Raw genomic sequence first — 72089 nt, 5'->3', positions numbered from 1 at the left:
TGTTTGGGGGAAGAGACCAAACTGCAAAGTAATCGGTCTCATCGGATTAGGGAAGGACGGGTAAGGAAGCCGGCCGTGCCCTTTCAAAGGAACCATCCCGGCATTTGCCTGGAGCGATTTTGATTTCTCTAAATCAAGGAAAACCTAAATCAGGATGGCCGGACGCGGGTGCTAACCACTGTGCCACCTCGCTTGGTCGGCTTATGGGTATGGTGCTAATGCTGTCCTGATTTTCGGGCCAACGAACTTCAGCAGATGTCATCCGTGAGAGTAAGTAGCTCTAGGTGGCTACACTTGATTTACATCTGAAGACCCCAGCCTAAGTCAGTTGATTATCATCCATTTAGCGTAGGCCAGGCTAAAACCAGCTGCTGGTTTCATAGTAAGATGTAACACTGCTGTTGCCATAATGTTAGATTCGTGAACCTGGTGTAACATATTTCCTGCCCGCGCCTCTGTGCTAATGGTGTAGCAGCTGTGTGTACCAGAGCCAGTTTCCATTCTCCAGGGAAGAGTCCTTTCAACAGTCTGAAGATGATACCTTGGTCTTTCCTAAATCCTCTTAAATGAGTGGTGAGAGAGACATAAGAGGCTACGAGTGATTTTCTATTTGGGAGAAGTGTTTCCCAGCACCTCTTGAAGTCTGTTTTTGAAAAGCCTGGCAGGATACTACGTTTTGCAGTGCGAAAGGGAAATTACCAATGAAATTGCCTGCATGCAGCTACTAAATCTGATTGCCTGGAAGGCCTGAATGTTAAAATAATTTCGTGAAGCGTTTTTGGAGCTCTGTAAATCGGGAGGTTGATCGGCAGTCAACTTGGGTCTCTTGAGTGGAGGTGTTGATTAAAAAGTATTACTGATCTCTGTTTTCGAAGATTTGGTGATCCATGAAGTATTTCTTCCAGTCCACGATGGAATTTCTATGAATGACAATGCACCATGTCACTGGACCAGAATTGCTCATGATTGGTTTGAAGGACATTGTGGACGATTCAAGCGAATTATGTGGCCACCCAACTGACAAGCGTTTCTCGAGCGTGTATCTGGAGTGCTCAACGGGTTTTTCGTTTATGTAGGTGAGAGTTGACGTTTAGGGAGTGTGTGGTGCACACGCTCAGTAGGCCTCAAACTACATCGGTTGTGGAGGCAAGTAGCTAACTGGACTGTCGTACTTTTGTGACTCAGCGAGATATAATAGGAGTCAATAAGTTAAATTTGTTTCCATGGGACTTTGAGTGTGGAGTTTTATGTGATTTTTCCCCTATTAATTTCTAACTGTATTCCTGTTTTGTTGTAGTGATTTATCGGCGGTAGTATCTGGTAGCTAGTTGGTGGCTGTGTATGAACTGTTTAGGCGCTGTACAGTTTCCAGTCCAGTGACCGAATCTCTGAATCTTCCTGAGAGTAGTTAGCTGTTGGACATTTAATTACTGACTTCGGAGTAGTGGTAATTTTAACCCTGTATCGCAAGTCGAATTGAGGACGACGACTCGTACTTCGACCTACAAGTTAGCAGTTCAGAAAAGTAATCCTGATCCGGCAGTAAATAATTTCGATTAAATGTATGGAGCAGAACATCGCGTAATTTGTTTAGCGCGCCGCACATCGCCACGAGTGCGTGGATTCCGGAAGCGGTAGCCAGCCACCCAATGGCTGAAGGATATGCTGATTCTGTCTGAATGGGGCACACGGGAAATACGGATCCCGCAACGAACTTGTAACGTCACACTATAGTTCAATTCTTTTATCTTGGCGGCTCGCGCATGCCCGCCCAGACGCTGGAGATTGCTGCGTTGCCAGTTGCACACGACGCACGCGCCAATAGAAGCAGCGCCATAGTATAGCATAGTTCGCAAGCTTACGTGTAGGGGGGAGCGCGCAGTTCATGAAGTAAAGCCACCACGGCCGCATTAACCCTTTTGCTGCTACAAAGACGTGCTCCCTGCATTCCGCGCTGTGCGCGATTTTGTCACTGCACTGCTCGCCTGTGCAGACACTTTGTGTTCCGACTGCTTTGACACTCTTTATCATTCGATTCCACAAAAACTATTTGGCTCAAAAATTAGATTTTTACCTATCTTCTTGACTGATACCTTCCCCCCATAAATGACTTAATTTTGTTTCGATATTTAACGCAGTTATTATGCAGCATTAAATATAGTAAACCTTTGCACGAAATTTTGAAGAGTTTGCAGAGGTAAAAGTCCATAGAGTATACTTTCCGTATGGTCAATTTTAGTTGCCACAATGTTGAGAATGAAATGTGGACAAGATACCTATATATTTCATTTAATTTAAGTACCACATAAGTGTCGTATGTAATATTGAGAAATATTCCACCTTTCGCGACTGTAACAAAAGTTTTACTTACACTGGGCACGTTTGGCTTTATTTTAAAGCACTTCAATCAATCAAAAGGAAGTAGACAAAATACATTAAACAAAACTGTGGACTTACAAAAACATTAGGACTTGAATATACCGTCTGTCAGTGAAGTGCTCAGAGCTATGTCAAATATAATTTTGTGTGTGGCACACACAAACAGCATTTATTTGCTAAAATCTGATGAGCCAACACAAACGTTGAATATTGTGCTACCGCAGCACAAAACTACGAAAGGTGACTTGGCAATGGAGGACACAAAATACAGTCCTCTTATGATGCTTCAAAAGAGAGAAACGCGTCTGGTCTAAAGAAGTCGCTTATTACAGTTGCAGAAGAGGGATATATTTCAATACCATTGGTAAAACTGCGAGTGTGGAACAAAAACAAGAAATAGAACATAAATACCATTGTGTATGTGCCATACCTTTCATCGATGGAAGTGCTTTAAAATAAAGCCAAACGCGCCGTGTGTATATAAAACTTTTATTACAGTCGCGAAAGACGGAATATTTCTCAATATTACATACAACACCCATGTGGTACTTAAATTAAATGAGATATTGTTATACAGTAAATATTATATGAAATTTAGGTATCTTGTCCACATTTCATTCTCAACATTGTGGCAAGTAAAATCGACCATACGGAAAGTATACGCTATGGACTTCTACCTCTGCAAACTCTTCAAAATTTCGTGCAATGGTTTACTACATTTAATGCTGCACATCAAAACAAAATTAAGTCATTTATGGGGGGAAGGTAACAGGCAAGAAGACGTGTAAAAATCAAATTTTTTGGCCAAATAGTTTTTGTGAAATCGAATGATAAGTGTGTCAAAGCAGTGGGAACACCATGTGTCTGCACAGGCGAGAAGTGCAGTGATGACAAGATCGCTCACAGCGGGGAGCACGTGTCTGCAGCAGCGAAAAAGTTAATGAAGAGGCAAAGCACTAGAAATTTCATTCAAACGAATAAAATTCGTGAAGTAAGTTACTCCAATATTGATTTTAAATAAAGTAAATATTAAGCACCGCACAAGGTTTGAACTCTCAACCTTTCACTTGGCAGCCCAACACCTTAACCGTTCCGCTACCTCTGCTCATCGAACAGTGTAACTCCATAATGACTCTAACACCTCACGCAACTACTTATAAACACTGTTGGTATGACTATGAATTACACACGCTTCGTCGAAGTACAATAGGAAATAAACAATTACCGCTGTTCTTTATTGCGAAAAAGCAGTTCGTGAGATTGAAACAAACACCTTTCCTTGCTATCGCCTGAATTAGGAATCTTATTGCTTGTTTGGTTTAATTAATTAATAGAATATGAAGCAATTGGTATAAAGAATGCTTTTTCCAAACTTTCTGTAAAAGAAAGTCTGCTATCAAGACATTGCTTTTGTTCTATTACTTTATTTATGACTGAACGTTTCTAAAACTGAAGACACTCGTCCGTGCTCTGCACTGCTGTCGAGATGTGGCAACGTCGTTCTCTGTTCATTGGCTGACTGTGTTTTGTGACGTCAGATGCGCAGAACGAACCTAAACTCGGCCGCCAAGATATATGACGCGCACTTTAGTTGCCTTGCCCAGCATATATCGCGAACGCTTCATCTGAGAGCAGGCAGGAGATCAGTATACCAGTGGAAAGGTATCCATAAAGGCGTTAACTTTGTCGTATGGAGTGCATGTTTATATTTAAACGATCAGCTACGAAGTATTAAAGTGCTCTCAAACAGTAACTCGCTCCTCACTGGAGACGGCCGCAACAACACGCAAGTACTGTACCGTCACGTGCTGTGATGTACGTGACAGGGCACTTACACTACGTGATCAAAAGTTCGTGGCGACCTCCATTGATAATGCTGGAATTCAGTATGGTGTTGGCCCACCCTTTGCCTTGATGACAGCTTCCACTCTCGTAGGTATACTTTCACTCATGTGCCGAAAGGTTTCTTGGGGAATGGCAGCTCATTCTTCACGGTCGGTGAGGTCTGGCACACCCGTAGGTTGTATTTTTATTTATAATACGCTACTGTAAAAAAATTAAAAAGTTGTTCTCAACCAGTTTGTTGATCTTCGTAAGTTGAAGAAGAATCATGATGTTCCGATTCTTCCTCAGATTCTCCTGAATCTGATTCCTCCCTGATTAGGCTACCGAGTCCCTTTCCATTATATCTTTCCTTGGACTGTACTGTATGGATTTTTCCTTGGGATCAACAGTCTTAGGGCGTGTTCCTGCTCCATTCATCAACTTGCAGTTATAGGAGAGGTAGGTTAGTTTTTCAGCTCTGTCTGATGAGAGTCTTTTTCTTTTTTACTGTGGATACATTCAAAAGTGCTGAAGGAATACTCTGTAGAAACAAATGTAACAGGTGCACCCAGAAGTTTTATGACAATTTCTGCCAATTCAGAAGTTCCTCCTAAACCTCAGCACCACAATAAAGTTTTTACACGAAGATTTTTATGTTCCTGAAGGAGAGGACCCACTCCTTCCCACGTAAAATATTTGGACCAAAGTCCTTCTTTGTATCCCAGTGTTCTTTGCTGTGCCACAAACAAAACTTATTGCATCAAGCCTCTCGATAGGCTTCAGGTTATTATCTTGTTGTGCTGGATCAAGAAGATTAGCTTCGATGAGACCTCCTTCCAACTTCTTGAACATTGTCACTCTTTTTTGACCTTGAAGCTCATTTAAATCTAAAGCTGAAATCAAATGAACGATTGGGTTCATGAGCTCTATCATTTTCTCAGCTCTCATCCTGAAAATATGATCATCAAGAACTCTTTTCTTTATTTCTGGCTGCAGGTATGACAGTGGTTTTTCATTTACAACTAAGGTTTGTAGGACAACTTCGTTTGACTGCAAACTTTTAAGACAAAAAAAATATGGCTCCACCATCTTGTCTTTCCTGGAAACTTCAGCAAAATAATGTCTTCGAATTTTTTTCAGCTGCTGTTTCATTGAACACTGGTCTAAAATGTGATTGTGTTTTATTGTTTTGACAACCTCTACTGCGTTTGTCATGAAAGTTTCGATTGTTTAACAGCCTAAAATATCTGAGCACAAGTTTAGTAGGCAAGCTCGGCACCCAAATGCAACAGTGTGAGGGAACTTATCGTTTACCAGATTCAATGCATTTTTCATGTTTGCAGCATTGTCATAATCTGTCGCTATCAGAAAGTTTTCTGGTCCATACTTATGCGAAACATTTGTGATAAGCTGAGCAAGATACTAGATATTGTGGCTGTTGTTTTTATCATTGCAGACTCGACGAAAAGTGGTTCAGACTATGAAACTATGAAGTTAGTAAAGAATTCATTTTTGAGATTGCTCCGGCTATCAAACTGCAGATGAAGATTTCTTGCCTTCTTTAGTTGCTTGTTTATATGACCTTGCATTTCTGTTTACTATGCATATAAGTAGAGGATAGCCCATATCGTGAAGGTAACTGGAAGCGAATGTTCTGCGATGGACAAGACAGATCCACTGACGAATGTTGCTTTGGTGAGGCTTTGTCTGGGGGGGGGGGGGGGGAGGGGGAGAGGAAAGCTGTAAGACTGAATAAGTGTGTCAAGCTAAAACTAAAAAATACACAACTAAAATCATACAGTTCGCTAAAAATCTTGCCTTTACACCATCCCAAAAATAAGACTAAAAAGTTACAGCTATCTGGAAATGAAGGTAAAAATTTCTCGATGTCATCGTCATTTGTCAGGATCTCGGATAAAAAAATGGTTAATTATTATCTATTTAAAGTAAACTCAAAAAAGCCTTTGGATGGGTAATAGTAGTGATAATAGCGGCCTCGTTTTTTAGAGCTTCTACCCTAGCCTACCTAATGTTTAGTATTTTGAATATTTCTACTTACATTGCTTTTGGTACCCTTAAGGTCAACATAGGACAAGATTCTCTGTGGAGTTGAGGGCGAAACAGGTTGTGGAAGCAGCTCAGTAGAGGAACCTGATTTAAATGATCCTGGTGAGCTTTGTCCATACTGTTTCTGACTTCATCCAACAAGGGTTTATAAGGGCTTTTCCTTTGAATAGATTTCTCAAACACTGTACCTAACCCTAACACTTTTTTCAAATTCCGAGGGCACCTGAAGCATTTTCGGATATGCTTTTCATTTTGTCGGAATGTGCCTGTTTACATTCCTTAAAACAATATTTACAGCACACGCCTTTCTCTTTTAAATTGAAAAAAGTTCCAAACAGGTCCTTTTTTCTTGACCATCTTGCAACTTATCAATATCCTATTGTCTATAACACTGTAAGTAACACACAGGCAAGGTTATGTTGCTTCTCTCTCAAGCACATACACAAGGATGACTGTGAGATCGTCAGACAAGTGCTGCCAATACCAATTAACGAAATAACCCAAAGAATTGCATGAATTACCAACCACACACTCAAAATTTCATCTTCTAATTGCAATAATATCAACAGTGCTAATATTTTCTTAGAATAACTGGAATTAGAGTAAAAAAAAGTTTATCCATAATGACTGTACTTAGTGATGTGTTATGTACAGATTCCACAATTCCAAGAATAGCGGATTCCCTAGAAATAGACTAGCATCGAAATTAGATTCCAGCGTCTAGGGCATCGATCCATTTGTAATTAATTTTTTTTCTTTTTTTTTGTTCCCATTTTATCTTCACACCCCGATTAGTAGAACGTTACACTTTCATTGATTATTCAATTTTTATCTCATGGCCACCTTCCCCTTGGCAGTCCCCTCCCGTAGATCTGGATGGGGGACTATTCCGGAATCTTTTGCCAATGGAGAGATGATCATGACACTTTGCAATTACAGGCCACATGTTCTGTGGATACACGTTACGTGCCTTTAATACAGTGGTTTCCATTGCCTTCTGCATCCTCATGCCGTTGATCATTCCTGGTTCTTCCGCCTTTAGCGCCAGTTTCCCACCGCTAGGACAAGTGCGTGTCCTGAACCTTTTCCCCGATCCTCCGCCCTCTTCTGCAAGGCCGTTGACAGAATGAGGGTGACTTCTTTTGGCGGAAGTCGTCGGCCGCCAATGCTGATTATTAATCAAAATTTAAGCAGCGGCGGGATTCGAAGACGTTTTGATTATGAATCAAAGACGCTACCCCCCCCCCTCCCCCTTTGGTCCTTGCGGACGTCACATGACTTTCGGTCAGGTTCGTTCGTTGATACTTCCACTCAGTCCTTTATTACAGATGCCAACCGGCTCTCTGACCGAACACGCTGAGCTGCCGTGCCGGCATCCCTAGACCACTGGATGTTATTGGCGTGTAACCACTCTGCCACATGCCGTGCATTAGGAACAGGTGCTCGATCGTGTTAAAAAGATGCAATAGCCATCCCCAAATTACTCTTCAACAATGGGAAGCAAGAAGGTGCTTAAAACATCAATGTAGGACTGTGCTGTGATAGTGCTACGCAAAACAACAAGGGGTGGAAGCCCCCTCCGCCGGCTGCTGTGGCCGAGCGGTTCTAGGAGCTTCAGTCCGGAACCGTGCTGCTGCTACGGTAGCAGGTTCCAGTCCTGCCTCGGGCATGGGTGTGTGTGATGTCTTTAGGTTAGTTAGGTTTAAGTAGTCTAGGGGACTGATGAGCTCAGATGTAAAGTCCCATAGTGCTTAGAGCCATTTGAACCATTTGATTTGAAGTCCCCCACGATAAAAAACACGACCACACCAGAACACCACAGACCCCGAATTTTACTGTTGGCACTACACATGCTGGCAGATGACGTTCACTGGGCATTCGCCATACCCACACAGTGCCATCGGATTGCCACATTGTGTACCGTGATTCGTCACTCCACACAACGTTTTTCCACTGATCAATCGTCCAATGTTTACCCTCCTTACACCAAGCGAGGCGTCGTTTGGCATTTACCAGAGATATGTGTGGCTTATGAGCAGCCGCTCGACCATGAAATCCAAGTTTTCTCACCTCCCGCCTAAGTGTCGTAGTACTTGCAGCGGATCCTGATTCAGTTTGGAATTCCTGTGTGATGGTCTGGATAGATGTTTGCCTATTACACGTTACGACCCTCGTCAACTGTCGGCGGTCTCTTGTCAGTCAACAGACGAGGTCGGCCTGTACGCATTTGTGCTGTACGTGTCCCTTCACCTTTGCACGGAAACAGCAGACCTAGAGATGTTTACTAGTGTGGAAATCTCGTGTACAGACATATGACGCAAGTGACACCCAATCACCTGACCACGTTCGAAGTCCGTGAGTTCCGCGGAGCGCCCCATTCTGCTCTCTCACGATGTTTAATGATTACTGAAGTCGCTGATATGGAGTACCTGGCAGTGGGTGGCACCACAATGCAACTAATACGAGAAACTTGTGTTTTTGGTATGTTTGGATACTTTTGATCACATAGTGTAGCAACCCGCCTCTGAAGAGCTTCGATGTGTTCCTTCAATCGGACCTGTTGAGAATGAGTCGCACTGGCGTTCTGTATTTGGGTTCCTTCATAGATGAGCTACACTTTCCTAAATATCCCCCAGTAAGCTGAAGTCGACCATTCGCATTCGCTCCTACCGGCCCTACATGCTTGTTCCCTTCCTTACGCCCACAGATTTAAACGACGTGACTGTGTCAAGCAGCATACTACAAATCTATATCCGAACACTACTGCATTTAGACGTAGCTGCCATCCGTCACACCAACTAGACATTTTGTCTACGTCATCTTGTATCCTCCTAGAGTCTCTCAACAACACCTTCCCGTACACCACAGCGTCATCAGCAAACAACTGCAGATTAACGCTGGCCAGTTCGTCTAGGTATAAAAGGACTAGCCTGTCGCAATACGACGCGCCGCTTCGATTTAAGCATCATCAATAATTTAGTCGTATACTTGTTTTAAGCTCCAGTAGGCTAGTAACTGCACACTCTGTAATATGCGGATATGACGTCATACAGGGCTATTACAAATGATTGAAGCGATTTCATAAATTGACTGTAGCTCCATTCATTGACATATGGTCACGACACACTACAGATACGTAGAAAAACTCATAAAGTTTTGTTCGGCTGAAGCCGCACTTCAGGTTTCTGCCGCCAGAGCGCTCGAGAGCGCAGTGAGACAAAATGGCGACAGGAACCGAGAAAGCGTATGTCGTGCTTGAAATGCACTCACATCAGTCAGTCATAACAGTGGAACGACACTTCGTCCTGAAGTTCAAAAAGATCCTCCAACTGCTAACTCCATTCGGCGATGGTATGCACAGTTTAAAGCTTCTGGATGCCTGTGTAAGGGGAAAACCGATGGATCGGTCGTGGTGGAGATCATGATCAGCAATTCATGCCATGGCCTCCACGCTCTCCCGACTTAACCCCATGCGATTTCTTTCTGTGGGGTTATGTGAAAGATTGTGTTTTAAACCTCCTCAACCAAGAAACGTGCCAGAACTGCGAGCTCGCATCAACGATGCTTTCGAACTCATTGATGGGGACATGCTGCACTGAGTGTGGGAGGAACTCGATTATCGGCTTGATGTCTGCCGAATCACTAAAGAGGCACATATCGAACATTTGTGAATGCCTAAAAAAACTTTTTGAGTTTTTGTATGTGTGTGCAAAGCATTGTGAAAATATCTCAAATAATAAAGTTATTGTAGAGCTGTGAAATCGCTTCAATCATTTTTAATAACCCTCTATATGGAGGTAAGTCTTAGCACACGAATGAGTCGGGCTATTCTGTTTTCGTCGCCATGAGATCAACTAGTTTACTATAGTGCTCACAATGTTTTAATTAACAATTCAGTATTAGTGATCATTTACTTATCGTCCCACAAAAGTTCTCTCTTGGCTTTTTACCTTAAGTATTTAAAAACGTCTCAGTAACCAAAGACCCACCGAGCGAGGTGTCGCAGAGGTGTCACAGTCTTCCAGATCTGTGTGTTGCAGAGCAGAGATGCATGCGCTTCTTCCCATTGGGTGTGGCTTATGGTTGATACGGTCGTAATAAGCTGCGCGCTGCTTTGATTGCTCATACCGCCTTTCATTCATTTTCTTTAAAAAGGCGGTAATGTATCGCCAGTGAGACATCTGTATACTGTTTGACTTCTAGATGGATTGCAGATCCTTCATGTAGACTGTAGATGTATGTAAGACACACCCTAGATCAGACCATACACCATGACATAAGGAATTACTGCCCATTGTTAGATACGTGCTCCCCTGGCGATTAGCAATGGTTCGTAGAGGTGGTGTTTAACTCTCGACCAGCATAATTATCCCATGCATGTTCCATCGGAATTAATTCCCTGGACCCAGCTGTCCACTCCAGACATGCGATGACCTCATGTTGCAGGTATTCGTATACCAGGGTAGCATTTTGTTATTGGGTGTTGTTGCATCTCAGATGAAACCCAGGTCCAGATGCACCAAGGAAAAAACTGATGCACCGTTACAGTATGTCACCCATACACACTGAGGTGTCAAGTCATGGGATACGTCCTTAAGTGAAGGCATAGGCCACTACGTTGTCTGTAATGGTTGAAATTTGGTATTCTCGGTACAGTCTTGACACTGTAGTTCTCGGAATACTGAATCCCCTAACGATTTCAGAAATGGAATACCCCATGCGCCTAACTCCAACTACCATTCCGGGTTAGAAGTCTGTTAATTCCCGTCGTGGGGCCATAATCTCGTCGAAAACCTTTTCTGTGGTCGAGCGGTTCTAGGCGCTTCAGTCCGGAACCGCGCTGCTGCCACGGTCGCAAGTTCGAATCCTACCTCGGGCATGGAAGTGTGTGATGTCCTTAGGTTAGTTAGGTTTAAGTAGTTGTAAGTCTAGAGGACTGATGACCTCAGATGTTAGTGCTTAGAGCCGTTTGAACTAATTTCGAAAACCTTTTCACATGAAACACCTGTGTACAAATGACTGCTACACCAATGGCGTATCTTTTTATAATTTGTGCACGCGAAACTGCCGCCATCTGCACATGCGCATATCGCTATCCCATGACTTTTGCCACCTCAGTGTAGACCGCAAACATCATTTTTCCTCTACGAAGTGCATGCATGTCGTAATGTGCTGGAAGTTATTCAAGGCACTACACTGATGAGCCAAAGCATAATGACCACTGCCCACAGCGACGTTGGATCCCGCCTGAAGGTGTTGTGGGCACGGTAACGAAAGTATGAAAGCGCAGCAGACACGGACGGGAGATCATGCCGAAGAGAAGGACTGCAAATAGAGAAATCCGTTGAGATAAGCGGCTTTGCCAAAGGGCAGATTATTGTTGCGCAGAGCCTGTGATACGAGCTCAAAAACAGCGAAGTTGGTCGAATGTTTACATGCTACTGTCGTGAGCATCTATGGAAAGAGGTAGGACAGCGAAACTACCACTTGGCGCAAAATGGTTGGACGTCCACGACTCTTCACAGAATGTGGGGTTCGAAGGCTTGTTCGCTCTCTAAAGTAGGATAGATGGTGATCCGTGGCACCTCTGCCGAAAGAACACAATGCTGGTGCACGCACAAGTGTTTCGGATCACACCGTTCGTCGTATATTGTTGAACATGGAGCTCCATAGCGGACCATACCTACGTGTTCGACATTGTCAATTACGATTGCGGTGGGTACAGGACCATCAGGATTCGTCCATCGATCGGTGGAAACGTGTTGGCTCTTCGATTGAGTCACATTTTTGCTACACTGACCACATGCCCCTCTATATCCGTATCCAGTGACGCCTGTTGTCTGAGGATTACACGGCGGCCGGTCGGTACCGTTTGACCTTCATGGCCTGTTCGGGCGGAGTTCAGTTTAGTTAGTGTCGATGGTCTTCTCCGCAAACGCCATCATCGATGTGAACGACTGCTCGAAACGTGCAGTGCGCCACGGATGCAGGTTGATGGAGCAATATTATGCTATGGGAGACATTTTCCTGCGCTTGCATGGGACCTGTGGTAGTCACCGAAGACAGGCTGACAGCTGTGAACCACCAGAATCCCTTCTTGCTTGATGTCTTCCCTGACGCTAATGTCATCTTTCAGCACTATAATTGTCCGTGTGTCGGAGTCAGAACGGTGATGCAGTGGTTTGAGGAGCATTCTAGGGAACTCACATTGATGTCTCGATGACCAAATTCCCCTGATGTAAATCCTATGGAACCCATGTGGGCCACGCCATCACCGCATACGCAAATCAGCGGTCCGTTATTTACGCGAATTCCACGACCTGTGCGTAGACGTGTAATGCGACATACCTCCACAAACCTACCAAGAAACTGTCAGATCCCGGATACGCAGAGAGTAATGTATTTCGTTACAAAGATGGACAAACAAGCTGTTAAGCAGGTGGTCATAATGTTTTGGCTCATCACTGTTGTTCTCTTGTTTTCACGACTGATTTCAGTCGTAATGCTTATGTCTCAGTTCAGAGCGTTTGTTTCTGTTGGGTATAATTTTACGAATTATCTTTTGTGCCTAGTGGTGGTAGCCAACGAAATTTTCTTGACAATATTTTAAATTTTACTTACCTCATTGTTGTCCCGTCCCTGTTCGGCGTACTGTTACTACTACTAGCAGCAGCAGTGGTAATAGTAGTAATAGTGCCATAGATATTGTACAACTGGCACTGTGCGCCCATGAGCTTTCATCGCGGACATTGTCGTGGCAGTAAAGTATATGTGCTTGTCAGTTGTGTATATTCAGCGCAGTAAGTTGAGTTGACGTGTCTGAAGAGCAGAAAGGAGCTATACTGTTTGAATGTCCCATGACTCCTCCACGAATGACTATTTGTTATATCAATGTGGAGTGTCCAAAGTGTCTACAAGGAACTGCGTGCTACTTGCAGCTATGTAACACGACGTAAGAACAGTGGTCGCAAAAAGGTCCTAACTGAGGGGCCCTGAGACAAGGGTCACGCCTTGTCAGTGGCAGTTGAAATCGAAGCTGACAAGAACTGCTGCTGTCACTGAATGGCGGTGTGTCTTAAACAGTTTCTGTGCAAAAACTGAGTCTGGTACCTGGCAAAAGCGATTGCTGATAGTGCCGCGAAAGGCTGCACGTCTTTATTGTGCCAAACATACAAACTGGACATCAGCTGTTGGAAGGCGTTTAGTGGAGTGCAAAGAATCACAGATTTTGCCTCTTTTCAAAATTGTGCAAGGTGTTGACTGTATCGATTGTGTTTAACGTGCAGTGTGCAGAGGGTGCAATAGGCACTGGAGCACACTGGCTGGCCTGCTAAGTCACGCGATGGTTTTAACCCTCACAGAAAATGTCTGGGGCTATTTGGAACAGCAGACAAAATGTTATTATTCAACATCGTCGCAGTTTAGCTGTAAGTGGATGTGGACTATGTGACGAAACTTGTGAACTCGCTCCCTCTCCACACTGAAGCCAATATCAAGGCTAGAGGGTGTGTTGCCTGGTGTTAGCGTGATGTCACTTCGAGGTGCGTAATTTTTGTCCAGTGCGCTTAGTTATAGTAATCTGCTATTGAATGAATTTGTGTTCCCCCTTTCACACTTCGATGTTGATGAGATGTTAATCTGAATCTTCCTTCCTTTTCCTTTTTATTGCATACATTTGTAGTATATTCACTGTATGGGAGCCATCAACTTTCGACAGAGTTTTGTACCTCTGTAGTCGAACTAGCTGTTACTGTGGCTGTGTTCACATGCCAGTAGTTTTGCTATGATGAATGATGGTTAGTAAGTAAGCTATTGCATCTGCAATAACGTCAGCTGCTCTCGTGTGTCTGGCTGTTTGGGTAAGCATAGCCCTCCCCCACCCCTCCCTCCCCCTAGTGCCCCAAAAGCATGACACCGGCTCGCGCAATGTCGCTGTCTATAGGGGCGTGCAAAGGGGCGTTGGAGGAGCGTGCATCGATATGCATTGTACTACTGAAGTAGCTACATATTATGTGATAAAATAATTTTTTTGTGTTCACTGATGTGAAAAAGGATCTTACGTTTCTTACTTCTCCCAGTTGGGCGTCCGATTCTGTTCTTTGTGTTGTAATTTGAACTCTCCTTACAAATACTGTACTGCAACGATAACCTTGTGAGGAAGAGTGACGCAAATGGTTCTCAAATAATGTTTGGTAGATACTACAGTTTAAATCATCTACGTAGTTCTCTTGGACGTGTATATCAAGCTGGTGACGTTGTTCCTTGTCATGGAACAAATATTTCTTTTGGTTACATTACACTTCAAAAAATTCTTTCAACATTTCTCATGTCTTAAGTCTCCAATCTTTCTAAATCTGCAATCTGCATTCAACACTTCGTTTCTGCTTTCTGGATGAGCTTAAATATATCTCTAGAACAGCAGATACTGAAAAAGACTTTCACCAGTATCTGTGAAAGGCGGAGACTCATAAAAGTAAAACCTATAAGACCTTGTAAAATGTAAGCAAATATATGTTCCAACACATATTTACGTTCCTTTTAATGGACGCCCCAGATTATTTCTTATGCAGTCAATAACATGAAAAATCACAAAAAGAGTGGCCTTGGTTGCATCGCAATACATTAATTACATCCCGAGAAATTGCAAAGCGAAGTTGACGCATGAAATAAACGACATGCGCCGAGATGCAAAGGTGATTCCCCCCCCCCCCCCCCCCACACACACACACACCTTTGTTTGTGGCAGGAAATCCTGTTATCACTTTAGGTCCTCTGACACCACTGAAAGTAAGATTAAGTACGTCAATCGCGTCGCGATTATGAGCAACGTGGGGTTCACCTTTGCATCTCGAGATGTGCAATAGCGGCGCTGCATCTCGAGATGCACATAGCGGCACGTCCCAAGCTAACTGTGCGCTTTAAAAAACCTAAAGTTGCTACAGAAATTATTTAATAATTTACGTAAAAGCGTTAACACTAAAGTCAGTCTTCTTTAACGTAGCCTTCATTGCTAGTTAGTTCAAGTCAGAATTTACAGGAAGTTAATACTTTGATCTCTCACTTACTTAATGTAACTTCAATTCATTTAAAGAGCGGTGACGTTAAAAAGCGTTGCACGTTTCATAAGCCGTTTGTCCCTTTTCTCCGTACTGATCTTTCTCTTTTATAGCTTCCGAAATAACAGCTCTAGACGGAATAGGTATCTTATTAGCTAATTTACTTAATTTGGCCATGTCCAGAAAATACTCTGCGTTCTCAAACTACTGATTCAGGGCTGTGCGAAAGCTGCATTGTGGTTGGAAGGTGTAAATGCGAATTGAATACTGCAGACTGATGTGCAGACGGTCGTCGCGAACAAGGTCTGTGCCGACAAACAGCGTGTAAAGTGCCCTGTACTACTCACATCTGACGCTTGTGGCCTGGCGGGAAATTTGCATAACTTTGCGTGCGGTAGTGAACATGTTAAATGTGTCTCACTGCAGAATGTTTGCCTTTTCTATGGTCGACTGACCTCATTTTTTGCAAGTTAATGTTTTATTTTCTCTGTACGTTTTAGGTGGATTTCGTTGTCATTATGTTTAAATATATTTAATTTTTTCGTACATTATATGAAATATGATACAGTGAAGTGGTGTATAATTTTTATAACGTTTTCTTCGTGGCGTGCATCCTTACGCAGTTCAATGTAAAATTGTATGTGTCTAAAGTAAGTAATCCTAACTACTACTGCGGACAAAATACAGTTTCCTTTCACGGCTTACGCGGCAAAATTTCACTAATGGATTATTCTGTGGATTCGAACGTAACATTTGTACAGTTGACATTGAAGTATTAACATGAAAATAAAAAGACCTGAATATGAACAATATACAGCGAAGGTTTGACGATGCGAGCTGTGTCGACTTGTCACTAAACAAATGAACAGCAGGTGTTACACACGTAACAGTCTTCAATTTTTTATGGAATGACCCTGACCTTATCTTCACTGTTCGAATTTTGTTGTGACTTTTCTTTTTAATGTCTCGGCATAACTTTCTATGCACCGCACATTTTCAGATTTTGTTCATCATTTGTTATCTTAAAGCCAATAACTCTCAGAACACAACTTTTTCTCAGCAAACTGAACTCGTCTTTTCGTTATTCATTCGATGAATCTGTATTACCACCAATCATTGCTGTTATTTTCTTGAATGTTTTACTGTGTAACGTTGGAAGGGAAGGTCATAACAGAAAACGTTAGCTTTTGAACTTGCTTTGAATGGCGAAATGGCTTAGAGATTTCACGACAAATAGTTTGGGTACATTTGCTACTAGCCAGTATCTGCAATGTGGTCCACCTTTCTTCAAACTGATACTGAACTGATGCTTGTCTGTGTGGTGCGACAAGACGAGAATTCATTTTGTGAAGATTATTTTTCCGGTGGTGGTGGTATGATGATGCTGTTTTCCTCCTGGGTACACCTGTGTGTGTGTGTGTGTGTGTGTGTGTGTGTGTGTGTGTGTGTGTGTGTGTGTAGCCTCGTTACACTATGTTTAATTCAGTTAATTGTCGAGAATTTGCAGCAGAATAACGACTAAAATTTATAGTGAAATATCGAGTTTTTGTTTAGTACTGTAGGCAAGAGGACTCGGGGACATTTTGTAAAAGGAAACGCTTTTGTAAAAAAATAATATCTTTAATGATCTCAATCGCAGTAGGTCCTACTGGAATGCTTACAACTAAAATATCACATGGTAGTATCAATAATTAAAAAAGACTGTGATACAATGTGTATCTTTTACATTGGAAGTCAAAGATTATACCATGGAAGTTACAGGTCATACCATAACTCCATAATATTGCTGCCTTCACGAAATAATGCGCAACAGAATGTTGCATATATCATAGAGTGGAATGTACTAGCACGCTGTGGAGTAAATTACTACCACAACAATTTAGAGGAACTAAATGCACTGGAAAACTTAAACTTCATCTTCAACTCCCAATAATATCTCAAGAATTTATAGTTACTCTGTACAATATTTACATTTCAATGACTATAGTGTGATGTTGTCTAATAAATATTTAACATTTTATTTTAGGTAACAGAAATGCCATGGTAATTTTACAAAAACCTTCCATTGACAATGCTGTCTGTCCATTTTTCTGTTAGCTTTGCAGGTACAAATGTGTAACATTACACTGTGTACATTTGGAATTAATACTTTTCGTATCATGATACACACAAGCCTTCGATTTTGCCCTTGGGCTTACACAAAATTCTGATCCGTTTGTTTACAAAGCAGCATCACGGACACTTATGAAATTATATTCAGTAATTTCGTTCTGTAAAAGAATACTTGGTCTGATTGTTAGGGGCGATTACCTAAATTCTGAATTTGATGTTGTTTTAATTTGATCTGAATTCCATAAACTCAAGCAGTTAAATTTTGAAGATCTAGAACGAAACAGGTGCGCTAGAGTTTCATCCCGTCCTGTGCACTCTGCTTGCAAGATGGCGATTTTACTACTTTTAAAGAGCGTATGTATAAGTTTGTCTTTCCAGACTGTGTGGCACAATACGAAACAGTAAAAGAAAAAATAAATTTGATTTCTTGGTGAATTATTTGTACAAAAATATCAAAACATTAGTTCTACAAGTCAAAGACTGATTGCATATTTGGTTTGATTCTCATTTGGCTTCAGTATTTTGTGGCCCCGTAATACATATATTTACAATGCACTGGCGCGGTGCAAGGGCTAATGGGCGCCCTCTTGCTGCGCCAGACCTATGGTGATGACGTCGACGTAGCTCGTGATGGAAGATCTATGTTCGATGACCAACATGAAGTGAGTGGATGGCGATGACATTGATCATAAATACTCTTGGGGGGGTTTTCTTAACCCGAGATTCACCAAAGTCAACGGAGGTTTGATTTCAGTTCCTTTATTCCACGCCGGTCTCGCGCGGCCAGCAGTCGTCGGCTCGCGACGGCTCGGAGAACATCATATACAGAGCCTTACAATTTCGTCAGACGGCCATCGGCATAGGCTTCAGGTTGGCGATCGAGCTCATTCGCCTGACGGGTCCGTTGAACTTCCTCTCGATGTCCTCGAGGCTCTTGCCCTGCGTCTCGGGAACGCAGAATTTCACGAAAATCAGCGAGAAGAAGCAGATGGTGGCGAAAATCCAGAACGCTCCGTACGGACCTACTGCTTCCTTGAGATCGCTGAAAGTCTTGGTGACGATGAAGGTGCACGCCCAGTTGAAAGCCGTGGCGATGGACGCTGCCGGTCCTCTAATCTTGGCTGTGGAAAGAGAGAAAATGGCGCTTTCAGTCAGGCACTAGAGTATTGGAATCAGAGCATAGATTACTGGCGTGGTTACTTATGAAATAAATCTCAGCGTCTTCTGTGGCTTTATTACTGCGTGTGAACTGTTCTAAACTGGTGTCATACAGTGCCACGCCAGTGAAACAAAAGTAATGAATATCGTCTCTTAATACCAGTTGTCATTTCATCTTGAGACAGTAACCTAAAGCCAGATGACAGGAAGGATTTCATAAATTTCGTGCTGCCTCCCCTACATCTGAGTCATACGGACTCCATAACTTGTACATGCTCTACATTCGACCTCCGCAACTTGCGCAAAACTGCTCTTACCGCCAGTACAAGAAATCCGCAGTAAGAAGCACACGTGTACTTTTCTCTTGGCCACTCCCCGAAATACGTCAGTACGCCATATTGTAGGAGTGTGACAGTATTAGCCAAAGAGTGCCGTTACATTTTTATTGCGAAAGTTAAAAAAAAGGCAAATAGTTATATTGAATACCGTACGTGGAAGAAGGTAGACCAAAATTGTGTTCAAAGAAAAAAAGGAGCTTCAGATAAAAGTACTTTCTTGAATGATACTTGCTAAACTAGAGATTTTGAGTGTCAATTTTTTAATCTTCTCATGCTGCAGAAATGTTGTTTGGGTGAGCCGATTGAAGCAAATAGTTAAAACGCGACTGAAAACTCTCGCACGTATTTGTTGGCCTTTAAATTGCAGAGGACTCGTCTGGCTCTGAAAGCTGAAGGGCAAGTTGCGGAATTTGGCTTCGGCATTAGTGGATTCAACCTTGACTTTTTCCAAATTGAGGAGTTTGTTTCCCCCACCCCTCCTCCCACACGACTGGCACACTCTTTCTTCTCTCCTGATTGTCTCCAGCCCATTTGCAGTAGTGCTTTTGATACTACGTTAATGATACTACTACGACAAAAATGTTGATGCATCAGCTTACCTGGTAGGATCTCCCCCATCATGAGCCACGGGATAGGCCCGAATCCTAGCGAGAACCCGATGACGAAGATGACGAAACTGGCCAGCGGCAGCCAGCCGTAGTCTTCCACGTCGTATCCCGTGTCTTTAAGGAAGAAGAACGCTCCCAGAGCGAGGAGGGACAGATTCATCGAGATGGCAGAGATGTACAGCAACACCTTGCGGCCGAGGCGGTCGATCAGTGCAGTCGCGATGAATGTGGAGCCGAGGTTGACAATGCCCACGATGATGGTGCTGAGGTTTCCGTCGATCGTGCTGCCAGCATCCTGCGAGAAGGAAGAATTGGTTTCCAACTTAGACATCAGACGTAATGTGCGATTATCGGTAGGGAGTCTTCACTTCAGCACAGTAAGAGAACAGTTGGCGAACTGGAGGCAATATTTACCCTGAAGATGTCGACGGTGTAGAAGATGACCGCGTTGATACCGCTAAGCTGCTGGAAGAACATGAGGCCTATGCTGACCGTGATGGGCTTGATGTTGTTCCTGTTGAAGAGGTCGAGGGCAGACGCGGGCGCGTTCTTGATCGAGTCCAGGTGGTTCTTCTCGATCTCGTGCAGCTCTGCCGTCACGTCTGCGTCCTTGCCTCTCAGCCACTGCAGCGCCTTGTGCGCTCTCTTGTTTTTGTCTGCAACAGAAAGGTAAAGGGCGACGTCAGATTGGTGCATCCCCGTACAAATTTGTTTGCAATATCGGTGACAGTCTCATTATAACAGCACAGTCTGGAGAACAGAAGCACTGCGGAGAGATATAGACCAATGCGTCTGTAAAATCGGAATTAGTGTCGACTTTATTCTTTTAAAACCATTCTAGTGTGTGGCGTTGTGTAAAGAGATCTTCTCTGCTCGATGAATCCCTGTATTGTTTCTTTTTTCCTCGTTTGTATATCAATGCAACCTCTGCTCTCTCCTGTGACACTTAGTCAAATTTTTGCTGTGTATTCCGCCTCTGACATTTTTTTCTCCCTTGAAACCTATTTCGTAACTGCAACATCTTACTTTCCCATCCACCTGCGTGTATAGTTCAGAGTTTTGGTAAGACATACGTAACTGTGGTTCTGAGCGCACACATTTCGGGAGCGAAGTATTATCTACAACCTTTGCAGAAACTAGACTGCAGCTGTATGGTCGACGGACATGCAAAGGAGGCGGTGGTTTAGAAGGCAGTGAGACAGTGTAGCCTATCCCTCCCATGTTATTTGGAGTCAGTCATTATAAACATTTGTTTGTTAACATTTTAATTTGATTGCAAATTTAGAATTCAGATAAAAGTAAAAAACTTGGAATGCGAACGTTTTAGTTAGACTTTATCATGATTTATGACTATGAACTGAACCTACAAATTACTATAACGCGTCACAATTGGTGTCACTCGTGCTGAGTGAACCAGAACTCCACCGACAAAATTTCAGAATTTATTCAGGTTCATTTCCTCATTATTTTGGAACAGGAGACCCATGTTCTCCGGTAGCTTTGTACGTAGAAAGTAAATTTCATTTGGTTTCCGGAGTTTATCTATCATCTCCGTAAGGCTTTCGCGATTACTAAATGATCCTGTAACGAAGCGCGCTGCTCTCCGTTGGATCTTCCCCATCTCCTCTATCAACCCTATCTGGTACGGATCCCACACTGGAGAGCAGTATTCAAGCAGTGGGCCAACAAGTGTACTGTAACCTACTTCCTTTGTTTTCGGATTGCATTTCCTTAGGATTCTTCCAATGAATATCAATCTGGCATCTGCTTTACAGACGATTAATTTTATGCGGTCATTCCATTTTAAATCGCTCCTAATGCCTACTCCCAGATTATTTATGCAATTAACTGCTTCCAGTTGCTGACCTGCTATATTGTAACTAAATGATAAAGGATCTTTCTTTCTGTGTATTCGCAGCACATTACACTTGTCTACATTGTGATTCAATTGCCATTCCCTGGACCATGCGTCAATACGTTGCAGATCCTCCTGCATTTCAGTACAATTTTCCATTGTTACAACCTCTCGATATACTACAGAACCATCCGCAAAAAGCCTCCGTGAACTTCCGATGTTACCCACAAGGTCATTTATGTATATTGTGAATAGCAAGGATCCTACCTCACTCCCCTGCGGCACACCTGAAATCACTCTTACTTCGGAAAACTTCTCTCCATTGAGAATGACATGGTGCGTTCTGTTATCCAGATAGCCCATGTCTACTGGACTCTTTTGGGTTCGAATGATCGTTTCTGTCATAAACTTGAATGTTGTGGGACAGTGTGTGTAAAGTATGAAGAAAGTCAGAGCGCCAATTCGTGAGGTCTGCTTATGAAATGTTGGATTTTGCAGAAGTGAGGTGAGAGAGACGAAGAAACCAGTATATCTTGGGAGAGCTGTCTGATTGGGTAAGCACTTTTCGTTTTTCAATGAAATGAAGGAGAAACTGGTAAACAACAGACTTCTTTTTAAAAAATCTCTGATATCTTCGAAACAGTTGAAGGTTTTGTATGAGGAATGTTAGGGGATGCAGTGCTGAGGATACTCACTCTTGGAGATGTACCATCTCGGCGTCTCCGGCACGAAGCACGTGCAGACGAGGAAGGGCACGGGCAGGCAGGCGCCGAAGAGCGCCAGCTTCCACCAGTTGAGGCAGTTGCCGATGGCGTAGCACAGCAGGATGCCCAGGTTGCCGAACGTGGTCGAGATGAGGCCGAGCATGCCGCGCACTTCGGCCTGCACCGTCTCGCCCATGTACACGGGCAGGCAGAGCGACGCGATGCCCACGCAGAAGCCGGCGATGGAGCGGCCCGCTAGGATCATGGGCACGTTCACGGCCAGCCCGATCAGCAGGAACGCTGCACGGCACACAGGCGGGAGTTAGACAGGGGCTGGAGGGGCACAGCGCGGCGCGTTGGAACTAGTGTAGCTGGTAGCAGATACTTACAGATGATGAACGGAATGGCCGTGGCCAAGATCGTCGTCTTTCTGCCGATGGCTTCGATCAGAGGGCCGCCTGCGACGCCTCCCAGCAAGGCCGCCAGCGGCATCAGGCTGCCTATCCAGGATTCCTGCACACCGACAGACAAACGCTCTGGTCAGTCGACAGTTGGTGGACGTCGCAGTCTAATATTGTATGTGTTCACTATATGGCCCAGTGGGTTAGCCAATTTTGGTTATCTTTCGTACGATTGTAGCGTGTACTTTAAATGGACGAGGCTCTGTGCTTAAATAGGACAAAGCTAAACGTCTGCTGTTACAACCCCATTGAGTCTGAGAATATTTTTGTTTTTGCCATGGACATTTCTTTCTCCTCCTGCAGTATTGTCGAAATTGCCGAGTTGCGCCGTGGTTTGAATCCACGTTAAACTGTATGTCATCCAATAAATGGTTGGGTAGGTCAGTTAAAGCTCGGTGGCAGGAAGGCCATACACCTATAGTGGGGCTAAGCGTAGTAAACCACTGTAATGTTCAGACTAATCGAGCGGCTGATGACTGCTTTACCTACTCAGATGTAACACATGCAGCTCTTTTTTTCTCATATTTAACCAAATCTATCGCTACAATAGTACTGATGTTCCGCAAGAATAGAACAATAATAGTAATGGTAATAATTTTGGTAACATTCATAGCAAGGTAAAAAGATATCGCGATGAAACTAACGTATATTTATCGGTACATACATGCGCGTATTGGACTGAACTCATACTGGGCTACACCTGCTTCGAGTAATGTACACTTTTTGAAAGTCTCAATTGGGAAAAAGCTGTGTCCCGTATTAGTGAAGTGAACCAGTATTGCCTGCTTTCGTACTCGATGTGTTGCACAGAGCTTCATTTCCATAGTAGTAGTTGATACTGGTAAGACAACAGTTCATACTGGTAACGAAAGAAGTGTTCGGCATAATAGAAAGAAAAAATTCAGTACTAGCAGACTTGGTTTGTCGCCTTAGCCGGTAGTACCAACCGCTGCTCGAAAGCTGCCGTTGTGTATGGTGTTCAACTGGCTCCTAAAACTTCGAATTTCGATTTCTCGAAAAAGCTTGAGGAGCGCATTGTACCAGAGCAGCACCTTTTACGTCCAGATATGTACTACAATCGTGTGAAAGATGAGCAAAATTGGTGACCGGTAGCGTGTATTTTTGCCTTGTCAGTAATTACGTGCCAGACTATGGGTACAAAGGTCTAGAGATCGATGTCCGATGACTCATAGGATCTTTGTGTCACTTTTCATCTCTGCGAATGTTTGGCAATTGTGAAAAACGCAGAGTTGCACCGTGGTTTGAGTTCTATGCTAAACTGAAGTTCCCCCTTCAACTGGTTGGATAAATCGATACAGAAGTCGGAGGAAGGCAAAGGCATACCACGACCAATTGCCCCGTAAAGCACTGTACCGTCCAAACCAACCGTTGAGTGCAGTTGATGTCAGATTTAACCACTGTGCGGTCGCTCGATTACGCCCTACACACCAACCGGAAGCGCGTTTATCCCATCAAAACCAGCAAGGCGAAGGCTTTCTCACCATTCCATCTGTTCGAAGAAAACAGCCTTGCAAGCGACCGCCTTGCATTGAAAAGGGCGGGTCGCCCGTTCGTCTATCCAGGCAACGCCTTTGCCGCGTTCCACCAGGCGGAGATGAGATTTTCTGGGCCACGGTCGTTCACCACCTATCGCGTTGCAATGCTAATACAGGCACGGCGGAGCCGCACCACGTTGTTTTTACGGCGACAGCGGAACGCAACTGGTGTGAAGGTGTTCCTGGAAAATCCTGCAGGGGTTTGCTGCCTTTAATGAGGAGCCCTTCATTTCCTTCTTGTAATTGCCGTTAATTTTCATAAATGCAAGAAACTTGTTTACATTACTCCGAGCGTAGCAATTATCTGAATACCAGTCCATAACAGTGTACTAACAGTGTGTCCAGTGGAGCGTCACTTGGACTGATATCTGTGAGGACGCATTTAATTAAACAAGAAAGCCTCATTACGGGACATAATCAACTTTGTTCACAAAAACGAAATTTTCATCTCTGATTGTATCAACTGCAATATTTTTCCTTAGCGCCTTATTTCCTTAGGTCGGTTTCCAGCTGTAAGTTTCTTGTAACTTTTCTGACTTTTGTAGAATACACCTAGTGCGTACACCTAGCTGCAAAGTGAAATTCATTTTAGTAGGTGTCTTCGTTACAGATCCTGCTATTCTTTCAGTTGCCGTACTTCCCAGAACACCATATCTTAGTTATCACCAGGCACTACGTGCAGTGGCGGGTTCCACATGAAAAGGCACGGTTCTTACGATCCAGCGAAATATCGTAACAAACTTCGTTTCGACTCAATCTTGATTGTAGGTGCGATAAACTATAAATTAGACTCTTTGCTGGAAATCTTACCTGTTGTTTATCAACGGTGATCGTGCTGTTAGTGTCGGCTTTCATGGATGCAAGTGCTGGTGATGTGTAGGCGGAAGAAAATCCAACCACGAGAGATCCTATGGACACGGACACAGATGCCAGCACCTGAAAACAGAAAACGCATATGTTTTTACTACTTGCTAACATAACAGAATTTACTAAGTAATATGGCCGGCTCCTATGAAAAGAAATTCATCTGAAGAAACTTTCACGTTAACAATTGCGATGTAAGTCAAAATGTAATGGCCATTGGAGTGATTACGGAAGATTATAATATCTATGTTTGGTTATTACTTTGATAATCGATTCATGATCGTGATAATAACAACTGTGGCATCAGCTGTCGTTGACGGAGTGCGTATCACCTTCCGGACTATTAGATCACCACCTCAATAAAGAGTATTCCCAATGGTGGTCACGTTAGCATAATAAGTCAGCGGATACGTGGCGTTGTTAGCACCTTTACCTATAGGGCTCGTTTTCTCAGTTGACGTCAAGCCGGACTACCGTTCCGTCAAGAGTTCGTCACCCGGTCGTTAAGTATGGGCGTGGAGTTGGCCACTCGGCCGTATTTGGGTTCTGTATCCGCGGTTGTAATTGATGTCCTTACGGATTAGGCGCATGTCGCCGGTCACGTAGGTTCCTGGTAAGGAGCAGCGGCCAGGATCTACGCCAAACAAAGCGTGGTAAAGGGGAAGGGGGGAGCGCAGCGTCGATAGTATGCTGAGACAGCCTACCGGAAATCACATTGCGGTTGAGAATACAATAGCAGGGTATCTGCGCTGACATTTGAACCACCGTCGCCAGATATTCCTGTTGAAACAATATCGTTGGAGCAAATGATACAACGGACAATTCAGAACTGACCATATATTAGTAGGCACTTTTATTTTAAATTGTCGGTAGCTAAGGAGGGGCGTGAGTATAATGTTACATGTAGCAATATCTTCTAGAGCACAACTGTGAAATATTAATGTTTGTGTTTTGATTATGTACATACTAACAATTAATAGCGGGTTAAAGTTTTCGGGAGAAATGCTCGTTACAGGTCTACTCGCAACTTTCATGATACAATCTAAACTTTGTTGTGCGTGGGCAACATCAGTCGTAAATCAGAATCCAGTGAAAACCAGATACATGCAGAAGTATGTACCCAGATTTTCCACCCTCCATCTTGTTCTAATATTTATTGAACACCTTGGAACCCCCTATACGTGATAACACGTGTCCGTGTGTAAACTTTGAAACGAATTTTTTTTAGAACCCTGAATAATATGAAACGTTGCGCAACCGTGTGAGATGTGGAAATTTGTTGACCTTACTTGCAGCACTTTTTCTGGTACGAGTTCCTTTACCGTGCAATGAGTCGGTATAAGAGGGACCAATGTCTGTCTGTTCTTAAGAATTTCAAATTGTTGGGAGGTATGAATACTTGCGAGAGAGGTGGACTAGTACCTTCTGGTTACTTTTCGTTCAGTTTGTAGTAGAATGATTTATCCCTATACAGTTGATTTCGAGCTATGTTCGTGCTCCTCGACGAAGCGACAAGCGCACGGGCTGTGCCGGTGCTCTCAGTGTGATGATTGGGAAAGTTCCACCCGGAGTAATTTTTTTTAACGAAGCAGTTCTTTCCTAGAGTGTTGCTTAATCTGTAATGGCCTGACTGCCGTATCGAGGCTGTACAGTCTCAGCCACAAAACAAGGCGAGCTCGTTAAGAGCACAGCCGAATGAATTTCTAATCATCCGAGGCAGCTCTTCATTGTCGCTAGGCGCCAACAGCCGCTGGTTCTCTGCCCGTCACAGGAGTGTTACGGCATTTCAGAAGTCTGCATTGAGCTCTCTATGGGTGAGACTATTCCGTTGATACACAGTTTTTCTTACCACCTTATTACCACCACTTCTCACACAGAATTCTAAAGGAACGCGAACTTGGCAAACATGAGCCACAATCTTCTGATGACAAGTGCATCATTTGGCCACCGAAGAACGGACTTTTTTTTTTCCCTTGCGTAACGGTGGACAGTTCCGTAATTATTGATACCCTACAGTTTTGTGACGAGTTAAATGAGATAAACAAAAAGCACAGAACATACAGCGTTTGAAAGATATTACTCGTAAATTATTCAGTGTCACTAAAGTCCGTGCGTTTTCCTAGACGTCACAAGGCACGTCCCAAGATTCCAGTCAGTAACGCCGAGAACTTAAGCTCAGTAGGGGCAGAATATTTTCATGAGTTATAAACTCGTTTCCGTTGTGCACAGTTAACCGCCTGTTTGGTTCGAAAGCTTTGCCGATTTATGTACAGGTAAGTGCCGCTCAGAATTGACGCCTGGTGGCATTCCTAGATAGCCTCGGAAGCCATGCAGCTAATGCGATAGGGTACCAAGTGAGCAGGCCCCATGATAAATTTCGCGTCGCCGTCAGGACTTCAAAAGAATAACGCGTGGGCAATATCAAGACTACTTAATTGAGTAAACACTATTATTAATGAACAAGCCAGTGAAGTAGCGAATCCCCACAAGTAGCCTAGAATTAGTACCTGAGATTCATACTATTTTGTTTCAAACATTATTGTGGCCGCTACGGACAAAATGCTGCACGAAAATCTATCCGATTGCTAGGACACCGCATGGAATCGCGCCGTTCTACTGACAGAACAGAAAGATCTGATTTCGATAATCGATAATACCTACATGTTTCCAGGTGCACTGCACATGTCGAACAATTCACTGGCGATTTACATGTACCTTCTTATACCGGGTGGTTATAATTATAGTGCAGCTCACGGAGAACCAGTGTGGGCTGTAATTATCGTGTGGCAGCGAAACTAGGTACATATGCTAATGCGTTAATGCTGAACCGATTTCAGCTGAAAAAAATTAGTTCCAATTACCGCCACCAGCTGCAAATCTGGCGCTGTGCAGCATTTCGTCGTCGTTTCCAGTGCTGACGTTGAACAAATTGTGCAAGAGGCGATTAATAATACAGTCAGCATTATGACTTTCTCACTTTTTGACCTATTCTTCCTACTTCCCGTTCCTAATACATTACATATGGTAACGTTTCTTTACGCCTTCCTTGCATTCACATCGCCTGATTTGCACTTGGTGGCCAAAATAGGAACTAATTTTTTCCAGCGTAAATCAGTTCCGCATTAACGTATTAGAATATCTACCGAGTTCGCTGACATACGATAATTACAAGTCCACACTGGACCTCTGTGAGTTGCTGCACTTTAATTACAACCATCTGGTACCTAAGGGAGGAGAGGCACCCAGCAATTAGCCGCAATCCCATTGCTTTTTATCATTCTTGCATATCTAGGTTTCGGCTGTCGACAGCCATCTTCAGTGCATTTGAGTTACAGTCCAACAAACTCGCGGTGGTACATGTCACCATTAGATTTTACTGGTGTAAAGAAGGAAAAACTGCCTATACACCAGTAAGATACTATGGTGACATGTACCGCCGCGAGTTTGTTCGATTGTAACTAAAATGCACTAAAGATGGCTATTTATAGCGGAAGTATCGACATGCAAGGGTAAAAAACGAACAAACAGAAAAAAAGATTCGCGACTGATTGCTGTGTCTCTTTCCTTATAGTTTACGATGACTGTGCACGGCAGTTCCTTGTGGAATCAAAGATGACCCAGTACCTATACATACACTAAGCTTTCATACTGGGTGTCTGTAACGTATAGTGCCACAGTTAAATTGAAAATAGTTTTCATGACATCCGTTTCTAACCAAGGTTTTCGGGAGGTTTCCCACGATTTTAAGGCAATTCCCTTCTAATTGTTCCCAGTTGGGAACCAGCTCGCCTGGTATAAGGCTGCGCAGTGAGTGAGAGTATAGCATGAGATATTAGTCCAGAATACCTAGAGAATAAGAAATCAAGTGTTGCTTCAATATATCAAGCAGTTAACTTTCATACCCCCAATGCACTAATCCTGAGACATTACCAAGCGAATTTCACATCAGAATCTTGAGAGACCTATTCCAAAGTCTAGCGTAGATCGGTTTATAATCACACACATTGAGGGTGGATTCATGCAGAGTAAACGGGTGGCGGCGTCTACCTGTGACCAGGTGCACTTCGGTTTTGGGCCGGTCTGCGGCACATTAATGTTAATGTGCGTGTCAGCCCGCATCAACATCTTGACCATCTTGGCGCGTCGTTCGTTGTCGGCTGTTCCCCTGGAGACGATAGGGCCGGTCGGCGGGTCCCGAGGAGCACACGCACTGTCTCAGGCGGGGTCGTCGAACGCGTTCCCGCAGCACTCGCGCAAGTGAGTTCGCAGCAAACGGGCGGTGAGCGGCTGAGTCGCGAGACACACTGAGGATCGGCCGCCGGCCGGGCCACACTTATATTACCGCCGTCCCCGCTTAACTCGGCTCACCTTGCGTGCCGCCGCTTTTGTTTCAGACGCACGCGTCGCATCGTATCGCTCCTCGCGTCCTGTCCTCCCTCCCTCCTTTCTTCCTTCCTGACCCGTGCGCCCCCCTCCCCTCTTTCCCCTCCAATCATTGCCGACGTCGACTTCGACGTCGCCGCGACGTGCCCACAGCCAGGCTACTTTGCTGTCCAATTGTGACGCCCTTTTGTCCGAGCGTTTATTTCAATTGCCCCGTTGCGTCGTCTCGTGGCTACGTCACCGCCCCTCCCCCTCACCCCACCCCACGCCACCCCTATCAATCAGAACGGGAGCCTTCTCCCTCCCATCTACAGTTTCTCTTGTGTCCCCTCCTAGTTCTCTGCTTTTTCATCATTTGTCGAAATTTTGTAATGGTAGATGTGACGCCTCAGGCTGCCATGCCCTTTTGTCGTTGCACTGAGGTGACAAAAATCATGGGGTACCTCCTAATAACGTGTCGGACCTCCATTTACGCGGCATAGTGCAGCAACTCAGCGTGGCATGGACTCAACAAGTCGTTAGAAGACCCCCTGCAAAAATACTTACCCATGCTGCCACTGTAGCAGTCCACAATTGCAAAAAAATGTTGCCGGTGTCGGGCGACCTTGGTGGCCAAATCATCTGCTCGAATTGCCCAGAATGTTCTTCCAGGCAGTTGCCAACAATTGTGGCTTGGTGACATGCCACATTGCTGTCCATAAAAATTGTTTGGCTACAAATGGTCTCGAAGTAGCAAAACATAACCATTTCCAGTCAATGGTCGGTTCAGCTGGGCGAGAGGACCCAGTCAATATCGTGTAAACACAGTCCACACCATGAGGGAACCGCCAGAAGCTTGTACACTGCCTTGTTGACAGCTTGGGTCCATGGGTTCGTGGGTCTGCGCCACACTCGATCCCAACCATCAGCTCTTACCAGCTGTAATCGGGTCTCGTCTGACTAGGCCACGGTTTCCCAGTTCTCTAGTGTCCAATCGATACGGCCACGAGACCAGGAAGGGTGCTGCAGGCATGTCGTGATTTTAGAAAAGACCACTTGCATCGGTCGGTTGCTGCCATAGCCCATTAGCTTCTAATTTCGCCGCAGTCCTAACGGAAACGGATACGTTAATCGCACGCCCCGCATTGTTTTCTGCGGTTATTTCACGCAGCGTTGCTTGTCTGTCAGCACTGACAACTGTACGCAAACGCTGCTGCTCTCGGTCCTAGGAGAGAGGTAATGCCTGAAATTTGATATTCTCTGTACACTCTTGCCACTGTTGAACTCGGAATATTGAGTTCCGTGGCGATTTCTGAAATGGTATGTCCCATGCGTCTAGCTCCAACTACCATTCGCCATTTAAAGTTGTTAACTCCCGCCGTGCGGCCATAATCAGCTCGGAAAAATTTTCACGTGAATCACGTGAGTATAAACAACGGCGCCGCCAATGGATTGCCCTTTTACACCTTGTGTACGCGATACTACCGCCATTTGTATACGTGCCTATCGGTATCCCATGACTTTTGTCACCTCAGCGTATACATTCCCTGGTGCAGAATACAGTCGATAAAAGCATTGCATTGACGAAAATGTGAATTTTATTGAGCCAGTTGAAGATAAAATGCGAAATGCGGCCGGACACAAAATTATACCTCCATGAACTGCTTGGTTGGTATATTTTGTTAGAACAATTTTGTCCACAGCTACGGAGCTGAACTGCTGTTAACATGGCTGAAGTAAGGGTTACACTTGAGCAGCAGCGCTGCAACACCTTATCTTGGCTAAAACCCGCGCCCTTCGTCCACGGATAGGGGAATTTTCAATGCGCCCCGCAGTGCGGGAAGTTGCGGGTGTTCTGCGAAACGGAGACCACCAAAGGGCCTCGAGTAGTGCTTTGCTATTCGCCGCGTGACAGGCGCGACCGCCTTGGCGGCGAAGGGTCGCCTGCATCGCACATGCGTGCTGCCACGCACGGAAGGCCGTGTACCGGTATATCACAGGGTCCGGTCACCAGAGAGAGAGAGAGAGAGAGAGAGAGAGAGAGAGAGAGAGAGCGCTAGCTTTTCTGCCCAGACCTTCCTACTTCTAGTGCCGTTCGGCCGAAAAAAACTGCATTAGCATTTTTAACGGTTACGGCGGCGCGTTCACCTCTACCCACGCCAGTCGCCACACCGGAAGACGGCCCAGGAAGGACTCGTGTGCCACGTTCGGCGAGCCTTTCGCCTTCCGCTTCGTGTTGCTGAACGGCAGTTGGGTCGCGATAGAGACGGCGCATCAGCCAAAGTAGGCTGTGTGAGCCTCTTCCAGGTACTATATAGCGTCTTCCTCCGCTCTGTCCCGGAAGATTTCCAGAGAGAGAACGAGAGAGAGAGAGAGAGAGAGAGAGAGAGAGAGAGAGAGAAACACTAACCCAGTTGGATAACGAATCTGGAGTGACGTCAGAGGAGCAGTTTCTGTCTTCACTTGAGATGGCTTTGAGATCCCGATCGTGCAATTTTTGCTCTAGTTAAAAGTATGTGAAGTTTCGAAATTTGTGTGTGCTGTGGCCAGTGCACACGATCTGAAAGAAACCCAAAATGTTTAGAATTGGGGTACCGGAGTGGTATGTTGTTTTTCGAATGTGGTCAATAATCACACATCAGAACAGAACCAGTTGTATATCCTTTGTTAACGGGTTACAAAACTCCCTCTCACAAAACTAGTAATTGTCTGATGTGATTATCCAACAGGCAAATTTCTTGTTTGTGATGGGGAAGTGCCGATGCTAGATACGATGAAGTATAGTAGAGGGAACCGTGTAGTATATGGGATGGCAGCCTCTCTGGTGATGGGGGATTTGACATCTGGAGAGTCAACAGTGAATTTAGTGCCCGAGGCAAACAAGACGCTGAATTCAGTAACCGGCTATGCCTAAGCGAACAGCGTGTGTGTGTGTGTGTGTGTGTGTGTGTGTGTGTGTGTGTGAGGGAGAGGAGAAGTGGGGGGAGACACTAGTTCCGCCGATTGCAACAGACAGGTGTTAGTCAGGAGCACAACGACTGGCTGCCAAAGGAGCAGACCTGCCACCAGCTGGCCGTTGTCACGCCAATCGTTGTTGACGCGCTGCGCTCTAAGCTTCCTGCTGCTTGTCGGCATTCAGAGGCGAGCTCTTACATTGTGGCGCAGCCTTCCGGTCTCCATTGTGGTCGCCGCTCGCGTGCCCCGGGTCGAGATACCCCTATGTCAACACCAGACGCCGTGCGGGTTCCTGTATAGCGCTCGCTCTCAAAGCTGCCCGACTCCCCTGCTTCTTTGCGGGCGTCACAACATTTCGCCGAAAATGTTGACAAAAGAGGCGTTCAACTGAATTCGACCTCACTCTTGACGCCTGTATCTGCTGTCCTTTCCTCCACTACACTGACACCCGCTGGAGAGATAGAAAGCCATGAACCGACAGTGGCGACGAAAGACACGGAGCGAGAGGTTTCATTTGCGGGCAGTTGATACACACACCGTTTAAAACAATTAATGCGGCATATTCCTCCGCCAACTGGGCAATTCTGTTGGGCTGACACCCTAAGCATCGGGTACTGCTACAATGTCCTAACGACTCGTATCAGCCGAACTAACACGGAACAATCAGCTGGTAGCACCAGTGTAGTCTAGTCTGCCTATATCTACTAAAATAGACATAACGGTATATTCTGGAATGAAGAAGTAAAAGAATACCAAGTATCACCAATAAAACTAGGACGAAAGGATGTGTTGAAGTAAACTGTCTGACATTTGTAGACGATTTTTCTGAACTATCTGAAAATCTATCAGAAATGCAAATCGATCTCTTGGAACAGATTTCCAGTCGGTCACGTTTAAGAATCTCTGCAGAAACAGCCAAATTTATTACTAACATAAAAATCGTCAGAATTTTTGTACACACAGCCATTGATTCAACAGGAAAGGTGGAGAAGCTTAAGTAACAACGAGAGGTCATTCAACGAAATGGGTTAAGGAAATTTGCCCATAACTGAAATGGTAGTTCTGGTGCTAGGGAAGTCTTACTTCCTTTCGTTCGCTGGCAGGCTCCCGGTATCACACTAGTCGAATGTTTGGTGCACAAGTTGACTGGGATAAGACGCTCCGCTAGTGGTCGTCTGACAAGAGGGGATGTCGCCACATCTGACAATTAAATTGCTAGCGGTAACTGTGCCGTTGCGACAGCGGTCTGCGGCGCAGTTGAACTCTCCTCCAATCAGTGCCTCCCGTCTCTTAAGTGGGCGTGGCGCCGAAGGCGCGGCCAGCGATTGACCCCTAAGGCGGTCGCGAAATCTGCGGCCGTGTCAGTCTTCGTCACGGAGCATCGGCGACTGCTTACGACGCCTGTTTACAGCGACTGGCAACGTGACCACGAGCAGACAGCGCATGTTTACCGCTTTTCTCGTGGTCCACCGCCCATAAAGCACTGTTTGTGTGTGTGTGAGTGATTTGCCTCACTGATCGTTTGTGACAGAACGAAACCTTTCATGTAGTTTAATTCGAGAAGCATACTTCTTTTTTGCATACCCCAGCAGGATGTAAGGGAGGCAAAAACACTGCATTCCAGTTGCTGAACCGTTTTGGCTAGTGGTGGTAGGACATTTGTGCTGTCGTGAACGAGGCGCGGTAAGTGTTAAAAGATCGGGAATTTGAGGCACCATCATTCCAACTGCACAGTTTCAATTCGCAAACTGAGCTGTAGTGTCTGCTGTACTGCAATGAAGACAGCAAACGCGAATATTTTACTTCGGATTGGCGACACAGTATGTGTTGCATATTTTTAGTGTTAAGATCTCTGTAACTAGACTTTTTATTGGAGCTAATTACACTGACGGAAATGGAAAGTGTTATACCATGAACACCGTGATCTAATGCTACCAAACTGATACTCCAGCAATTCCATGCCTGTGGGATATGGTGATTAAAATTTCATCCTTACGCGAGCGTACTTTCAGTACTGAAGGATCAATAACTCCGGATGAAGCAGGGTGTGAGCATATGATGGCTAGAATTTTTCATGCCCAAAGAGCATGCACCTTATTGCTATCTTTCTGACTTCGAAAAAGGTCGAACCATTAACTTGAGAGACACGGGAGTATCGTACCGTTAGACATCACCAGCTGCAGTTCAATTACTGTAGTACCGGTGGTATGAGAAGGACCCATGGCAACAGTGGGGCAGAACTGAATACAGTGGTCCTCCTATAAGAAGTGCACCACTACAAGACCCTAATTCTGTACGACTGGCTCTGGCGAATAGACGGATGAGAACATTGCAGCTCAAAGCAGTAATTTGACACTTTTTTACAGATGTCAGCTGTTCTTGAGAGCCACACCTCCGCAACGCTTCAGTCATGGTGTAGAAATGTGCTGGATATGAAAACATACCTGATTAGGAAAACCCTCGTTAGCAAACCCTTCTTGGCCAAGGTACTATATGATGTATTTCAGCAGCCCACGCCACAAACGCCTTGAGTAATATACGTCCCTTTGTTTGGCCTTCTCTGTCCTGTGGTTTGAGAATGTCAGCGATGCGATGGTAAGGATGTGTCCAGTGGGGATTCATGATCTTACACAGCACGTGTTGCAGGAATGGCATCCTGAAGACGACACACGGAGGATGTCGGCTTCAACTAATGCAAGAGTGTATTCGTGTCTTTGGGATAACACCTGATGTTGATTACGGACATCGGTTCGGACTGGTGCTTGACGGTGTAACGCTTTGCACTTCCGTCGGTGTAAGTAAGGCGCAAAATGAGAATTTTACCCTACGGTGGGCAAGTCAACGACGCGCGTGCCGTCCGGTGAGGTGCGGAAGAGGCCGGAGAGCGCGGATGGTGAGGACCGGGGGGTGACCCGCAAGTCCGGCCACGGCGGCGGGCCCTCAGCCGGCGGGGTCGCAGCTTCCGTCATGGCCGGGGGCGGCGGGGCGTCCGGCGGCGGTCGTCATTCGCGTCGTCCTCCGTCGACCGTCCACCTCCAACCGATCGCCGTCGCCCAGCAACGGCCCGAGGCCATTGTCACGGCCGCACGCTGTCTCTCAACAGATGATCCCCTCTGCCCTATCGCTCGCGTTTCAGGGCGACAGATTTTCTAGGTCAAGGCTTTCAAATAAGCCTCTCAGCTTCTCCACGATCTTCTCCCTCATTTTACGAATATTTTCTTTGCGCGTCCTAAATGGACGGTACTGCTAGTCTAGCGGAGAAGTGCGTGTCTGGAAACCGAAAGGTCGCGTGATCGAATCTCTGTCGAAACACACTGTCTTGAACTTAGCCTTCACCTCCACCAGTCAGTTTTTCTCGATTTGGGCCTGTCGAATGTGCCGTACACGCTTGTCTTCTTCATACAGAGCATAAAGGCAAAACCGAATGGCCGACAATAAAGTTGTAATCCTAACCACTTTGAGATATGCAATTTCTCACACACATTGGCCAGAAGCATAAGTCACATTAAGTAATGACGGAAAACAACCTGTCTGCTCTTGGAGGAGTCATCTGATAGTTTACCAACCAAATCAGTCTCGGATAATTATCTGAACCTTATGTCAGGAAACAGTCTTCGTGCTCAGGGGAGGGGGGCGGTAATATTGGTGTAATCGCACGCTGATGCCACAGCAGTCAGCCCTTAAAACTTGTCATACTGTGCGGCTATTGCAGTGAAACTATTAGAAATAATCACAGAAGCTGAGGTCGTTCACTTCTGAAAACACACACACACACACACACACACACACACACACACACACACACACACACACACACACACATATATATATATATAACCTGCTGCAGGTAATCACTAATCGCGATCGAATGACACGCTGGTCTGTCTTAAATTGGTAAAGTCCACTGGAGTTACTTAGGAAACAAGGTTATTATTTCTGTTGAAGACTCCTTAGAATCGTAACCAGGTAAGTGCGAAATATTTGCCTGATGCAATCAAGGGATTATCTATTTAAATTAAACTTTTTTTACATCACGTCGTGATAGCAGGGCGGCTGTTGTAGGACTTCGTCCGTTTTCTCAAGCTGCGACATGGTCGCGAAGCGAACAGCGATCCAGAAAGTATAGAATAAACTTCTTTATTTCCATTTACGATCACAGAATGTTAGGTCCTCAGACTACCGATTTCGGGCAGCAATGACCGTCTTCAGATATGTTTTAAAAACATGTCATGATGTAATGGAGCCATAGAGGCATCGTCAAAAGATAAATACACAGTTAGCTCCATTATATTAGGACATGTATTTAAAACAGATCTGAAGATAGTCATTGCTGACCGAAACCGGTTGTCTGAGGACGTAACATTTTGTGATCATAGACGGAAATAAGGAAATTTATTCGTCGTTTTTGTCCAAATGTCCTATATAGCTGTGAGTGAGGCAGATGGAATCCCAGCTGGGAATGGTTGGGAGAGGATTTCCGGTTCCGGCATTCGCCTGATGACCAACGAAACTTTCCTGAAAACATTGGTCGAACTGTGGCGTTGCGACTATTTTGTTTCTGGGACATTGATGTCTCAGACGGAAACTGAGAGCATAAATTACCGGTCACCAGTGGAACAGAACGCTCAACCTAGAGACTGACCAGCGTGTGGCGACTGGCGGGGAAGGCTGCGCCTGTCCTACCTGTGTCCAGAGGTGCCCGCGGCCCACCCTCGCGGGGACGTCACCATCCTCGACCGTGTCGATCTGCTTGGTGTCGACCAGCCCCGAAAGGCCAGACAGGCGGCTGCACGCGATCACGTGCGCCTCCTGCGACGCCGCCAGCTTCTTGTCCTCCTGCGACGCCACTGGCGCCAGTTCCGCCGCCAGCAGCAGGTTCAGTTCCCGCTGGGTCGCCATGCTCTCGTCCTTGTACTGTTGCCGTTTGCGTTCCTGCTGCTGCTGGAGCTCCAGCTGCTGCTGTTCTTGCTCTTGCTGCTGCTGCTGCTGCTGCTGTAGCTGGTCCTGCTGCTGTTGCTGATGCGTCAGCTGTTGCAGTTCGTGCTGGTTGGGGCGCTGGTTCTTCTTCTGGCGCTGGTCGAGCGACACGATGCTGATGCCAGAGTTGGTGAGTACGGTCAGCCGCGATGAAGCCGCCGTCGATGGTGGGCTGCCGCCGCGCTTCAGGAGCGCCTCGGATGAGCTCTGAAACGAGACGGGACCCGTTAGTGGCGAGGCGATTCGGCAAACGCTTACGACTCTTTGGCTCCCACCAGCTGCGTCACTGGAGACGTCGTACCTGTAGACACCTTTACGCGACAGTCACTTTCATCCTGCCACGGCAGACAAACTGAATATCTTTGATAAATACTTCAAGGACTTCTTGTCGCGTCACATTTGTATGCTGCGTCAGCCTTCCGATGACTTGCTCCGTCTTCATCGCCAGGAATAATCTGGACTCCGTATTGTGTTTTATTTACTTGGCCGCATTTTGTCATGGACGTTCTGTGGCTCCGTGACGTCTCCAGGACAGAAATTAGACCAACTAAATAAAGTACCACACAGCCTACATATTACACCTAAGGATGAAGACGGAAGAAATCGTCGAAACCTTAGAACCGCATAAAAATGTGATGCGGCAAGTAATCCTTGAAGGTAGACCTGAGTTTCTCCCTGATTAGACAATGTTCAGACAATTTAGGGGAATGCAGACGGATGTTGTTGGTGACAACCCCCGCTATTTTGACAGGTCATTTTCATGGCAAGACTGCAGCAAGTAAGTGCTGTGTAAGTGAATTTAAAGCCGTGATTTGTAGATCAATTCCCGAATTGCTGCGCAAACCGAGGTTTTAAAGTCACTTGCTCAGCGCTTACTCGCTGCAATTTTGCCTTGAAAATGGCAGGATGATCACCTGTCGAAACACCGACCCTCGTCGACGTCAGCCGGTTGCATTCCTGTAAGTTACTTGATATCTGTGAAGCATGTATCTAAGAATGTCGCTGCGAGGAGCTACGTTCACAAAGCGAATATCTTCCAGACAGTAGCACTACAGTATTTCTCTGCTTTAAATAAATAGCACAGTTATCAAGACGATGTGAAGATTATTAGGTAAGGTATCCGAATCATCTGATGACTTGCTAATACGTGTGGACCGGTAATTATCTTGTGTGACCGCTTGTGTGAATTGGAGCCGAAATGTACGAGCAATGTTTTCATCACGCTCACGGAATTGTGTGTGGTGGCTTATCTGCCGATGTTCAACCCCGACCGTTCTAGAAGACCTTGTTTGCGCGCTAGTCCGCTGCCTATATCGCCATCACGGACGTAATGGTGTCATAAGGTCGTAGCGTGGCCAGCGGGCAGACAAGGGTTTGAAATTTGTGACGCACGTTCTTGTTGATTAATTGCCTCTTTTTATCTGCGATAGTTCCTAGCCTCGTATTGACGTCCTGTATGCTACTTCCAACATGCGTCATTATTCTGTACTGCACGGTTTGCAGAGAACGAAATGTGTGCGTAGGTAAGGGTACCACACTCCATTTTAAACAGAATGACATAGCAGAATAGCGAAATGTATTCGCTAGTTACAAAAGCAGGAATCCTAACTAACAGCATTCTTGCTCTGCAAGCCGACGCCCCCTGTTATAGTTGGCTCAAATGGCTCTGAGCACTATGCGACTTAACTTCTGAGGTCATCGGTCGCCTAGAACTTAGAGCTAGTTAAACCTAACTAACCTAAGGACATCGCACAGATCCATGCCCGAGGCAGGATTCGAACCTGCGACCGTAGCGGTCGCTCGGTTCCAGACTGCAGCGCCTAGAACCGCACGGCCACTCCGGCCGGCTGTTATGGTTGAGAAGTGGCAGAAGAGATTCATTGCTGTACCGTACGTTTCGCCAGCTTACAAAACACACACAGACACAGGCGCGCGCACACACACACACACACACACACACACACACACACACACACACACACACACACACACACCAAATGCATCTAAATAATGTGTGTGTGTGTGTGTGTGTGTGTGTGTGTGTGTGTGTGTGTGTGTGTGTGTGCAAGCTGGCAAAATGTGCACTACTGGAATCAGGTTGTTATGGATATCCCGAGGCAGTACAAAAAATGGTTCAAATGGCTCTGAGCACTATGGGACTCAACTGCTGAGGTCATTAGTCCCCTAGAACTTAGAACTAGTTAAACCTAACTAACCTAAGGACATCTCAAACATCCATGCCCGAGGCAGGATTCGAACCTGCGACCGTAGCGATCTTGCGGTTCCAGACTGCAGCGCCTTTAACCGCACGGCCACTTCGGCCGGCCGAGGCAGTACAATCAGCACGATCTTAGTCCTTAGCCGCACATGGTTCGAGAATTAATGTTGCTGTAACACCTCAATCTGAGGGCCTGCAATGCCTCGGAAATTAGTTAAGGCTGCAATACATCGTATAAAACTCAAAAGCCACAGGTAGCATTTTACACCTTCATTACTGGTCAGTTTAAATCACAATTGCAATTCGTCTACAGTGAACATAACTTGTCGTACTGTGCCTAGAAAGGTGCTTCGCGTTTCCGAATCAAAGAAGTGGCGAAACAGAGACAGAGAAGAGGTGCACAGAGGGACGTTACCTGCAATCAATGTTGCTAGAGGGCGGTTGCGGGCGCGACTACACGGTCGCCGCGGCGCTGTGGTGGTAGCGTGGCGTGGTGTGCGGTTCGTTCGCTGTCTCGGCTGCTAGTGCAGACCCGGGCGCCTCGGGGCCCTTCTTGTACCCGCTGGCTTATCGCCTAACCCCGGAGACCTACCGGCCTCCTCAGATGTGCGTAAACACTTGGCACTTGGTCTTTTTTTGGTGTTCTCTAGGCTTTCCCTTGCAGTTATCGACTGTCGCGAGTAACTTTGTCTGCGAGATTTGCAAACGGCGCGAAATTTGAGGGGGAGGAGGGGAGGGAGGCGCATTTGCGTTATTGCAACCTCGTGGCGTGTGAGAGGACGTCAGACGGGGCATGATTTCAGGGATACATTTCCGCGGACTGCCGTAATCTTTGCTCGCCTACTGGAATGGTCAAGGGCGCCGCATGGAGGGTGCGTGATCGCAGTGACGCTTGTTTACCCCTGCAGCACTGTTGCCGCCAGTTTCGTCAGGTTCTAGATGACGCACAAGGCAACTGCGAAAGGAGCATGTGGCCGGAAAGTGACAGATGTCATCCTGTGGCGATACGAAAAAATGTAACAGACACACCTCAGGAGACTTAAGACCAACTTATTTAGCCAACAAGTTGGCTGGTCTTTTGATCGATTTTATTAAACTGTTCATTTGCTTGGTCTGTTGGCCGTCGCGTTGATTCGACATCGGAATATTTGTAGACAGCATTTCCGGAAAGCTCACTCCCAAGGTATACCGGGTGATCAAAAAGTCAGTATAAATTTGAAAACTGAATAAATCACGGAATAATGTAGATAGAGAGGTAAAAATTGACACACGTGCTTGGAATGACATGGGGTTTTATTAGAACCAAAAAAATGCAAAAGTTCAAAAAATGTCCGACAGATGGCGCTTCATCTGATTAGAATAGCAGTAATTAGCATAACAAAGTAAGACAAAGCAAAGATGATGTTCTTTACAGGAAATGCTCAATATGTCCACCATCATTCCTCAACAATAGTTGTAGTCGAGAAATAATGTTGTGAACAGCACTGTAAAGCATGTCCGGAGTTATGGTGAGGCATTGGCGTCGGATGTTGTCTTTTAGCACTCCTAGAGATGTCAGTCGATCTCGATACACTTGCGACTTCAGGTAACCCCAAAGCCAATAATCGCACGGACTGAGGTCTGGGGACCTGCTAGGCCAAGCTTGACGAAAGTGGCGGCTGAGCACACGATCATCACCAAACGACGCGCGCAAGAGATCATTCACGCGCCTAGCAATATGGGATTTTTTTTTTTTTGTTCTAACAAAACTCCATGTTATTCCAAGCATGTGTGTCAATTTTTTACTTCTCTATCTACATTATTCCGTGGTTTATTAAGTTTTCAAATTTATACTGACTTCTTGATCACCCGGTACTTATCAATGTAACAACTTCCATCACCGTGTGTTTATACAAGTGTCCTTCCAATCGACTGCTTCGCCCTTCAGTATAACTAAACCAGTGAAAGTATTATGATAAAAAGTTACCTTGAAACTAAACAGCTAATGAGTAACTCTGGAGTTACCATACCTTGAGTTCATAAAAAAATGTCTCTGTGTCGATTAGGAAGTCCATAAAGAGAAATATACTCATTTGTTTGGGCCACATTAACCATAAACAAACTTCCACCCCTGTTCGCGCCACCTGGTGACAGCGCCCAGGCACAACCATATGCCGATCTCGGAGACCTAACTACCCGCCTTTTCTGCAGCCGCCGAGAAGCTCACCCCATTCCCTAGCTGAATGAGTATCACCACGTCACCTAAGACCTTGGGCTCATCCTAGGTGGATAATGGTAAGATTCGATACCTCGTAGCGGTATCGATATCTGTGCTCTTACGAGCCCTGTTAATCAAATGGCTCTGAGCACTATGGGACTTAACATCTGAGGTCATCAGTTCCCTAGAACTTAGAACTACTTAAACCTAACTAACCGAAAGACATCACACACATCCATGCCCGAAGCAGGATTCGAACCTGCGACCGTAGCAGTCTCACGGTTCCGGACTGAAGCGCCTAGAACCGCACGGCCACCGCGGCCGGCCCCTGGTAATCGCTTCGATTCGGTCAGGAAGAGTGTCGACTTTCGTCAGGTATGCCATGTTCAGCCGAAGCCAGTCATTGATCATTACATCCCACAGAACTACCAAACTGCGGACGTGTTTACAGTTAAGTTTCACCCGCTGCTGAAGTATGACATTTTCTATGGGATTAAGATCAGGTGATTTAGTGGACCACGTGTTGTCTTGGAAGACGGCAGTGCCCACAGTGGACGCGTCATGAAGATGTATAAGAAAGGGCAACGCTTGAGGTATGCACCCTGTTTCATTTTCACGTTTACCTGAATGAGTTGAACCAAGTCGTATCACGAGAAAAACACCCCCAGCACGTCACAGAAGCACCTCCAGGTTGAACTACAGCCTCTACGCGATAAGGGTTGAATCGCTCTTGGTAGCTTTCCTGTTGTGGGTGCTGTCCTCAGTAAAAGCTATGAAGAGTATTACTTCAAAAGCTGTGAAGGGCTTCATGCTGGGATCGGTGAAATACACCACATGTTAGCAGCCTGAATGTGCATTTAATTGTATTGTACGTTTCGTGATGTGTGTAACTTTAGTAACTTAACATTTTATTGTTTGAAAGATCTCTGGAAGATGTTCTGGGAAGAAAATGTAATTAGAAAAGGGCACTTACATATTGTTAGTTTGCTGTGTTTGTCTATGAATTGCAGAAGTTAAGCGGGAGGTAACTCCGTATAACAATGCTGCTTGCAGTTAAGTACTGTAAAATTGTTCTTCCTGTGAAAAACTCATTTCTCTGTAGAATTAGTATTTCCGAGTGTGTTCACTAAAAATATGTTCATTGTACATCTTGTTATTAATTCTAAGGAGTGTATGTAGAGAAACTGAAGTTTTTCCCACGGAGAAGGTTCGCCGAATCGAGACAAGTTATATTTGTTCTGTGGCAGGAAGGAAGACACGGTCAAAGGATTGTTTGGTTGTGTCCTGCTGGCGAGGGTCATGGCCTTGATCAGAAGTCCTTATCTAATGACAGGGGGACGGTTTCCTTAGGAAGCAGACATAACTGGTGCCCATTGGACACTATGGACCGGCAGTACACCCGTGGACTGTCCGGACAAGATATAACTGGTGTTTAATACAAAGCTTCTCCCCTTTATAACGTCGAATGTGTCTTTCCCTTCATCACGGAATTATTCGCTCATTTTCATAATGCGGTTTACAATGGAAGGCGACTGTGGACAAATTGTACAAAAGCAGGCGTGCACAGAGGATAAATAAAGCGTTGATAACAAATGCGCCTCCTTACATTATCGAGCGTGCATGTGGAAGTAGAACTGTGGTTGATTGCCGCAGATCATAGAACGTTTAGAGAAGGTGCTCCTACGCATGTAGGCGAGTCCGTATTGGTTGGTCCAACTGAGTGTTGTTTTTCTGGAGAAGCCTCCCCCGTTCCTGAGTGTCGACCTTGCGGTGCGTGCGTAGCCGCCCGTCTATTTACGGTGGATAGCGGTGTGGCCGCTGATTACCCTATAAATACCTGGCAGCCTTACCGTGACCCGCTGACTCACAGCTGATCAAAATATTCGATTTTTGTGCGAGGAGACAGTTCGCGAGCCGCTCGTGCGTAAATCATGACGTTTCACCCTGTGTCGCACAGTCTGTATTTCGACACGTTCTCGATCGATAAGAGCCCGTTGTCTGCATATTTTAAAGTTTTTATGGTCGAAGGTTGAGTTGACACGAATTTTTGTAAGTCAGTATAGTTACGCGGCATAAAACTCTTTCGTGTGACAAATCTGGAAAATATAGGCCCGCTTCTCCTACCGCCTCCCTCCGTATTGTACAAAAAAGTGTCTCCGTCGTATACAAGAAGTGCATGCGTAAACTAGTAAAGTTGACTAGGGCTATGGTCACTAAGTTCGTATGCAGGAAGAGCGAAATTAAAATATCCACCGATGCGGCGATTATGATTTCGGTTGTTTGCTGAGATTGAGTATACTGAGTGAGTCCTCTGCCTACAATGAACGACCTCAGTGTCAGAGAAACGTTAAACAATACCGTCTTCTTCTACACCTCTTTGCCTCACAATATTAAAACAACACATTCATGGGATTGGTGAAGGAGTGTCTGGCCGTATGAAAACATGAACGACTTGTAAATCCATTCTCGTACCAGATGGCAGAGTTTTGTCGTAAACGTATTTTTTTGTAATTATTTAGTTTTACTAGGCTAGACAGCCTATTTGGGGTTGTTTCAAGGGCGTCATTTTCGGCTGATAGCTGTATAACTTTCTTTCGTTTTTTGAGAGCTAAAACATTGTCATGGATACATTAATGATGCCTTCCAAGAAGTATACCATTACTTCTAATTCCAGATGTCCGGCGGTAGACCGAAAATTAGCCGTGCGGGATTAGCCGAGCGGTCTCAGGCGCTCAGTCATGGACTGTGCGGCTGGTCCTGGCGGAGGTTCGAGTCCTCCCTCGGGCGTGGGTGTGTGTGTGTGTGTGTGTGTGTGTGTGTGTGTGTGTGTGTGTGTGTTTGTCCTTAGGATAATTTAGCTTAAGTAGTGTGTAAGTTTATGGACTGATGACCTTAGCAGTTAAGTCCCAAAAGACTACACACACACACACACACACACACACACACACACACACACACACACACACACATACCGAAAACTTATGCTTGGCAAGGGCGCAACGCGGAAACTGCAACAGTAGTATGGCAACTTCTATAGACATAAGCGGAAAGTGATGAACCTTTAAAAAAAAAATCATACTGGCTGTAGACTCGTGCTGCAAGCAGCATTTGGAGTTCTTGTTAAATGTGACTCTGGAAATGATGGTTTTCTGTCGTGTAGGAAAGAGTTAATTCGTAGAACGTATTTGATGGGGAAAAAATTACCCGCTCTACCCTTTGTCGTCAAGAGGTGCAGGCAATCAGTTATTGTAGAGTTTGAGATCGTCCTGCCGCGCGGTATCCGGGATGACGCGAGCGCGCGCGCATCTGCTGTTTTTCCCAAAAATCCCTGACGTCCGTCCGTCGGTATCGGCGCCGGGGTCAGCGGGTCATCTCTCGTGCACGGCGGAGCTGCGTGGTTGTGACGTCACACGTCAGCCGGCCAGTCTGCCCGGCGTCGCGCCGCCCGCTGACCTGCCTTACGTCACACGACACCGCTGCCACCTAGCGCCCGCGCCTTCACTTACCCGTGTCAAGGGGGCGCGGGTGCAAAATACTGGACACCCCGCGTGAAATGTGAGCGAATACTCCGTGTCGGAGGTAACTTGTACTGCTGCGAAGCAGGCTAAGGCAAGTCATCTTTGCCCCTGCAGCACGGGAAACATTCTCCAGTGTAGTCGTATTTAAATTTTAACATTTTGAAAACTGGAGGGTGTCCGCAGCTGTTGTTAAAAAAAAAATAGCGTCGACGCCTGTAGATCACGGGGTCCAGGGTTCGATTTCCGGCAGGTTACCTGGTTTTCTTCGCTCGGGGACGTGGTGTTCCTGTCGCCCTAATGATTTCCTCGACGCGCAAGTCGCCGAGGTGGCTTCAAATAGAAAGACTTGTTGTAAGCGACCGAACAACGACCCAGCCAATTCTCTCATTTCTCTTCAGCTAGTCGGTGGGATTTCTCCCGCCACTAGTCCACCAGTGTCTTGCCACTGCAGCTGCGCAAAGCATTATGCCTGCCAATTATCAGTGAGTCGTTGCAGTAGGACGTTCGAAAAACTTTTAGTTTCGCGCGATAATGCGATTAAACAGGCCGAAAGTGGTGCGTCGTCACCATACGTGAATTTGAGAATTTCTGCGTAATTTCTGTAAAAGACGGAAACTTTAAATGTCATACGTGTTAAGTGTTAAATATTGACAAAAAAGCTATCTTCCGAAGCTTATACATAAAGAATACTATTCAACATTTAACCTCGGTAAGGTCCATCACTGAGCGATATGTTTTGGTAATCAAAGAAGAAAAAGTATTTTAGTGAGTTACGTAGTTGTCGAGGTATGACTGCTTGTCGGATGGGGAAATTTCAACCGTTTAGCGAAGAAAATAACGTACTCAGACCCTAAATACAAGTGGGAACAGGCTTCAGACATACTTAGACACACTAAGGCGATCTGTATTATACATTAAGGCTTTTTACGTTACTTTTGTAGGAGAGACTGACTTCAAAACGACTTTATGTCGCCGCGGAGAATTCTAGCGGCATCACACACAGAATACTTGTAGCGACGATGACGCAACTTTGGACTTGAAACTACAGATGTCAAAAATCGGAATACAGGTTGTTTGGCTACTACTGGTCCCGTGGCTGTTTCTCTATACAACCCCTCAGATTTTTCTTCTGGAAAGGAGTGATCACGGACGGGACTGATCGACCTCATTAATTAGACGTTCACCGTTAGTCTTTGTTGATGTCCATTTTATGACTTCTTTTCCGAGACACTATGCATGCGATTAAACTGCTCTTCCAAATCTTTTGTGCCTCTGTCAGAATTACAATGCCGCCGGCAAATGCAAAACATATTTCTTCCCTCTGAAATATTTTTCCTGTCTTACATTTCCCTTTCTTTCCCTTACTGCTAGCTCAGTGTACAGACTGAGTAACGCCGGGAATAGGCATAAAAGTAAACGGACTGCTCGTCCAGTGCAAGCGGCACGATCGTGCCCCTGGGCGGTAGGCGACCCGGCAAGCAGACGCCGGCAGGGGTTGACGTGTCTGTCTAGTGGCAGCGGGTACTTTTCCTCTGTTGTCTCGCAGCGATGCTCCGTGATTAGCGTCAAGACTAATTTGGCCAGTATCGATTCTTCTCCTCTTCTGTGGATTCCCCGCATGCGAGGAGCCAGCTGACGAGCTTAACGGGGAGAGGACGATGACGATCGGCGAGCGCAGCTAATTAAAGCAGAAAGACGCCGGAAGGCCATGTTGCTTTTCTTCTTTTCTGGGGATGGCCTGTCTGAACTGTGCGACCCGATGTAAGGAATTCTGTGCAGCTGGTTCCTCCGACTAGCAAGGTTCTGTATTTCTAAGGCTGTTACCATACTGTCAACGAATGACAAGTTGGTTGTGTTTTTGGCAGTATGGTAACTCTTTAACAAAATTAAAAATCAGCTACCAAGCAGTAAAGCTATTTTCTTTATTTGTTTACATCGCTGTGGCGTTTTCCAAACCGAAGCATTAAATTAAAGGCCGGGTGCAGTTCAAACAGGAACAACATATGTTAACGATATGGGCATTGAATATAACCTATTCAGTCCAGTGGAACCATTCATCGATAAAAATCTTTAGTTACGGATAGATGACGCTCAAATTTTTTATGTAGTCATGTTATTCGTTATTTCACCATACATTTTGCCAGATCAAAGTCACTTTCTTTGAACTACCCCCACTATAACAACAACAACTACTACTACTATTGTAGTAGTAGTAGTAGTAGTAGTAGTAGTAGTAGTAATAATAATAATAATAATAATAATAGCTATCGTCAATAAATTTTGTCTGGCTTTGTGAACGCACATTCAGTATGTGAAACTACCGACATTTCAGTCACTGTTGCAAGTGGAAAAGATCACCTGCAATAGTGACCGAAACGTCTGTAGTTATACATATTCGCAACGCGGACACAAACCCAAAAAATTATTTACTATGACAATGGCTGCGGAAGCCTACGCTTATAAATAATAGCTCTTATCAATAATCATATAAAGTAATTCGTCATTATAAACGTTAAATTTTCTGAACTCTTGCGTACATATGTTTCATCGAGGAAACCACCTAGAAGGTGCAGTATTGCTAATGAACTTTCTTGACGCAGTACCTGTTCTATGGCGTATCAAGAACACCTCATAATACATATGTATTTCTAGATAATATTCTTCCACATCTTTCTTTACTGTCTTTTCGCCTATATCTCTCTCTCTCTCTCTCTCTCTCTCTCTCTCTCTCTCTCTCTCTCTCTCTCTCTCTCCTCCCTTCCTCCCTCCCTCCCCTCTTTGTTTAATACCTCCCTAATATTCTAAAAACAGAAGTATTTACGAAATGCGACATTTCATGTTACTTCTTGATTCATCACTTTTTCAGAGAGTATTGTGTTTGGCTGATTGAATTCGTGGAAAGAGTAATCCACGTGGGACTCACCACCAGGTCCTAACTAGAATAACAGTGCAAGAATGTTCAGGATGACGACTTACGGAAACTGCTGAAAGTGTTTCTATGAATTATACATTGAATATCAGAGTGACTTCTTGCAGTCACTGCAAGGGCATTTTCATAACTACTTAAGATGCCCTAAAAGTTGAGTTTTCTCTTTAATATTAAGACGAGTATTTTTGTGGCTTTTCCACGCAGAGCAGCAAAGTGTTTGTGCTAAAGTTTGGAACTGATGAGAAAGTAAACTGAAGCAGAAACAACTTTGTGTTTGACAACACAATTTTGTGCTGATCTACAGTATTGGAAAATTTCACTTTCGTTAAAGACATCAGTGTAAGTAATGATAATACATTGTTGCTCTAAAATTATATGATTAGACATGGCTTTCGTACTGCGGGTAAGTACGAATGACTTTGGAAGTTTTGCGGGCTACTGGAACACTAATGAATATGCTATTATTTGCTTTATTCTTCAAGAGGGCTGCAGCAATATGCTACCGTAATTATATGGGCTCTTCTTTTCAGATTCATTCCAGCGCATTCGAGATAATTGCACCGCCACGGATACGACGTTCCGATCCAATACTGTCCACAAGTGAGGCTTTGCCCGGTAGATGGCTCTGGCGCTTGCGTCGCTGGTCCAGTTGACGTAACCGTTACTAGATAGCGCTGCGATCGCCCTCCCAGCAGCCGTCGCTCACCGCCCCGTTCAAACTCTCGGAACCGGCGAACAAATATTGCGCCGATATCAGTACGTAACTGAGTTTTCATTGGGAAAGAAAAGAATCTTAACTACATTCTGCAATTAGTTTTTAACCACGCTGATCGCGGTGGCGATCTTGCTATGGCGGTAGTTGATAAAGACGCTGTAGAATTCGGAAAGTGTGTTACCTAACATATTGCTCTTACGAACCACTACTCTACCCATGTATTCACAAGCCAACTGGGTTAGAGGTGGGCGTTAGAATGGGAGGGAAAAGATAATGCTGATACATTGATGTGTATTGTCGTAGTTTATTGTCATGGCAACTCTCCCAGCTGTAGCGCGAGCAGCTCTTTGGCTGACAGCTGCGTGGAATTTTCTAGAGCGAGCACGCAGGACGATCGATGCTCCTCCCATGGCTGCTGAGTATTCAGCGCATAACCGCACACACCTCTCATCTAGTGTGTACACACCCATTTACTTGTGTGTAACCTCGTAAGACATTCGTGTTTTCAGAAGGCAAACACACTTACGGTCTGCTGTCTTAGGAACCCGATGCGCCCAAGCCTCTCGCAGTGTTTGAGCTTTTAGCGATACGTGACAGGTATTCTGTGTTTTGAAAACCGGAAAGAGATTTGTTTTAACTAATGCATCTACGTGGCTGTCGTTAGCTGGACGCAGTGAGTTTGACAAGTTTGATATTTCAGGACAATACTGCCAGAAGGCATTTCGTTACGTGACAGTCAACCCTCGGAACTTGGGTTCTGGCCCTCGTGTTCCACAACCGCTTTGTCACTAAATTTCTTCCTATTTCTTGAATAATATTGCAAAGCATTGATACGAGTGTGGCAATTACATCCCTCGCTGCAATCAAAGTAATGTCTTAACGTTCCATATGTTTCAATTTTCAAATCAGTTAATAGCTTGCAACCATTTACGCGATGCGAGAAAGTTATTTCATGTTAATGAACAGAACCAGCGTACGAAGAATGTGTGAATCAGTAGTTTAGAATTTTCGAAGCGCCTTATTCTTACTTTGCGTCCACAGGACTTCGTATCTGTATGCATAACAGATTGTGGCTGTGGCCAGTCATGACAATGAGGACACTGCACAGGAATAAAAAAAAAAAAAAAATTATTTACACGAAATGAAATATTTTTAAGACAGCCTGTCGCAGTGCCATAATAAATTGATTATTATTTTAATGCTGATAGATGACGACTGAGATTAAAGAGGAGTTAGACTGCTGTCGTTATTGTTTCTAACAATACCCTAGCAGACGTTGAGGGGTGAGAGTACAGGGGAACAGCCTTGACACTGTCAATACTACTAAGTACAGTAAAAAAAAAAGGGTCTGAAATCGTAATAATTACGTAAGGACACAATGGAGACTAACTCACCGTATACGTTGTGAACCTCTGCTTCCGGGGCGAGGTGAATAGGCGCTGATAAAGGCTCTCCATGATGATTGTTGATGAAGTCCCAGACACAAGTAAAGTTCAAAAAACAAGGTCCAATATCAAAAGAGGACAGAATAATCACACAGATGCCGATACGTCAACAAAAGTAGTCCCCTGTTGTCTGTCACGGTAAACACATTGAATCAATGGCCCAATGACGAAAACCGTTTTATTTGGCGATCTTCTATGACTCTTCACTGACAGCTGCTAAGAATGCACTGCTGGTGGTAGTAACACTCTTTCGCGCAAAGATACTCCGCCAAGTACGAACTTGCGTCGGGTAGTAAGGTTGTGTTTATATATAGTACTCCTTTCGGTGCAACTCTCTTCGTTTTTTAGCCGCGGTACCCCACCTCTCCCCGCCTCCTCGCCTCCCTCTCTCCCCCCCCCCTCCCCGTTCCTTCTCCTTCTCTCTCCCTCTCCCTCTCCCCCTCCCCCACTCGCTTCTTCCGCCGCTTCCGACGGCGGGCGTCTACGAGCCGGCGTCGCCGATTGGACAATTAGCGACGTGCCAGCATTTTTTTCTTTTTCTTTGCGTCCCCTTTCTGTCCATTGTCTCGCTGCGTCCGAGAGGCGCGTCCCAGGACCCACGATTCAGCGATGGTTTCGCGAGGGCAAGAGCCACCGAGGCACACAATTGACCCCCGTAAGGGTTTGCTTATGTGACTGACCGCGCAGAAGCCGATCCGGGGTGCTCCCGCCCGCGAAGCCGTGTGACGTCGGTTGGTCTCTGCCAATCGCGAGCCCGCTACCCCCTCCACGGGCGCACCGCCGCGTGCCCGTACCTTTGGTCATTCAGGTGAGAACCGTGCCAGGGAGTGGATGTGTTTCGTAGTACTCTCCCAAACTCAACGGACTGGCCGTTGCACGCAATCCGCGGTTTTTCCCGGTCACTTCCTGACTCTCGTATTGCACACAGCAAACTTTGTGGCGTCTATTCCTGACGTTTACTGTCGGTTGCGTTGTTTCTCCTAGGTAGCAATGTTTTATATGGGGCGTATAGGATGTGGCCAACAGTGAGTATTCCAAGTACTGGATTTATATACCACTTAATGATTTCTCCCCTCAGTATTCAGCAATTAACGGTTACGTTTCGCGTGGTTTTGGTGCCACATAACGCCAGTGTGTCACTGTTTTGACTGCATAAAGGTGTGTGTGTGTGTGTGTGTGTGTGTGTGTGTGTGTGTGTGTGTGTGTGTGAGATATTTCCATGGTGTAGAACAACAAATTCTTTCGCGTCCTCTTTTACACCGAAATATGAGATGAAACAATCTTCAGTATTCTTTCCGCGACTTCTATCGTTGAAGCAGTACAACGTGAATCCTCATCAGGAATGTAGCCGCTGTTACGCCGTGACAAGTATTACGAAAATGTATGTGTGTGTGTGTGTGTTTGTGTGTGTTTTGACTGTGTGTTCAACGTATTGGAGAATGTAGATGTCAAATGATCCATTACCGCATTATTTAATGATTCCATATTGTCTTGCATCACACTCTGGGGAACGAATATCCATTGCCGAAGATGACTATCTCTGCATTTGTGTATGCTTATTGGTATTGCAACGTTAAAACATTTTCAGTGCGTCTTTCTCCGATAATTCTCGATCGTGTAAGCCATCAGTGTACATGCTCCAAACTCGTCAGTGAATATTTTCAAGTAGTGGCAAGTTTTAAGAAATATGTGCGCACGTAATTTGTGTGTGTGTGTGTGTGTGTGTGTGTGTGTGTGTGTGTGTAGATATAAGTGCTTATTGATCGCATGTATCGGAGTGAAACCCACCAGCCGTGGCCGAGACCGGCGTCTAGAACCTTCCATGCCGCAGACTGGTGCCCCCCCCCCCCCCTCTCTTTAGAAACCAGTTTCTTGCAGGTACGTGCGTGCGATGCCTGGCAGGTCTCGCCAAATATTCGTTCGTAAATTACCCCTCTTTGCAGTTAAACCTACAGGTCAGGCTGTGTATCACACTAAAGTGCGACACACACTTTTTTCGTTGAATACCTTACAGGTCTGTAGCAGTAACCCATTGCTAAAAGGAAAAAGAAAACAGTGTCATACTTCCAGTAGTAAGTCGCTTTTCTTTTGTTTCTCTCTTCGTTTTTTCCAAAGCGATCCCCGTAAAAGAGTAATGTTAACGGTTTTGACAGGCGGCAGTCATGAGAAAAACAAAACTTCCCGAGGGTGTTTTAATTTTGCTTATGACCATGCTAATTCTGGATCCGCATTTTTTTTTCGCAAACACTGAAGCCGAATCTAACTTAATAAGTTTCATTCGTGGCTGTCTATTGGTCAGCTTTTCGCACTGCGTGTTCAACGAGTCGACAGTGACGCCATGTCAGTCTTAATAAAAGGTTTAGCTTTTGAGAACAGTCGATACTTAAACATGTTTTATGTTGCAGCGATCACTTTTTTTTTTAGCTGACACTTTCAAGATGTACGTACACCTCGCGCTGTATACCTTATCGCACAACTTGTCTATCGTTATAACACATTATCCAGCTATGTAGAATGTGCTTTGGCGGAACCTGTAGGAGTCCCTATGATGTCATACTCGATTGTCAAAGTAACTGTTACAAAATTACAAACGCTTCTGACAGTATTAAAATTTCGCTGTACTTCGTAAAATGGTCCCCTTTTCCGCAACACTTTTTAAAAATCTGAATTGGCTTTAAGTAATCACTCAATTTACACGTTAAGTATTGGCGAAGTAGTAAGGTTACGTAGCAACTGCACCTGCTAAACTTTCAAGCGGTCCTGTTCTAGACTGTATGGTTGCAAACGGGTCTTCCTTCTGCACGAATAACTTATTTGTTCCAGGGGTATTGAAGTGGCTAAGATATCGCGTTGGAATCCTTAACCAGCCATTCTAATTTAGTTCCTTCCTATATTTCTTTTAACGCAACAGCGAATGTCAGAACAGTTGTTTAAGAGTGGCGTGATGTATTTGCTTCATCTATCCATCAACAGAGAGCCTAATCTTCTGTGTGTAGTATAATAGCTGTCACTTCGACGTTAATCAGAAACAACAGTTGCAGTAAATAGGTTACTTGTTGCTTCATATTACTTTGCAAGCAAGCCTATACTTACTTTCTGGCGGTGCTATTACTCTTGTCCGTGATGTTTGATTTGTTAATGTGAAAATACTAGTGTAGCGTCAATTGAGTCGGAAGCAGTTTAAGAGTAAAAAATTGTTCAGACATTCGGAGTGAATGAATACAATTCGTAGAATTGTATGTGGTATGTATTTGGAGCGGGAAATAAATTTGCATGTGTTCCTGCAACGGATCTTAATGTGGTAATAACATCCCGTTTTTCTATTCTGAGTATTGCTGTCTATAGTGGCGTAGACTCTGCAATGAGTTCATGAAAGCTTTAAACTGTTGTCGGGCCACAAGTAGAATCCATACCCTTGCCCTTCGTGGACGGTGCTTTTAGAGCTGTGGCCAAGCCATTAGAGATTTACTCGCAAATATTGTAGCCCTGCGAAGGTTCGTTGCTGGCCCTACGAATGCCCTTCGAGGTTTTGTATGGTACCTGTATAGCTCTTTTGGTGTGACAGTTATCTTCGAAATCAAGGTACTGGGTTAAAGTGCCGGTGTGGGAAATGATTCTGTTAACCTAAAAAAGTTTTATCCAAATTTACATTTCAATTAACGGGCCCACTTCACGTTTAAGACTGAATGCAGGCATGAGTTACCTCGTTGGGTGTGTGTAGGCCAGGGGTGCTCAACCTTTTTGGGCTTGAGATACTACTACAGACAATTTAGTAGATTTGGAGATCTACTAAGTTAAAAATTAATAGTAATTTAAGGACAAAACACCACCATAGCCAAAACTAACCACTGTAATGAAACCAAATACATGAAAGGTAATTTTCTGGCCATTAAACGTTGTAGGCCTACTACTCAATTTTCAAGCTACTTCACATGTGAAAAAATTAAAACATACATGATCGTAAGTGTTGAAAAAATTTTAGTGAGATACTTGGCTTTACATGCCATAGGCAAGTCTGTTATATCTGGTGGCTAATTTGTGAGAGCCAAACTTAACAGAGTCTGAACGATGAGCATCAGTCAGATTATTTCTACACTTGGATTTCATTATATTCATCGCTGAAACGGGTGTCTCACATACGTAAATTGTTAAAAAAAAAGGAAAGAAAAGAAAAAGATAACACGGTGCCACCTGTATACAACGTAAGGATAGGTTTTTACACTCACTAATTTCCCAAAGTTGTCTTCATTGTATTCTGACTTTACGAAGATGTCATTCTCAAATCGATCTACTTCATTATTGCTTCGTGGAAGCCCGAAAACGGAGGATTGTGTTGCCCACTGGGGCGGATCTCGCTGCACAACCTGAGAGCTCTACCCACAACTCTCGCTCTCAACGCGAATAGTAACCTCACCATGCAGGTGGAAAGACTGTTGCTTGCCGCGAGCCTTAAAGGTGTCACAAAAGGGGCAGAGACAGTGTTGTCAGATTTACCGCCTACAAACACCATGCGGAACACTCAGTCAACAAACTCGTATCTTACAGAAAAACTTACTTAAACAGATATCTGACAAAGATTTCGAAAGATCGACTTGTAAAGCCATGGCGATCGACGGGCTGAGCACACTTGATCAAGGGCAAATCCATTGGTGATTGTCTGTCAACAGGACCATAAAAAAAGCCTTTTCATTTGTAGCGTATTCTACTTTGGAATTGGTAATTTTGCAGAACGGACATGGTTGAGATAAATGCTACCTTGTGACGTGGGCTTTGTGGGGCTACTCCTTGTTTAGTGGTGACGGGCTTCGAACCTTGGCCTGATTTGAGTGCTGCAGTTCAAAGTATACTTCCCGGTCCTACACATCACTGCGAAACCTGTGCGGAAGCAATTTTATTTAATTTGTCTTCGCCAACTTGGCATTGCCTCTACACTTTCACTTGGTAGTTCAGTTTTCAGTTTATTATATAATTACGTTCAATAAACGACGTAAAAAAATTCATTACAGAGGGTCGCACATGTCGTTTCCCTGCCGGCCCTGGCACAAATTCCGCCGCACTACACCAGTCCGTGGTTAGATAATTAACCGCGGGAATTACTTTGTTAAAAAAAAAAAGAGGGGAAAGCACTCTACGTGCCTATAAAGTGCTCCTACGTTCCCTTCCATCTCGTACTGTTCGATTCCAGTGTCATAGACCGTTCCTATTTTTCCTTCTTAGACTAGCAAGAAGCTGCTCCTCCAGCCATTCTTACAAATGGACATTGAGGGATTTTTTTGTAAAAATTTAAACGTGCGATCTTTTGTGGTTAAATTTGTGTGATGACTATCGTTCCTGTTGTGTTCAGTAGTAGTTGACAGCGGGCGAGATCGATGAAGTTACGAGCCTTTTACCGCGTGGAGCATTACGGTAATGCAGTTTCGATTGCTGTGAATATCATGGGGTACTGCTAGCACGTTTAGTCGCTCAGTCATTTGTAGTTGCCAGCCGAGGGGATAGAGTGCGGCGTAGCTATGGGATGAAATATGGTGTTGATCCTTTTGATAAGTCAAGATATAAAGGAAATAAAGACATTAGGGGCCAGAGGGCATTGATTTAAATCAATGGGGAAAAGTGAAAATTTATGGCGGCCCGGGATTCAAACCCGAGTCTCCCGTCTACTAGGCAGATGCGCCGACTACTAAACCTTCCGGTTATCACAACTGCACGGATTCGTCAGACGAAAATTCTCATTTTATCCACACACTACTGACGTATTAGTTCTTGCCCATTATTCTCATTACTCCCGGCGTTTGGCCGATTCTCGTAAGAGTTAGAGCTTGGTGTACATCTGCTCTGAAGGGATAATTGGCCGCCCTCACCTTTTGATAAGTGTTTTACATGGCTTTTATAAATACCACGGTGCTGCTGTACAGCTTGGCAACTCCTTTTGATATTAATGGGAATGCTACGGTCTGAAAGATAATATAATTGTTCACACTTCCTATGAATTTTTTAATTTAATGTTGTATTTTTACGAGAAATTGGCGTCTTATTCTCGTGGTTTCGTCAGTAACCGTCATTATGTGTGTAATAATGCTTAGTGCTAAGGAGAAGTGATTAGTTCCGTTAGGGGGAAAAAATAAATAAAGAGCGTCCAGAGGATAGTGTGATGACTACGCGCCACTTTACACTTACGCCCAACGGCGACATTGGAAGATGAAGACACCACTTTGTGTTAATTAGTGCATGAATATCATGCTGGTTGGTTGTCCTCACGGTGTAGGTAAAGAATGGTGGAAACGGAGTCAGAAGAAAAAGTGGTGAAGTTTTCTTAGAGTTTCAACAGAATACCGAACTTAGAATGCTGCTTCACCTAGCTCCCGGATGACAGACACTATGCTTTGTGTTATCGAGAAGTTTTGCCATTGTTTGCAGCGGTGAAGTTGGCTGTTGCCGAACGTTCACATTCAGCTCGAAGGTTCAGTTCCGTTGTCCATGCTGTTGTAAATTCTTGCGTCTATACTCTCCAGTCATGTTGTGACAACCTGTCAAAAGCCTGGATAACCATCTTTTGCAGCAGGGGCCGCTGTGAGACGTGCAGATCGAGAGTCATTAACGTTCTGGGAGGTGTAGACAGGGATGTGGAGCCATACAGACTCCAGTGCTGTGGCTGGCTGCTCTAAGTTTTCTCGCTGAGAATCCATAGCATGAACAGCCTGATCGAGGTGGTCCAACAGATTCTCGATTGGATTTAAATCCGGGGAGTTTGGAGGCCATTGGAGCACGGTAAACTCATGCTGGTGCTCTTCGAAAACAAGCACGCACCTTGTGAGCTGTGTGACACATTGCCTTGTCCTGCTGGTAGATACCATCGTGCCGAGGAAAAATAAACTGCATGTTGGGGTGGACATGGTCCCCAAGGATAGATGCATACCGGTGTTGATCCATTGTGCCTTCTAAAATGACGAAATCACCCAGAAAAGCTCACGAAAACAATTCCCAAACCATAAGGTTCCTTCCTTCCAGCCTGGGCCCCTCCGACAGTTATTGCAGGGTGTTTGCCAATGGAGCCTAAAACGTGATTTATCTGTAGAAACCACATGTGGCCACGCTGTGTACGTCCACTCGCGGTATTGGCGTGCTATTTCCAGCCTTCGTAGCCAGTGGACAGCAGTCAGCATGGGTGTATGAACGAAGCATCTGCTGTGGAGGCCCATATGCAGCAACGTTCGCTGAACGTTCGTAAATGTTCGCTGAACGTTCGTAAATGTTCGCTGAACCTTCGTGAGCGTTCGTAAAAGTTCGCTGAACGTTCGTGAACGTTCGTAAAAGTTCGCTGAACGTTCGTGAACGTTCGTAAAAGTTCGCTGAACGTTCGTGAACGTTCGTAAAAGTTCGCTGAACGTTCGTGAACGTTCGTAAAAGTTCGCTGAACCTTCGTGAACGTTCGGTGATGAGACACTGTCGGCAGCCCATTGGTTCATCTGGATGGTCAGTAGCTCAACAGTTGCACGTCTGTACACCCGGTCACATCTTCGCATGCTTCGTTCATCTATGGAAGTTTTTGGTGTGCGTAGTCTTCCCGTGCTGGGCCCCTGGTTACGCCAGGCGGACCCATGTCTACCATGGAGGAGTCCGCGGCTCTCCGACACTTCCATTGTCGTCCCTCGGAGACGCCGCTCACCCCGGCTTCCAGTCGCGCCTGATGTTCCGCCCACCTCAGAGCGGGCGAAGGATCGTTTGGATCGCGCCAAGCGCCACAAATCGCCGTTGGATACCAGCGACACTGAGACAAAGTCTGTGCTGTGCCAAAGTTGCCTCGGCGCCGGTTTTGGGTAGCGCCATTTTGCCTTGCGTGGTATACTTCAACCACAGCGGCATGCGACAGTTCACAAACTTAGCCGTTTCGGAAATGTTTCCACCCTTGGCCCGAAAGCCAATGATCATGTCCGTTTGGTCGTCAGATAAATCGCTCCGTTTCAGGATTACGACGAAGACTGCACTGTTTTCCGCGTCGCCCCACACGATTTATACACCATCCACTGCTAATACTGTCACTTGCTGTCTGTGAGTAGATATTGCGGTTGACATCGAACATCGCAGGAGGTCGTGTTAATGTGACTGGACCGTGTGTTATACGTATACACATGGATTTTCATGTATACGCTGTACAGGTTGTGATACTTCATATTGAGCCTAGCCCGACGAGCAAATGAGCGAACCACAAGTACACGTCACATTTTACCAGGACATGGAGAAGTCTGCTGCGATGAACGCGAGCCTCTGGTGCCAAATTTCCAATTTCTCCCTCGACGCCTCTTGTGCCTACTCGTTACGTGCCAACTCCGAACGACCACGGCTGTCCTCGAAACAACTTTCGTATATTCATCTCAACGCCACCACACTTTCTTCCTAGTCTGTTGGGGAAGTGAAAGTACTTGTGTGTTGTTTGCTTTTGTACACCCATTAGGGAAGAGACTTCATGACGTCAGATTTGTTGTGTCGGTAGCTGGGCCGACACCGTGAAGTTGAGATGGCTGAAAAGGCAAGCTAGACTAACGCAGACGGGCGTGAAGTACTGGAACAGGATACGTAATTAATGTTAGGAAGAAAAGTACGGAGCAGGTTTAATACTTAACTTTACTCATTGATTGAGGTACATCGATCTTGACGATACACAGGAGACTTTAAGTACAATCACTGTATGGCTAATGGCGCCTTGCAAGTTCGTAGCCATTAACTTAGCTGATGGCTATTCTGTCTCTCGGCTAATGAGAGAGAAAGGCTTCGTACATCTGGTCGGTAACTAGGTTCTCGTACAACTGGGGCGAGTGCTCTCTCGTATCACGAGACCTGCCTTGGTGGTGGCGCTAGGTCTGCGATTACACAGTGGCGACACGCGGGTCCGACATGTACTAAATGGACCGCGGCCGATTTAAGCTACCACCTAGCAAGTGTGGTGTCTGGCGGTGACACCACAAGATTCTTCAGACTCTGCTGTGACTTCTACGTTTTTCGCGATATCTGTAGTACAGTACAGTAATACAGGTCCTTCAGGCGCAAATGTACACCCAAACATGGTACGGGTTTCACTTCGTTATGTACCGTCTCTTGCTCCGGGAAAAAGTGTAGTTATTTTCGTTATTCATGACGGGCTCCTCGTACCTAAAGCAGAGATTTGTGCGATATCAAACAATGTCTTAAACCGCTGTTACTTGACTGCAAGTTACCGACCTTTCCTTTATAATCATCATGTTTTTATCTTTTAATTTGTTCTATATTGCATACACATTCCTGTCATAAATAGGCTATTATTTCGTTTCTGTTTTCAGTAGACATGTGGTTTTTGTCTCGTGTGGTACACTGCCTGAAGTGACTAATAAAGGTTTATAGCTGACATAGGTCGTGAAAGTAAGGTTGTCGCATTCATCGCTTCCTGCGAAGAGACCCTGATTTTATTTGATATTACTGCCACTGTCTTGCTTATTATTGGCACACTGGCCATACAGTTTGCGTGAGATCAGAGTTCCGTTACACTTTAGGTAGACGTTACTGAGCTCGGCACTCTAGTGACGCAGCTTTTTGAACTTATCTCGTGGCTTATCTCGCTGCGGCTAATACCTGCCCTATCGTGCGATTCAACACATCTGTGCTTAATCTTCTTCCCCTTACACCCCCCCTCCCCCCAACCTCCACCCCACCACCGTCCTCCTCCATAGACATCCACACACGTAGTCCTGACAAACACGGAGATTTCGCGTGTTCGAGACATGTGTGGAGATACTAGTTCGGAAACGGAAAGTGGTCGCCGTGTGACTGCAAGAGAAGTATCACCGGACAAGGTGACCGGGAGCAAATGCAGTCTTGAATAAACAGAGTTCGAATTTGAGTGGTGATCCATATGCGGCACCGGATAGTCGCCCAGGCTTCGGCGGCTTGGAAGCTTCTGCAATCTATGTGTTGTTTGCCACAGTGTGGGGAAAAGCATTATACAGACAGATTCTTATTAATGTTTAAAGGACCCCGAAGCGACGTAGATGAGGCTGAGACAACTAATTTAACATAAGACAAATGGGACCGCAAATTTTGGGGAAGTGCCCCAAAAGTGGTTGACAGATGTTGAAAGAGTGACGCCACCAGATGACGTGGCCCCGCATTACGTGCAACGATTGAGCTTGTCGATCCTACCCTCACCAGCAGGGGGCAGTAGCTATACATCGCTCCACTAGGCTACTGTTTTCGAACACCTTTCGTAAATGTGATCTGTTATAAGAAAAAAGTTACAAAATTGCCCTCGCTATAACCAAGCGATAATTTGTTATAATTTTGTGTTTCTTTCATTTTGTCCCTTTTTTTTTTTTTTTTTTTTTTTTTTTTTTTTTTTTTTTTTTTTTTTACAAACTTTATTTGGTAAAGCACACGTAGGTCATTTACTGCTACCGATGCAATTCTAAAGCCTATACTTAACTGTGAGGCAGTACGGTAGGTTTCTGCTATACTGTACTTTGCAATTAACCAGCTGAGATTGCTAGACCGATAAATAAAATAATTATTACCTCACTGGAAACACTCAACTGTCAAACGCGATGCAAAAAAAAAAAAAAAAAAAAAAACACTGCCTGCCACACGCAAGGCTCCAAACCTGAGCCACATGCGCTGACGCTACGCACATAGGCACGGAGCCACATGTACGTGAATACTTGACCTGGGTTGGGATGATCAGGTGCGTTAAACCGATAGGCTCCACTGCTGCACGTGCGTTTTTAGGAAAGGCTACACAATTAAAGATTTATATCGTTGACGTCAATCTGTTGTAGAAATATGGAACATGTTTTATGCTCAACAATTATGAAATTTTTCGAAAACGAACATCTCCTCTATAAAAGTGAATATGGATTTCGTAATCAGAGATCCTGCCAAACTCGGCTCGCAGCACAGTGTATGACGGCGCTCAGGTCACTGCCGTGTCCCTTGATTTCAGTAAGGCATTTGACACCGTCTCGTACTGCCGTTTAATGAGCTGACTTGCGATTGGATTCAAGACTTTCTTGCAGTGTGGAAATGAAGCGAGCGTTTGGCGTCATTGGCCGGGAGGCCCCTTACGGGGCAGGTCCGGCCGCCTTGGTGCAGGTCTTATTACATTCGACGCCACATCGGGCGACCTGCGCGCCGTATGGGGATGAAATGATGATGAAGACAACACAACACCCATTCCCTGAGCGGAGAAAATCCCCGACCTAGCCGGGAATCGAACCCGGGCCCCTTAGGACTCCAGTCGGTCACGCTGACCATTCAGCCATCGGGACGGACTTTCATGCAGTCAAAATCGGCAGATGTAAAGGTAATATGCAGAGTACCCCGGGAAATGTGATATGATCGTTGCTGTTTACAATATATATAAATGATCTAGTAGAAAGCGTCGGATGCTCTTTAAGGCTATTCGCAGACGATGCAGTTGTCTATACCAAAGTAGTATCGCCAGAAGATAGTAAGAATTTGCAGAACGACCTGCAGAGAATTGATGAATGGTGCTCGCCCTGGCAGTTGATCCTGAGCGTAAATAAATGTAACATATTGCGCATACACAGGTAAAGAACTCTACTACTGTACGGCTACGTTATTGATGACAAACAGCTGGAGACAGCGTCTGTCGTAAAATATCTAGGCGCTACATCCAGAGCGACCTTAAGTAGATTGGTTCAAAAAAAAAAACAGATAGTGGGAAAAGCAGATACCAGACTCAAATTCATCGGAAGAATCTTAAGAAAATCTAACTCGTCCAGGAAGGAAGTGGCTTATAAGGCGCTTGTTCGCCCGATTCTTGAGTATTGTTCATCTATCTGGGATCCCCATCAGATAGGACTAATACAGGAGATAGAGAAGAACCAACGAAGAGCTGTGCGTTTGGTCACGGGATCGTTTAACTGGCAAGAGAGCGTTACGGAGATGCTAAACAAACTCCACCGGCGAAAATTACAAAAGAGGCGTTGTGCATTATGAGAGATTTACTATTGAAATTTCGGAACAGCACTTTGCAGGAGTCGGACAACGTATTACTTTCCCCCATATACATATCCCGTATTGACCACGAGGAGAAAATTCGAGGAATTAGAGCCAGTACAGACGTTTACCGACAATCATTCTTCCCAAGCACTATACGCGAGTGGAACGGGGTTGGAGGGTTCAGATAGTGGTACCGAAAGTACCCTCCGCCACACACCATTATGTGGCTTGCGGTGAATGATGCATATGTAGATGCGGCGAGGTACGCCATCTGGTGACGTCACATGTTCATCTAATTTGGAGGTATTTCCCGACATTTGCGGCTCCCATGTGTCTTACATTAAATTACTTGTCTCAGCGTTAATGTACGTCGCTTCGAGGTTTTTTTAAACGTTACCAAGAATCACCCCGTATAACAGTCAACTCTTAATTCATTGCTACATCTTCCTGCTGAATCTTTCCGGATTTACGCAGTTCTTACACTTGCTGAGATGCCACTCACAGAAACCGTCCTAACGTGGGAGGTTGTTTGACGGGACGCCTCAGTAGACCAGTAGTTAACTTTCTAGAAAAACGGATGCTCGATCCAATTCCCACGGAGTACAATTTTCCGAAAGAAGTTGCTCTACAGTGCGATCACTTGCTCCCGTAAGGCCTACCGCGCAACTATTACCATCAGCCAGCTTACGCCCTTTGCAGACAATTCGCCGAAAGGGCTTCAGATTGAAAGATTCGTACCATGACCTAGTTAAACAAGGTACGATCCTGTTATAACAAGAGCTGAGTGTGCCTTAGATTCAAAAGAACAGGAAGACTCTATGATACCCATGGGCACATCTTAGTATCGTTATAGGTCGGGGTTGATTGGAGAGGTTCAAAGGATTTTCTTTACAGGTATAGGGAGAGGCCCGCATACAAAGACATTTCCGAGTGTGGATGAGGTCACGATTCTTGACTAATAATTTTTTTTTTTTTTTTTTTTTTTTTTTTTTTTTTTTTTTTTTCAGTGAAACGGGGTTGGGTTTTCCCTCTCTTGCGGCGCCGAGGCGATCAAGTCTGCTGCAGCCTTTACTCGCTCGTAAGAATTTCCGGAGATGTATCAGCCGCGTGAATAATGCTTGATCCGGTGAAATCCACTCATCAGGTTTTCTCGGTGAGATTGGTTAATGTTGTGCTTGCAGTTGTTCAGCGAAACTGTTCATTCCAGTTCGTGCACAATAGTTCGACGACCGATCCAGTCACTTCTAGTGCTGCGGTGTTGTTATGCTCTACCGCGCTTTGTTGGAGTTTGGTTGGATTCCAGGCAACTAATACGTATAACAACACATTTCGCATTATTAGAAAAAGTCGACTGGAATATTGTGCATAAAATGGAAACAACTCGGGTGGAGGGCGTCATGCGCGTATTTAAACATTCACCAAGATTAGTGCTCAGAGCTGCCTGGAGGTAATTGCCTGTCTGCAGAAATACCTACCGTAATTCTTGTGATGCAGTTTGGTTGAAATCGCGAGATTTCCGGTCGTTTTACGTGTAAACTTTTCAGCTTCGGCAGCTTGCAATAGTTACAGAATAGTAATTTATAATTCGAGGATGAAGTTTTCGGTGCTACTATCTGCGTAACCTGGTGAGAGCCACTTTGCTTCCTATTCCTCAGCACATAGCACTCTCATTAACCGCGCTGTATTTTCGTCACAGCCAGCAGAAAGGCGGCTGTCTTATATGTAACTGTGATTCTAGGAAACAGCAGTGTGTCCTCATGTCGATCACCACAAGTTTGGATTTTTGGATAACTGTCTACATGTATTCAAGCGGAACCCCGTTGGTACAAATATTACCCTTACACTGCTCTATTCGTTTAAACGCTTATTTACATTTTGGCAAAGTAGGTAATTTCTGAATCAGATTTGAAATTATTATCTGCTCCTGTATTATGTAAGAGGACACTTATCTACCACTACAGTCTTGCCCCGCCCCCTCCCCCCCCCCCCCCCCCTCCCTTCCTCCTTTTATGTTCTGTTCGTGAATGGTACGCGGAAAGAACGACTGTTGATCATCTTTCGTAGGAACCCTATTTTTTTTTTTCAATTTACTGTCTTAGCCATTTCGAGAGATGTATGTGGGAGGAAATACAACTCTTCTTGAAGCACAAGCTCTCGGAGTTTTGTGGTGCACAACACCCTGATGTTTTTGTTCAGCGTCCAAAATTAGCAAATACAATCCACTCGGTAGGTAGAATTTTGTTGTTGAATTCACCGAGCGCGCTACTCAATGTTCTCTGTCGGAGCATTCTGACTTCCTTCAGTTTCTGTTTGTCAACAAAGCTCTGTTGTTTTACAACTGCTTCAGCGGTCGTTCATTACAATCCATTTCATCCGCCAAATTTGTAGTATTCACCGTGCAGGGCAGTTTAATGTGAAACCTCTACGTAAGTCTAACTGCCTGAGGAGTTTACTCCACGAATCTAATGCGAAGTTACAATGTTTTCAGACCGCATGTAACAGTCCCCGAAACTGAGAGCACCAACCCGGCACATACACTGTAATCTCGTTAAAATGAGATAAAGCCGCTTTATCGCATTTTCGGCGATCCCAGAGTTTGTTCTAGACCTGTAATAACCGGTACTTTTCCTTTCGGCTAGGGCCTCTCGAAAACTTATCTCGATTTTTGTAGTTTTCCACTGTCGAAGTATATCGGTCGCCGCTCTTCACCGCACGCGCTCTCTTACAAGACCTTGTTGGAGAGCGGATGATGCAATATTTATTTTAGAGCAGCTCTCCATTAACAACTGACACTAGACAGTTCATTTACACAATAAATAAACTGATGGAACGTTGTAAGTTGAGGGCTGCCAACAGGAGAACTAAGAATTTCGATCTTCTTTTTTAAATTAAAAAATCCGTGACATAATTGCCTTACCTGGACCATTGTGATCATTTCAGTCACTTTCCAGTCAGTATGCATCAGCGGTTACGTGGCATATCCGGGTGCCTACCTGGGGAAAAAAAAACTACTACCTACTGATCTGAGGATCACTCTTTGATATGCTCGAAGCTGGCCACTTAATAATGTAAATAGGTTGCGCTAGGAAATAAACAGAGCTACAGTGTAATAATCACGGGAGTATCCATTAGACTGTCGCACTTCATAAAATCTGCGGAGTAAGTGTAAACTTAAAAGTACTGAGTTAGCTCTGTTATACGTAATGCAGTTTGTACAGTCGATAATATCTCGTACAGGGTGTATCAAAAGGTATGTTACAAGGCGTGGTGGTTGGTATGTGGGTACCCTGTGACCATATTGTGCTAATAAACTTACTTTCGGAAATGCTTCGTTTGCTTGCAAGCGTCTCTGTAGCGCGGAGGAATATGTAGGCAGTTCGGACCACACAAGCTACACAAGGAGTAAAGGACAGAATGTACATTGGCTTCAGGGAGGTGCTCAGTATGACACCCACCAACTTCGATATGTTACAGTACGTGACCACACGTCAGTCTACTCAAGATACAAAACAAGAGATTAATATCTAGCCCTCGAAAGTAAAAAACCCAACCAACGGAAAATTACAAATTTGCCAGGTGCGAGTAGAACTCACGCTATGAGGGTTTCATACAAATTTAATTTTGCATATACACTGTTCATACACCATCGACAATGTTTTAATTTCACGTTTGAAGTCGGATAACAAATAAGACCTTTTTGGTGTGATACAATTACAAAGTAACCTTTTCTGATTTTTTCCCTTTACTTGTACTGTCAGAACATGCTTTCTGACAAATTTTCTGATTCTAGGTCCACGGGAAGTACTCTATACGTTTTTATGAGTGAGTTTGCGAATATCAAGATGTGTGACATAAATGGCCATATCTTGTGACTGCATTGACGTAGAAGCTTAACTCTGTTACACCACCAAGGGTCCATAGATCTCTGTATGTAACAAATTTCAGATGTCTACGCGTTCCTGAGAAAAAGAGTTTTTAACAGTCGGGCGTACATACGTACGGACAGACCACAAAGTCATGCTATAAGAGTTCCGATTTTACCCATTTGATGTACGGAAACCTAAAAAGGCGAAGCGATCATCAACTTGAAGGTTGGTTTGAAAAACACTGCTTTACTAGGCGTGCTCCTGTTGCAGATGGTGCGCCACTGCCTTCCTTCGATTTTTGAATTTCCGTTGCCAGAGCTGAGTGAAGTAATAAATGACAACTGTCCAGCGAAGCCTTGGATCCCTAGTCTGGTGCTTTATCACTGACTCAGGTAGCCACATGGCACGTAAAAAAGAAACACAGCACTCTGCTCTGAATGCGTCCACCAGCCATGTTACGAGACCGTTACATTTTACCGCCACAGCATTCACTCATTTTAGAGCAATGGTTCCAAACCTTTCTTAGAACATTACCCCGGAGTGCAACTGAACACATGCGTGGAAAAACGGGCTAGCCCTAAGATGTAAAGGCTTAGATAAGCCATATTCTGGGGTGAGACTAATGTCAATTTTGATAGTGGCCGTACCCAGCAACAGATGGAAACACTTATGTCTAAGCGTCTACATCTGAGGACCAGCCCGACTTTCCGCGCATGTCCCCAACTAGACCCACGCCTCCCCCACATTATCGCCTACTTTAGCACCTAACTAAACTCTAGAATGAAAGATTTTTCTTGGTACGCTTTTATTTTGAAAATGATGAAGGATGAATTTTTTTTTTTTTAAAAAAAGAATGAATGTCGAAGGAATTGTGCTGCAGTAAGAAAGGTAACTATCCACAGTGAAGGTAGACACGTGTTACAAAAAATAATTTCCTGCATTACTCCTCTCCATTGCGGCAGAAATTTTAAGATTTCGAGCTATTATTGCTTTTTGTCTGACCACAGCCACTAATAATAATAATAATAATAATAATAATAATAATAATAATAATAATAATAATAATGATAATAATGATAATAATGTGTATAGCACTATAGTGTCCCGTATGTAATTACTGGGGTATCGTGCTGTCAGTTAATTCATTTGTTTCCAAGCGAGTAAAGAAGCAATTTCTAGACTACTGCAGGTACTATCTGCAATTTGGCGAAGATTTTTTCTTGAGAAATTTAGTATTTATTACGTACATATCTCAGTTTTATCATCAGAGATGTTTAGGACGAAGAGAAACATGTGTCTAATGGATTGACTATGTGAGGAATCTGTAACCTCCATCGCATTAATGTTACTGCTTGAGAAAAAGTAAATATTGCCAACATATAATCTGTATTAGAGACTTAAAAATTGTGATAAAAGTAATGATCTTTTAAAAATAATTTAGTTTCGTGACCGAAACAAAACCGAATCGTTTAGTTTTTACCCATCAGAAAATTTCATGTTACACCTCTGGGGGTAATTACCTCAGGTTGGGAACTAATATCTTAAAGGATGCCAAAAACCTTTCTGATTAGACCGGCACACCTCTGACCTGTTTTGCCACCCGTTCTACCTTATTGACTGCTTTGTCATTGATTGTACTGCAGAATCCAAGACTACAGAAGTTTTCGTACGTCGTGGAAATAGGCTACAGTAAAGAGGATAGTTCTAAGGTCTGTTTCAGAACGCCATTCCCGAAACGTTCACTGACGTACGACGCAGAAGTTGCGAAAATCACTCTTTTTGTCTTGTAGCAGATAACCACGCTGTACTCCAACGCGCCGTCGTATATCTCGATACCTTGAGGGGTACGTACACAATTGCCGCCAGCTGCATGTTCCCAGACCTGACGTCTTTGACCTGTCCGTCAAGTACCCTACCTGGCCGTGAGACGGTGTGCAGTCAATCTGCGATTAGAACCGCTTTTCGCGCGTAGAGAGAAGCGAGGTACTTGTGAGGTTTGTTTCGAAAACACCTACGCTGTCGTTTATTATTGTCGCAATCAAGTGCACGGTAATAAAAAATACTTCCACCGATTTCACAAGACTATGTCTTGTACATGAATGAAGACAGAAACTGCAGCTAAATGCGGGAGTACACGTGTTTATTTGGAAAAGAACCATCCGATTTTACAAGGGTATATCTCTTACTTACAGGCACGTAAAACCTTGGGATGCTTTTTAAAATTACGTTTTTTTTATTTACCTTTTACAAATGTTCAGTGTCGCTCTATCGGACGCACGTCGAATATTCAGACCATTATGTTATTATTATTATGGCCTTTAGTCCAAAGACTGGTTTGATGCATGCCTCCATCCTACTCTATCCTGTGCAAGCCTCTTTATTTCCGAATAACTATTGCAACCTACATCTTTCCAAACCTGCTTACTGTACTACTCTAAACAATTTTTACCCCCTCCCCTACTTCGCTCCAATACTAAATTAGTGATCCGTTCAGGTATCACAACGTGTCCTATCAACCGATTCCTTCTTGTACTCAAGTTGTGCCGCAAATTTTCGCCTGTGATTTTTCAGTATGAATATAAAAAAGAACTCGGGAGCGCTCAACCACGTGGTTATCAGCGCCCTTAGAAATACTGTAGGAAACGAATACGGATAAAGGAGCGAAAAATCTTGTCACACCATAGAAGTAAACTCACAAAATTAGTTCCACACTCCAGTTCCATTCAGTACCACCTCATTAGTTACATGATCTACCCAAATTGATCTACAGCATACTCCTGCAGCACCATATTACAAAAGCTTGTATTCTCTTCCTGCCTGAACTCCTTATCGTCCACATTTCACATTCATACAAGTCTGCGCTCCAGATGTTCAGGCAAGACTTTCTAGCACTTAAATCTAGGCTGAGGCGACGGGAGTCACGGGGTACCTTCATTCATATAGAAGACACTCTTATGAGATCGGATGTAGCCTTCTGAAACACCGTGTAAAACTGAAGCACTAGGAATTCGCAGAAGCAAACAAGTACGCTGTATGAAAATTCCTTCAGCAATGAAGGCTGCCACGAAATCTGATTGGCCTCTGGTCTCCCGCCTTACTCCGAGTACAGTGTTGCCGTGTCAGAAGCAAGGGGAAATACTGCATCTTCAACTGAATTTCAGGTTGCTCGAAAGACAATTAGAAACTGTTCAGCCGCTTTGAGTCGGTTCATGCCGAGGTGCTTAAGATGGGATGATGTCCCATGTTGTTAGCGTGAAAAGTTTTATTCCTGCATTAGTACTTACAAGGGGAGGCCACGACGTTTGGAACGCGGATTTACTGCAAACTTCCTACACTCGTAGTAGTCCATGAGAACGACAAAATGTGTAAGCAGTAGCGCGTACTCCTCAAGCGTTATTGAGAAAATCGCTAGATAATTTCGGTCGTCAAATATATACCTGTGCGTGGCCATTTTTACCAGGAAGCGGCGACAGCCGACTGGTTAGCGTTCAAGCCCCGCAATCGCTGGACAGCCGGATCGAGTCCCGCTTTTATTCCTAACACAGTCATTTTCTTTAGTATTTATATTACAATTGATCTAATGGGAAAAATACGTGTAATCAGATGAACTTTTTTTAAATTTACAATGTTATTTGGCAGTCCACAATTTTCTATTATCACAAATAATATAATATTCATAACTATCGACTAGTAAACGACCAAACGCATAAAGTGATACTGAGAATGTATGCTTGTTCGCGATTTGAGAAATCCCTTGTACCTGGAAGCAGCCCGAAACGACTTGTTACCTCCAAGTTTTGGCCGGCACAGACGGCTTTCGAAAGATGTACAATTAATCGTTGCTTTCAACATTACGAGTACAAGCTGGAGGATGGTATTTTTCGTAAAAACATGGAAAACATAAAAGTTAAACGACACCTGCGGCACTGAATAAATGCTATGTTTCCGCATACGCAAGGTCTTTTGAAGTTTTCCGTGGAAAAACAAACCTCGTTGTTTACATTTTTCAAAAACCTCTCTTTCAGCCGATAATTTGGAAGCAAACCATGCATAACGCAGCATTTCCTTATATATCGGCGCTGATAATTGGTCATGCAGTATCGTGTGTATTTTAATAGCGTCTTCACGAGAAGCAATTTCTCTTTCGATTAAATACGAACAATTTTGAAGACACGGAGAAGCATACATTTTCAGTATCACTTTATGCGTTTGGTCGTTTACTAGTCGATAGTTGTGAATTTTATATTATTTGTGATAATAAAAATTTGTAGACTGCCAAATAACATTTTAAATTTAATAAAAGTTCATCCGATTCTTTAGATCAATTGTAATATAAATCGTAAAGAAAATGACTGTGTTAGGAATAAAAAAGACTGACGAACGGGACTCGATCCTGCGATCCAGCGATTACGGGGCTTGAACGCAACCAGTCGGCTGCCTCCGCTTCGTGGTAATAACGGCCACGCGCAGGTATATATTTGACAACCGAAATTCTCTTGCGATTTTGTCAGTAACGCTTGAGAAGTACGCGCTACTGCTTACACATTTTGTTGTCCTCATGGAGTACTACGAGTATATGAAGTTTGCAGTAAATCCGCGTTCCAAACGTCGTGGCTTCCCATTGTTAGTCTAAGACTGCGTCTTAGGTATATCATGGCGTGAACTGATTCGTAACGAATGAATGTGACCTAATGTTAACTCCCACAACAGATTTCGCTGGCTGATAATGTTGGTAGTACAGAGTAGCAGTGGACGCATTGTTGTGTCATCGACATCTACCATTTCTGGCCTCCCCCCCCCTCCCCTTCCCCCCCCCCTCAAATACCACTGTCGTCTCTCTCTCTCTCTCTCTCTCTCTCTCTCGTTTTTAGTGATCTGCAGCCGTTTCTTCCTCCACAAGGAGCCCCTCCGCTGTGCGCTGCGACCTTCACCGAAGACTTCTGCGTCGCGAGGCCAGCCAGGCGTGTACAGGAGCAACGAAGCGCCCCGAAAACACGTGTCCCTTTGTCGCTGCTCACGTAGCTCGTCTAGCCAGTCACCGCCTAACAAAGATCATGAAGAGCAACGAAGGGCCACCTGGACAGAATTGCTTGCGCGTTACGGGGCTGGTCCTGACAATTTTTCGTCGAACGTTGTGACAGGCGACGAAACATGGCTTCGAACCGGAAACAAACGGCATTCCATGAGGTGGCGTCACATCACATCTCCTCCCAACAAAAAGTTCAAAGCCACACCCTCAGCCAGTAGTCATGGCGACGGACTGCTGGGACTCTGAAGGGGTTATTATTCTGTTTGATGTCCTCCCTCATGGTGCGACGATCAACTCTGAAGTTGGAGAAGTGTAGAACTGAGCTTGAATGGCCTATGGGTACGCCATTCCATGCTGCTTCAACGCTTTGCCAGAATTCATCAGGTGTGGCAGTTGCTCGGCAGAACGTTGTGGCCAAGGCTACAGTTGAACACCATCTGTGTCGAGTAAGGTCAGCACGGACAACTTGAGGTTTTGCGTTATCCTGTTGACAGCCAACATTACGGTGACCTCGAGGACAGACGACAGACACTGGCCATAACGCTTCGGAAATGTAATGCCTACTGTCCAAATTACTGGCTATGCCAATCAGAGGTGATAGTGCCGTGTGCCCAGTGGCACGCCAGGTGTTGCGCCCGTATGAGGATGACGAATCCAGTATGGCAATATTTGCTCACCTAGGACCCTCAGTAAAGGGATTCGTCGGTTGTGATACTATACCCAGGATCAGGTCTCGTCTGAACTGACACGTAGTCGATGCGCGCATTACTCTCTGTTACGTTGTCAAGGGAAGCTGCAACCATGGGCATCGTGCTGACTGTCCATGGCGCTTCAAACGTCAAAAAAAAAAAAAAATGGCTCTGAGCACTATGGGACATAACTGCTACGGTCATCAGTCCCCTAGAACTTAGAAC

At 44.8% G+C, this 72089-nt stretch overlaps 1 protein-coding gene across 1 annotated transcript; it reads right to left on the bottom strand.

Moving 5' to 3' along the window:
• Nucleotides 1-18181: 18181 nt before the first annotated feature.
• Nucleotides 18182-50577, bottom strand: LOC126456796 (facilitated trehalose transporter Tret1-like). Its single transcript, XM_050092585.1, has 8 exons — nucleotides 50248-50577; nucleotides 36983-37483; nucleotides 24929-25054; nucleotides 22491-22614; nucleotides 22093-22401; nucleotides 19957-20198; nucleotides 19534-19837; nucleotides 18182-18559 (listed from the first exon to the last, which is right to left on the bottom strand). The coding sequence occupies exons 1-8, from the start codon at nucleotides 50308-50310 to the stop codon at nucleotides 18282-18284; spliced, it is 1947 nt and encodes a 648-aa protein (XP_049948542.1). The 5' UTR covers nucleotides 50311-50577; the 3' UTR covers nucleotides 18182-18281.
• Between the last annotated feature and the right edge of the window lie 21512 nt (nucleotides 50578-72089).

Source organism: Schistocerca serialis, chromosome 2 (assembly GCF_023864345.2).
Source record: "Schistocerca serialis cubense isolate TAMUIC-IGC-003099 chromosome 2, iqSchSeri2.2, whole genome shotgun sequence".
Classification (NCBI taxonomy): domain Eukaryota; kingdom Metazoa; phylum Arthropoda; class Insecta; order Orthoptera; family Acrididae; genus Schistocerca; species Schistocerca serialis.
Note: the sequence above shows the minus strand (reverse complement) of the source record. Positions and strands in the feature narration are given on the sequence as shown.

Excerpts from the sequence above, each read along its gene's own strand:
- LOC126456796 (XM_050092585.1), bottom strand. The coding sequence starts at position 50,310 with ATGGAGAGCCTTTATCAGCGCCTATTCACCTCGCCCCGGAAGCAGAGG. Across the intron at positions 22,615-24,928 it reads TCACCGTTGATAAACAACAG|GAATCCTGGATAGGCAGCCT; the intron begins GTAAGATTTCCA and ends GTCGGTGTGCAG. Across the intron at positions 20,199-22,092 it reads GAGATGGTACATCTCCAAGA|ACAAAAACAAGAGAGCGCAC; the intron begins GTGAGTATCCTC and ends TTTCTGTTGCAG.